The sequence below is a fragment of the Mytilus californianus genome, unplaced genomic scaffold (assembly GCF_021869535.1).
Source record: "Mytilus californianus isolate M0D057914Y unplaced genomic scaffold, xbMytCali1.0.p SCAF_2, whole genome shotgun sequence".
Lineage (NCBI taxonomy): Eukaryota > Metazoa > Mollusca > Bivalvia > Mytilida > Mytilidae > Mytilus > Mytilus californianus.
In genome coordinates, this window is record NW_026262668.1 from 138285883 (window position 1) to 138357971 (window position 72089).

A 72089-nucleotide genomic window follows, 5' to 3' on the forward strand; every position below is an offset into this window, starting at 1 on the left:
TTGATTTTCCCAAACATGCTGAAAACCAAGTTTACCTAATAACACTTTTATTTTACTACAAAAACCATTAGACATGTTAAAGTTTTCACTGTATGCTTTCTTTACCATACTCTCACTATTCATATTAATGATATGAAGCCAGAAATTAATTGTATTTTTAAGGGCTGACAATGAAAGTGGGAATAAACCTAATTCAGAAAGTACGACACTATTAACAGCACCTTTATTTACACCCAATAAAAATTTAGCAAATTTGATTTGAATCTTATTTGGACTAAAGTTTGCATAGTTTTACTCGATGGTAGTATTTTGTTTCACTAAACTAACAGTAGCCCAAACTTCACTGCTATATAATAAAATAGGTTTAACACATGAATCAAAAAGCTTTAAATGTGGTAGTAGATTCATCTTTTCTGAAAATAATAATTTTCTAATACAAAATATAGCTTTGCTTTGTTAATGAAACAAATGACATTGTTACACAAAACCAAAATATAAAATGGAATAGTAATAAGAAAACAGAATTTATAGAACACGTAAGAGTAAATGAAGAAACTAATATTAGAAATATAGAATCTTCATTAGATGAGTTACTCTTAAAACAAAATATATTACAGTCTGATATTGATACAGTTGTGAATAATTTGTGTGATATTTTTAAAAAATCATCTGCTAACGTATTTGGTAAGACATGTAAAAATTCTAAATATAAGAAATTTAATAACAAACCTTGGTATAATACAAAATGTGCATCGAAAAGAAAGATTTTTCACAGAGCTAAAAGGAAATATGGGTATTTAAAAAGTCAGCTAAATAAAACTTCATTAAAGAATTCAAGTAGAGAGTACAGAAGAGAGATGAACAAGCATTTTCAAGATTATCAGATAAAAACTGCTAATACTCTAAGACAAAAATATAAGACTGATCCTAAAGGCTTATGGAAAATATTAAACAATACTGACAAACCCAAATCTAGTTATAACGACTAGGTTACTTTGGATACTTTTTATGAATATTTTAAAAAGTTGAATGAGAATGCTGATGGGGATGAAGAACATGATATTATTTTTGATAAAATTCCTCCAGAGAATATTGATAATATTCTAAATTCTTCAATTACAGAAGACGAAATTCTGGCTGTTGTGAAAAAACTTAAAAACAATAAAGCCTCTGGATATGATAATATTGTAAACGAACATATAAAAAATACAATTCACTTTATGATGCCTATATACTGCAAACTATTTAATATAATATTAGATTCCGGAAAAATACCAAGCTCTTGGTATGAAGGTATTACCAATCTTTAAAAATAAAGGTAATATATATGATCCAAGTTCATATAGACCTATCACATTAGTGTCTTGTTTGAGTAAGACTTTCACTGCTATCCTGAATGAAAGACTTAGCAAATTGTCAGATGAGATAAGATTAATAACAGAAGCTCAAACTGGTTTAAGGAAAGGATATAGGATCATATAGCACAACTGATAATATTTTCACTTTGTATGCTTTAATTTCTATCTACCAGTCACTTGGCAAAAAATTATACTGTACCTTTGTTGATTTTTCAAGGACATTCGATACAACATCTAGAGTCTCATTATGGATTAAGTTACAAAATGCAGATATAACTGGGAAAATGTTCAAAGTACTGCATAGTTTATATGATAATGTTAAATCTTGTGTAAAAAGCAGTCAAGAATGTTCTGCATTCTTTATGTGCGAAATAGGAGTAAGACAAGGAGAGAATCTGTCTCCTTTCCTTTTTGCAATTTATTTAAATGACCTAGAAGATTTCTTTATCCAAAATAATAATTGCAGCTTAGAAAAAGTTGAAAGTTTATGTTTTGATAATCTTGATATTTATGTCAAATTATTTGCATTGCTTTATGCTGATGACACCATAATTCTTGAAGAAACACCGGAGTCTTTACAAAACGCTTTGGATATCTTTGAAGCCTATTGTACTAAATGGAAGTTGAAAGTGAACTTGAATAAAACGAAAGTTGTAACTTTTTGCAAGAGAAAATCCAAACATAACCCAATTTTTAAACTTTTTGGCAATAATCTAGATATAGAAGATTCTTACTCTTATTTAGGAGTAATTTTAAGTTACAATGGTTCTTTTGTTAAAGCCAAGAAAAAATTAGTCGAGCAAGCGCAAAAAGCATTATTCAGTTTATACAGAAAAATACGCAATATATCATTACCTGTTGATTTACAGATTAGCTTATTCGATACCCTCATACTTCCCATCCTGACTTATGGGTGCGAGGTGTGGGGGTTTGAAAACATTCAGATGATAGAAAAAATTCACCTACAATTTTGCAAAAATATACTTAAGTTAAGAACCACTACTCCTAATTTCATGTCCTATGGAGAACTTGGCAGAACTCCAATTGAGGTAGCTATTAATTTAAAAATGGTCTGTTTTTGGAATAAACTTATTGTTAACCAAAACAAATTAAGCAGTGTGCTATATAGAGTAATGTATAAGCTTAGTCAATCAGGTAATACTAGTTTTAAGTGGATAAATCATTTAAAGTCTATTTTTGATAACACGGGACTCAGGTATGTATGGACTCAGCAATTTCCAGTTAATTCAGTCCAATTAAAAGTTACTGTAAAGCAAAGGCTCGTAGATCAGTTCATCCAAAAATGGTATAGCCAAATAGAAAATTCATCAAGAGGAACATTTTATGGTCAATTAGAATTAGAATTTAATCTGGAAAACTACCTTCTAAAATTATTTCCAAGAGAACGACAATTATTAACAAAATTGAGGTGTTGTAATTTAAAAATACCCATAGAAACCGGAAGGTGGAAAAACATTCCAAAAGAAGAAAGAATATGCCACTTATGTCATATAGGAATTGGCACTGAATTTCATTACCTTTTTGAGTGTCAGTTTCCGACAGTCGTAAAAATACGAAACAAACATATTCCTATTTACTTTACTAGATATCCATGTTATCAAAAAAAGATAGGCTTATTGTCACTAAGTAATGTTAAAGTGTTAAAAAATCTAACACTTTTTAATTTTTAAACTTAAGAACATTTTGTAAAATTATTGTTTAAAAATGTATTTTTTATGTTTTTTCCTTTGTTATACCCACCATTGTTTTGTATTGTTTGTATATATATGTAAATATTGTATTCCTCTTGTTACACGTATGTATTGTGTCTGAGTGATCAAATAAAAGTTGTTCTAAAAAAAGTTGTTCTAAGCTAGCCTTTTTAGAAATTGCTGTAGTAAAAGATTAAGATGGTTTAAAAATTATACCTAGATACTTGTATCTAGAATAGAATGTATTATCTTATGTCTCTGATTGCTATAACAATGACGCTCTCAAATATAAAAAAAAATCATTTTAAAGGGGCACTAGCTGTCAAATTCATGTTCACCGATTTCACTCAAACTCTCATATTTGATTTATAACAATGTAAAACATTTATCCAAACTATAAAAAGTCTAAAATAAGCAATTTACAGGGCATGGGCTCGATAATATATAGCTTCGTTTCGTACATGTATTTTAGTCTAGACGCCATCTAATTAACTATCGAGTTGACCTCCGAACACCTCCGATGTTCATATATGCAATATAAACATAAATATAGATATAAATAGATTAACGAACTCGTGCAGTTGGATTTTTCTAGGTCTGTTTAATTTCATATTATAGATTAAAAATATATGTTAATCATCGTTTTTACCTGTATAAGAATGATTTTTTGTGGATCGAATCAGTTAATCAAATGAGTTACCTTTGTTTCACTTTCAATGTTGACATTCTTTTCCTTTAAATAACTCAACACGCACAATACATGCGTTATCCATCTCTAGCTAAGGGGTTTAATTGAAGTTCACATGAATACGGATTCAATGAGGTCGAATTATTCACTTGCAAGTGAATAATTCATCATCAATGTTTCTTAGTTTATTTTGATAAAATGGAACCATACTGGCTGCTAAAAGCGAATTATTATTTCACTATTTCACTTTCATTAATGATTGATAAAAAAAAAATCATATTTTAGATTTTTTATATATCTCGTAGCTAGTGCCCCTTTAATAGCCTATTGTAAAAATTTTATTTATTGATTTTTTTTTTAATTTCAATTATATAAAAACCGTTCAGAAAATGTATTCGAATCTGTTCCAAAGGTTGAAATGCATGACTATAAAATGTTTGTTTGACAACAGAAAAGTATTCAGAGGCTTTCCGAATTCGTACCTTTCGGAATGTTTTGACAATCTCTGATTACATTCATGTAATAATGTCTATATAAATTCAACATATTTTCAAAATTTTAACATTCCAATGTATTTAAGTTTGAGAAGAAGAAATAACTCAACACAAATCTACTGATTGTGTGAATGAAGTGTGACGTTAACGAAGGGAGTAGGTCATTAAACAGTTGTTGCTGTTTTTCCGGTTTATATTGTCAAAAGGACTAAGACAACTGAAAGGAATTTTAGAAATGCTGAAAAACGCGATGCACAGGGCTTTATAGGTAAGTTATATAAATACAGTAACTGTTATTGATCTACAATTTTGTGTATTACACTCTGTATCCAATTAAGTTGATTCTATTTATAAAACCTTTTAAATGTCATACCGTATTAACACTAAAAATCAAATATTCTGTATTAACATATGCGCAACATAAATAAAATAGTACTATGTTGATTTGTTTTCAATTTTTATGTAATCTAGACAGTCGGTTCATTCGAGAATTTGACATTCCTTGGAGTCTGTCGTTGTCGTCCGTTAACTATTAATTTTGATACCAAGGCTATGATTCGACAAAAATGATAGTGAAAGAATAAGTAACTCACTTGTTGTCGAGTATCGAGTTGCGAGTTACGAAAGTCGAGTTGCGAGTTAAGAAAGTCGAGTTGCGAGTTACAAAGGTCGAGTTGCGAGTTACGAAAGTCGAGTTGCGAGTTACTAAGGTCGAGTTGCGAGTTACGAAGATCGAGTTGCGAGTTACAAACGTCGAGTTGCGAGTTACGAAGGTCGAGTTGCGAGCTACGAAAGTCGAGTTGCGTGAAAATGGGGAAAACTATTTTAATTTTTTGGTGCACCTCTTTAACATTTTTGAATGATGATTGCTTATACAATTGTATACAGTATTGTTGATTCTTTTTGTTGTTTGGACTTCATCTGAGTCTCATGCAACAAATGAATGGATTGCTTACATAATCACTACGCAAACTATTTTCTGAAGAAACAGAAAGCATTTTGAAATACAGCGGATGGCTTGTAGTTTAATTATTATTAAATTTCATAGCTAGCACCGTCATATTAAACGTAAAGGGAGACAGCAACTAAACTATAGTACATATATGTAAAAGACCCCTTCTGAAGATTTCGTTAAGAGTGGGCTCTTTGGGGCAGTTGCAGAGGCAATATTTGTTAGGGACCCCAAAATTTATTCTTTGGCAGTGACACTCAAATTCGTGGACGTTTAAGTTACTAGTTAAAATGTCTACATTGGTTAGAGGTGAAGGAGGAAGGCTGAGCGCTCATAAAACCTGTATAACCCAGCCGCATTTTTGCGTCTGTCCTTAGTCAGGAACCTCTAGCCTTTGTTAGTCTTGTATATTTTTTAATTTTGGTTCATCTATATGTTTCGGAGCATAGAATGGCGTCCATTTTCTTGATCTAGTGTGCATTGTGTTTCGGGGCCTGTTCGAGGCTGCCTCTGGGTGTTGGATTTCTCGCTGTGTTGAAGACCCATTGGTGGCCTTGGGTTGACTTGCATATTTTGGTTGGGTTGTTGTCTTTTTGACACATTCCCCGTTTCCATTCTTTATTCTATACATGTAGCTGTCAAAGATTCTTTTGTAAAAGAGGCAAAAGACGCAGTTTTGGAATATGTAACTTCTTTCTAAAAAATGGGTTAATCATACCCAAATCAATCAAGTTAATTTAGGAATAACATGCTGACATGGTGAGATGACACCTGCCAGTCATTCCATATATCAAATATATAGAAGACCTATTGCTTATAGTATCTGTGATATGGACTTGACCAAGAAAACTTAACTTTATTCACTGATCCATGAAATGAGGTCAAGGTCAAGTGAAAATTGTCTTACAGGCATGGGGACCTTGCAAGGTACGCACATACCAAATATAGTTATCCTATTACTTATAATAAGAGAGAAATTAACATAACAAAAAATCTTAACTTTTTTTTCAAGTAGTCTCTGAACCATGAGAATGAGGTCAAGGCCATTGGTCATATGACAGACGGATAGTTCGTTAGATAAGGCATCTAATCTATATACAAAGTATGAAGCATCTAGGTCTTCTACCTTCTGAAATACTAAGCTTTTAAGTCAAGAGCTAACGTCGCCGCCGCCGGATCACTAACCACAAGTCTAGATCGCTTTCTGCGACAGAAGTCGCAGGCGAGACAACTAGACTTATCAACATTTTACAAACCAAAAACCGAGTTAAAATCAAGGTGCTCCCGAAAGGCAAATCATAAACTACTCCACACGGGACACCTGTCGTATGGCTTATAAAAGAATGTATTCCGTGATGAGTTATCCGATGGTATCACATTCGGCGGAGACGACGACGCTGTGGTTTAAGGCAATTTGGTATTTGGAGACAGTTTTTCCTACGTGTTATCTTAAATTATGCCACTGGAAACCCTTAGTTTAGTAGCCTTCATGTAGACAGCAACCCTAAATCCTGAGTTATGCATTATACTATAAAAGAAAGGCGGAACATACCGAAAGGAAGATTTAAAACTCTTTGGTCAAAGACAAAGTGACAAATCCATGTCCAAATTAAACCACGAAAAAATACAAGACAAACCGCTGTTCACAAAAGGCAATATCACAAACCCATCATAATCTGATTTAAATTGCTTTGGAAGGATATGTATATTTTGGTTCACCATGTGGAACGAATCGTGTTGCTCATGATTTACAAATTGACAATGTCTCTTTTGTTGTTCCATATTCGAGACAAAAAGATGATACAATGGTAATAACACTGTGATTGGTTGTGATTCGCTGTGAACCAGCTCTCAGTAGTTAACCAAGAGGACAATTTGATTGGTTCTTTTTGTTTATGGTCTCTATTTTGAGGAGAATTGAAAATAATAATAATCTATGTTACCATACCATCATACACACTAATATAGGTTTCAGTTTGGTTAAATTAGCACATGATTTTCCAGGGAAAATTATTGTATTTACTTATTTACCACAGAGAGCATTCATTATCTTACATGGTAATTCCAAATTTCCTGAGAGTGTTTTTATGCCTGTCTGAAAGTTAATTAGTAACTTCAAGCTTGAAAATATGTGACTAGGTCGGGTAAACTATCAGAAATATATGATAAGGTCAATAAAGTACCCAAAACTTCTTCGTCTGTCATCTTTCTTGGTGTTTCTGGCTGTGTTTTTATCAACTAATTTTCTCACTTTTGGCACTTTGGTATTCCACTTTTACATTACATACCACATGAAACCCAAACAATATGGTAAAAGGTAACATTTTTACCTATACGCAATATATGAAAAGGTATACATTTTTAAAATCTAAAATATATGAAAAGGGTAGGGTAACAGAACCCCAGCAGCACTCCCTATCAATTAAGTGATGAAGTGCCCAGTACTCAGTATATAATACACGTTTTTTTTTATATAATTCACAATGGCTATCTAATTAATTTTTTTGAGGTGCATGCGTCCTTTAAGGGTACATTTTTTTCAAATATTTCCAGTCACCAAATGTGTTTTGATTTCATTAAAATCCGAACAATTTATTAGAAACTTAATGTCAATATATTTTTTCCTAATTTTCAATAGAAATAATCTTTAAATTTATTCACTTCCATTCTAGACATTTTTTTCTCAAGTAATTCAGAATCAAACAATTCTTTAAAAAAAAACCTACGCCTCTCCAAAATATGGGTGGCAGATGCCTGTAAGTACAACTTGATGCCATACTTACCCGGGTAAAACTTTTTCAGGTGCTCTCGTGACAGGCTATGCATGATATTCAAATGAAAAGGAAGCACTTTTTTTTTTAGAAAAATGTACAATACCCAGCTGATATCTGAAACTACAACATTTGTATCAAGGCTGCATGCAGGTAAAAAGTAAACTTGTGACAGACAAGGCTTCCGTGCTCATACCGTAAAAACACACGCCATAACATTTCTTAAAACTGTTCCTTTTATTTTTTTGTAACAGCAGTATAGCTTATTGTAGAATAACGTCTTTCCAAATTAAAAAAAATATCATACTATGATCTATGCCAGGAAGTAACCATAATGCCATAGAAAGACATCTATAGAATGCTTGCGTTGTAGTATTCAGATATACATGCATTGAACAACTTGATTATTAACTATTTGGTATATATATGCACTCTCCGCTTGGGGTTGAATCACAAAGTTAACAAAGTTCAAAACTATTTAATTTATCACATAAAGCACATAACATATCACATTTCTGACTAATTCATGAAATATTTTCCGAAGTTAAATGTGCAATTGTGCATATATCACCCTAAACCTTTGTGAAAGACGAAGAGTTAGCACTTGGTATGCTAATGAATATCCTTTATTCAAACGTCACTGATGAGTTTTGTATAGACGAAACGCGCGTCTGGCGTAGAAAATATTATAAGCCTGGTACCTTTGATAAGTATAAGCCTGGTACCTTTGATAAGTATTTACTTTAAGCCTAATACAGTGCCATATTCTGTGAGATGTCGATAATTTGCAAGTATATTTCATTTGTCTACATGATTTATTTTCTTATGCTTGATTTGTTCAGTACGGTATACATTTTATCTTATTTCTACATTATATCCTGTTTTTTTTTAGAAAATGAACAATGTCGCTTTCATGAAAGAAATTTAAGCGTGCGTGACTTTGCAACATATAGACTATATAAATAAGTATCACATAACTCTTTTAAATCCTGCAATCAAAATACCGGGACCCTTCCTCATGCAGTGTATAACAAAGTTCGGGTACATGTTTGCTTTGTTTATTAAATGCGAAGCAAACCTGTTTATATATACGACCGTTTATATATATAATTCTGAAGAAATTAGAGAAACATAATATTTTTGTAACTCGCAACTCGAATTTCGAAACTCGCAACTCGACCGTCGTAGCTCGCAACTCGACCTTCGTAACTCGCAACTCGACCTTCGTAACTCGCAACTCGACCGTCGTAACTCGCAACTCGACCTTCCTAACTCGCAACTCGACCGTCGTAACTCGCAACTCGACCTTCGTAACTCGCAACTCGACTTTCTTAACTCGCAACTCGACTTTCTTAACTCGCAACTTGCAACTCGACGATAAGAAACCCTCCCGTTGAGATTAATTAACGGTGGTCAAGTATTGCGATTGGATCGTGAAAGAGATCATATCGAGAAGACACATACAACGTCAGTAAATAATCTAATTTCTTAAAGGAACAAGTGTGGACACAGATGAATGTGGATAGTATGTTTGGATGTTTGACAGTGTTTTATATGACAAAAGGAGTTCTATGTTTTTCCTATATGGTGTTATTAACTGTGTTGCATGATGACAACCAACCTGAGCATGAGGAGTGTTGTTTATTTAATATTTAGATTTTATGTTCAAGAGGGCATGGAAGAGACACTAATTGCATTAATGACCAAATGATTATGATAGAATATTTTCCACATCTTTGATTTTGGATAAATTTTGTAGCTAGGAGAGCAACACATAATAGGTTCATTTTTTCATGTGATTTTTTTTTAAATGGGAGATGATATCTGAGAACATGATATCAGGAGGCTGTAATTCAGTGGTTGTCGTTTGTCTATGTGTTACATAATATTTGTTTTTCGTTTATTTTGTGTACATAAATAACATAAATGACTATGCGTTATGGGCTTTGCTCATTGTTGAAGGCTGTACGGTGACCCGTAGTTGTTAATTTCTGTGTCATTTTGGTCTGTTGTGGAGAATTGTCTCATTGGCAATCATACCACATCTTTTTTATATGTATTTGCTCACTATTTGTATGGTTCTATTTATATTACTTTGTGGTGGATTGTCAGTATCATTAGTAAAATATTTTGTTAAAATGTCGAAATTGTTTCTCAGATTAGAAGACATTTATTGGTTTTTAGTAATGAAAATGCCTGACATGATGCTTGGGGCTAGATGAGCTAGAAAGTAAACTTCTGTGTTGTTTTTTATCAATTCTTTGATAACATCTCCTCCAAAGCTGGCCGAAGCAAAAAAAAGTTTTGACCAATATGAAAACGATATCAACAAAAAAACCTTTGTGAGCATGCTTCAAAGACTCATAACTGATCCAAAAGTAATCTGATAGAATTTCAAGCATGTCAAGTGGGTATTATGAAAATCTACATAATATGTCTAAATATCGAAAAAGTTATAGTATTCAATATGAAAAAGGTATTGCAAAATTATTCTCTTTTCAATTTTTTTTTGTTATATGGATACAAATATAAGTGATACCAATACAGTATTTGTTGTGGTATGAAAGTGTTGTAATTAACATTTACTGTAACAATGTTAATTCACACAAATTAAGAAATAAACAAATGAATGAAAAATGTTGAACATGTACAATGAAATTTAGTTTTAGAAATCAATTAGGCCAGATCGGCCTTATAAATTTTTTTTTTTTTTTAACATACTGAATGACCATTTACACTCAGGACCGAGTCATCAGTAGGCAGTACAGATGTATCAAAACAACCTAACATCATATTGCTAGTAGCGAGTGTAGCATTGTCGGGTAAATTTGTTCTTTTTTTAAAATTTGGTTAAAGGACAAAAAAGGTTTGGTTCAAATCATAATAAAATGCTTTTATCTCCTTATTACTTACATTGTACATAGAATGGATACTACCCTGACAAATCCTTGTACATGAGAGTTGTCTGTCAAATCTTTATTTCACAAAGAATGAATTGCATAACAATGAACTGAGCTCAAAGCAAAGCACTTTAATAATACACTTAGACAAAGAGCTCAATCCAGTGATATACTTTGTACTACAGGTCCTTCATGAACATCCTATCCACCAAAGCCATATCTCACAAACATGCCATACTACATGTACATGGTTCGATCAGAAGTCCTGAAAAAGATATGAATTTTATTATCATATTTTAATTATACATACACAGGTTAAAAGTTATATACTCCAATGGCAGTCTTTCCTGCTAAAATGTCATGTGTAGAATGTGATATACCATTTTTGGGTCTATATGGGTACTGTCCTTTATATTCATTAGGTCATTTTGACACAACAAAATATATAGAAAATGTTTACTTTGATCTGGAAATTGAGTTCTTTTTCGCAAAATAAACCCACTAAAACTAAAACTTTGAATGCAAAAGACCCCTAAATGGCTAACAGATATTGCTATAAAGAATAGTCCATGATGATTATTGTTATTAAAGAGTTCATGAAATGTACACCGATTCTGTCAGTTGAATGGACTATAGCTAGAATGAGATAAGTTATATAAACATAAAGGTTTTTTTAACAGTTGTGGTGTAAATTAAATCAGTTTTATTTTATGGTTGACATATTTAAGTATATATGTAGACCATTGGCTTTTCAACACATTGATATTTTACAATATCCATTATCTATTTATTGTTATATTGTTGGTATTTTTCACCTTCCTAAAACAGTTTTAACGCAACATGAATGCAAGCTTAATAGATCTTGATAGTGTGTCCTCACATATTTTGACGTTGCTGAAAAATTTTGGTTGACATATGTATCCTCTTCTCATCGTTTTTCGTGCTATTAAGAATGCATACTGTCGTCACAATTTCCATTGAAAAGGCATGCATAGTACAAATTCATATGACGAACGAAAACATATGATCTGACCATATACATGTAGTTGTATGTATAGGTTATCAGCTTTTCTACACATATTAGCCAGTAAGCCGCAATGAACCTATTATGGCGAGTGAGCGCAGCTGATGAGCTAAAATGAATCAAATTGTGTCCTCAGTGGGGGATATTTTAAGGGATCTATATGAAGAAAACCTGATCACCTGTTTATCGTTCTATTACTGGCTTTTTCACCTCCCTAACTTGGCCTAAGACAGTTTTTACAGACGAAAGCAAGCTTGATAACTACTCCTCACACACATGTATAGATTATCGGCTTTTCTACACGAGTCATGAATATCGTAAAATGTTAGCCAGTGAGCAGGCCCGCAATGAACCTTTTTAGCGAGTGAGCCCAGCTAATGAGCTAAAATGAATCAAATTGTGTACTCAGTCACAGTTGGTGATATTTAAAGGTATCTACACAAAGAAAACCTGCTTATATAAATCTTAGTGGCGGATCCACAACTTTTCATAAAAGGGGGTGGCCGCTGACTGACCTAAGGGTTGCCCACTCCCGTCATGCTTCCCCAGTGGCGGATCCGGGGGGACGGTTCCGAGGGTTGGAACCCCCCCTTTTTTTGGACGATCAATGCATTTGAATGGGGACACATAGTTGGAACACCCCCCCCCCCCCCCCACCCTTTGTCCCGAGTTGGGAACCCCCTTTTATAAAATGGCTGGATCCGCCCCTGCTTCCCTATAAAATCAACCAAATTTTCCACACCCCTGGATCCGTCTATGTAACTGTTTATCGTTCTGCGTAATACTGGCTTTTTCACCTCCCTTACTTGGCCCTAGACAGTAATTGCTTATCTGTTTATTCAGAGACATATATATGTCTCTGGTTTATCGTTCTGTCACTGGCTTTTTTTAGACTAGAGACTTCATGTGTACAAACCTGACGTCAAACTCGTGTACTATAAAAGAAGAGACAAATAATTTCACATTAAATCCTGTAACATTACATCTAAAGATAATTACAATCCAAAGTAAATTATATTACGATGTCAATGGACTAAATTCCCGCGCAAATGTCTTCACTGGGATAGACCAAAACGAATTTTAGGTTTATGTATCATTAACATTCCGATCAATTTACTCAGTTAAATAAAATATATGTGTTAACTATTTTTATATTGGTTTTGAATTTAGTTAATCTATCAGAAAAAAGGATTTATTTCTCGCAGATAGCCCTCAATACTATACACCAACTCGACACTAAAGCTATAAAACCCTAAAACATAATAGTATATGGAATCGTCCAAACGGATTACCTAATATTGATATAGGTGAAATATGTAGATTCAGAATTGTGTACACAGAAATAAGATCAGAAATAAAGCCCTATGTAAGGTGAAAACAATAACACAACAGTATAAAATCATTGTTTATTAAATCTGGGAACAGTATGTCAATATATATGTTCCTGATTAAATTTGCTTGCATAAGAACCATGAAGTTAAAATTTATAACGATTACGTTTATCCTGTCAACCCCTTTTCTTCATTGCATCAAGGCTTCCGTTGCTTTACATCGAGCAGCAATTCAACCAATCGGGGAATGTTAAGTTGGGACATACCTCTATTTTTGGAAGCGTGATCTTTACATCGAGGCTTGCGTTGCTTTACACTGAGGCCACAGTAGTTCGACCAATCGGGGAATGTTTATTTGGGGCATGTGACCTATTGAACTGCAGGTTTTATAATATTTTAATCGAAATTGTAGAAAAATGAAATGTTGTTAGCACATACAAAACAGAAAATGATGAATACTTTTAGTAAAAGATAATTTGGATCCGGGTTCTGTGTATTCACATCATTTGTACAACTCTCCTTACTGATGCCATTTTTTGGAATTTCTGTGACCTAAATGGTTCGCGAAAATTAATATTTTATTATATATATATATAGTAATTATAATGACAACTATTGGAAAAATAAAACTGTCTGTCAAAATGGTTCAACATTATGATCAGTATCCGAGAAGTTTCAAAAGTACACCGTTTTAACTACAAAAGGCAAATTGCTCATCGAAATTTCATAGAGATAAAAATGTAAACAAACATAATTTTTTTCATATTATTAATACATAAACTACTTTTCTCTTAAAAATATCGTTCCATATTACTGTTTGAAATGGTTCTTAAAGTTATTTTGTTTTAGTTTAATCAAACACTTTGTAAAAATGGGAATATTTGTTAAAATTTGATATTTTGGATCGTGAAAGATTGGGAACCACTCTTTGATGATCGTGAAAAGGATCACGAAAGATCTGTTGCCGCTTATTCGTTATTGCTAAAATCCACGAAAACAATCAAATCATTCTTAAAAGGGGTGACATTATAATTTACATTTGTAATTGGTATAGCAAAACATTGGGTTTGCATGACTTATTCCGCTTCACGTTTGTTTCTGAATAGGGCCATGTCTTAGATACATATTTTTTGAATTAGTTGTTATTGGCATTGAACTAGCTGTCAGTAACTGCGAGTACTCTCATATCTGTAAGCTTGTGTCTTTTTTGTTGTGAGGGGTGTATAAATACCCTGCCACGTCCGGTCTGTGTTTTTGTTAGTTTCTGTTTTGTATCGATCTGATGAGTTAAGCCATTTTTAACTGATTTTTATGGTTTGTTCTTATGTTTTACTGTTACACCACTATCCCAGGTTAAGGGAGGGTTGATGACTTCAAACATGTTTGACCCCGCCACATCCTTTGTGTGACTGTCCCATGTCGGGAGCCTGTAGTTCAGTGGTTGTCGATAGTTCATGTCTGTCAAATTTGTTTTCCGTAAATTGTTTTTTTTTATAAATTAAGCCGTTAGTTTTCTCAATTGAATTATTTCATATTTTTCAAGTAAGGGCCTTTTATAGCCGACTATACGGTATGGTATTTTCTCATTGTTGCATGAAGGCCGCACGGTTGCCTATAATTGCTTACATCCACTTCATTTGAACTTTGTTGGATAGCTGTCTCATTTGCAATCATACCACATCTCCTTATTTGTACGATGATAGTTCAATGACATTGGATCTGATTATTTGATAATACCACACCAACTAAATATCACACCGACTAGTTACTTTATAATAATATAAGTCCGTCTATTTGTCCCGAATAAGTTTTATGCCGTATGAAAGTTAAGATGGTTTCATCTGATTTCCATTAATTTTTATGCACAGTTATATCTATAAAACGAAGATCCTTGCTGATTTTTGTAAAAATTGAAAAAAAAAAGCATTGTCTAAAACAACCGCAGGAAAACAACAGTCATATCCCTGACTTGGCACAGGCGTTGTCCTAAGAAAACGATGGGCTAAACCTGGTGTTCTAGCTAGCTAAAACGCCCACTTGTTTGGCAGTTTTTTAATGTTCCGTTATATTGCCAAATTGGTTGAGAAACCCAAACATACATAATTGGTTTACGTGGTCATAACTGGGATCCAGCAGCCAAAACGTACATGTGTAAACAGACATCACAGACATACAACATAACTGAATTAAACTGATTAATTTTTTGATGAGAAACTGATGACGTTTTACAAATTATGAGTAGCAGCTGCATGCAAGCTCCAGACTATTGTATGAGTTGAGAAATGTGCAATCCATACGCGTAGGAAGTTGGTAAATTGTTGTTAAGGTGAGAAAGATTTATAATTTCAAAATTGAAAACATTTCGTTTGTCATAGACTCGGGTATTGAGATGACCACTTCAGTTAAATTCGGGATATATACAATACAATACAATACGATACAATAATGTTTATGTCTAAAAATGGGGCTGCGAAAGCTGTATATGTGGAGTCTGTAATCTGTAGTTCAGGACTATTACTGGAAACCAATCAGAAAAGTTTGTATTGTTAATGGAAATATACCTGTATGTAAAATTAAATGATATAGCTGCTTTGATCTAACCCTTACGAAAACAAAAACGTACACATTTAGATACTTTCAGGGGAAGACCACCAGACCACCCCCTGTCGTTTCACTCATTCGTGGATGCATTTAGCATTATGAATACAAAGATATTTACTTTTCGATAATTTACGCTCTTGGAGGTCTTATTATCTTGGATGCCTAATAAGCATTACCTCTTAATGAAACCAGGTCTTAATATTTAAACCCCTCTACCAAGAAATTTGTTTTCCATGCACAAGTATAAAAATTGCGGTTTTTATCCAACGCAATCATAGGTTTGAACGTTGTTTTCAATTTAGACTTGTTTATATCCATTTTCTTACATCTGTCGATCCGTTTATTTGGCAATCGCCATGGCAGTCAGCAGGGTTTAAGAACATCCGTTGTTCGACTTGCTAGTTAAATGCGTTTTGTGAAAATATACTTTTTCACTTTTTTGGACTTTTGGAAAATGTTGTTTGTGCTGTATTTAAAACCCTCTACCAAGAAATTTGTTTTGCATGCACACGTATAAAAATTGCGGTTTTTATCCAACGCAATCAAAGGTTTGAACGTTGTTTTCAATTAAGACTTGTTTATATATATATTATATAATTCGTATAAATAATATATATATAGTGTTTAAAAATAGCAACTATCAACATTCAATCTTTCTAGGCATGGATCAGTTTGTAAATAAACTGATGCAGTTACTAAATTAAATTATATAAATGCCTAAGAATGTAACTTTAACACACTAATGAGTGTTATAAAAATAGTTGTTATATTTTATATATTCACGCAATATTTCGGTAAACAAATTAGCTTCATCAGGCGCTTGCAGCCATCCAGGTAAAAATTTTGGTGTTCTATTATTTGAAATGTGATATTTTCAAAAGTATGTCCTGTTCTTTAGAGGAGTCTCGTGATTGGGCAGTTTCTTCCTTTGTGTATAAAGACCGGTGATCAAAGGAAGGAATTGCTTATGTTGTAAAGCTGCCAATACTAGCAGTTCTTTCATCAGCTCCTATACTAAACAAAGTTATACCATCTACACAAATTCCAACTGTAAAACGGAGAACTCAATTTATGTATTAACACGAACACCTGTGGCATTCAGTACGTTGGAGAAACAATGGATAAATTTAATATTCGGCTAAATAACCATCGATCATGGTACAAAACCAACAAAAACTGTCCCCTCACAAGACATCTTCGCTCAAAGAAACATGGGACACCACGGCGAGAAGGAGAAGAGAAAACTTTTGGATCCACCAGCTCAATACTTTAGAACCTGATGGGCTTAATGAAGAAGACGAGAAAAGATACAGGAAAGATAAAGAATAATTAATTATACAGCATATCGTCCTTTATATCTCTGTAATATTGGCCAATGGACGTTGCAAACTACAACCACAAATTTTGTAATTAAATAAATAATCTTGAACTTCATCCAAACTTAGTGTTATTTACAAGGCAGCAAAATTCATGTACATTGAGCTGCAAAAGTTTCTTATCTGCATTCGATTTCACCTGGATAGATGCATACTCGAAGAAGCTAGTTTGTCTAGCGAAATATCGCATTGTAAATATTTTTTACATTTTAATATTTACATGCTGAATAGTGTGTTAAAATTACATTGTTATGCAATTTATATATATTATTTGCTTATAAAGATGGTGGTTTACATTACATTGTTATGCAATATATATATATTATTTGCTTATAAAGATGGTGGTTTACATTACATTGTTATGCAATATATATATATTATTTGCTTATAAAGATGGTGGTTTACATTACATTGTTATGCAATATATATATATTATTTGCTTATAAAGATGGTGGTTTACATCTTAATTGTGAAGGTACAAGGCAGTTGGGTTTATATTTAAAAGGCAGGGTTGCTCATTTAATTTAGATTATGTTAACTTGTCATTTGAGATGACTTTCTCATGTGGAGTTAATGGAGATTGTTTACAAGTCTAAATTGAAAACAACGTTCAAACCTATGATTGCGTTGGATAAAAACCGCAATTTTTATACGTGTGCATGCATAACAAATTTCTTGGTATAGGGGTCTAAATACAGCACCAACAACATTTTCCAAAAGACCAAATGAGTGAAAAAGTATATTTTAACAAAACGCATTTCACTAGCAGGTCGAACAACTGATGTTCTTAAACCCTGCTGACTGCCATTGGCGATTGCCAAATAAACGGATCACAAGATGTAACAAAATAGATCTTATTATTAATTTATTACCAAACAGAAAACAATAAACTTGCGGAAAAGATGGTATACCGCAATCATGAGGTGCAAATTTGTACACCATATCCGGATTTCGATAATTAATGTCTCTTCAGTGATGTTAGGAATCGAAACGGTATTTGGAAGGCCATATAATTTACCTCAATTTAGGATAGACTCTTGAATTTTGAAAGAGTCAAAATAGGATGAACGGATCATATAAACCCGAAGGCAAATATAATACAAGCCCAAACGAAAAAATATAAACAAGTCTAAATTGAAAACAACGTTCAAACCTAAAGTTGCGTTGGATAAAAACCGCAACTTTTATACGTGTGCATGCAAAACCAATTTCTTGGTAGAGGGGTCTAAATACAGCACAAACAACATTTTCCAAAAGATCAAATGAGTGAATAAGTATATTTTAACAATACGCATTTCACTAGCAGGTCGAACAACTGATGTTCTTAAAACCTGCTGACTGCCATTGGCGATTGCCAAATAAACGGATCACAAGATGTAACAAAATAGATCTTATTATTAATTTATTACCAAACAGAAAACAATAAACTTGCGGAAAAGATGGTATACCGCAAACATGAGGTGCAAAAATTTGTACACCATATCCGGATTTCGACAATTAATGTCTCTTCAGTGATGTTGGGAATCGAAACGGTATTTGGAAGGCCATATAATTTACCTCAATTTAGGATAGACTCTTGAATTTTGAAAGAGTCAAAATAGGATGAACGGATCATATAAACCCGAAGGCAAATATAATACAAGCCCATACGAAAAAATATAAACAAGTCTAAATTGAAAACAACGTTCAAACCTATGATTGCGTTGGATAAAAACCGCAATTTTTATACGTGTGCATGCAAAACAAATTTCTTGGTAGAGGGGTCTAAATACAGCACAAACAACATTTTCCAAAAGATCAAATGAGTGAAAAAGTATATTTTAACAAAACGCATTTCACTAGCAGGTCGAACAACTGATGTTCTTAAACCCTGCTGACTGCCATTGGCGATTGCCAAATAAACGGATCACAAGATGTAACAAAATAGATCTTATTATTAATTTATTGCCAAACAGAAAACAATAAACTTGCGGAAAAGATGGTATACCGCAAACATGAGGTGCAAAAATTTGTACACCATATCCGGATTTCGACAATTAATGTCTCTTCAGTGATGTTAGGAATCGAAACGGTATTTGGAAGGCCATATAATTTACCTCAATTTAGGATAGACTCTTTATATATTTATGCCACACACAAAAGAGAACGCATTAATTCTTTGTAAATAATTACACGCTTCAACCAATTACAAGTATATCTGATCTTTCATGATCAGTTTTGATTAAAAATTAACAAAATTATACTTTTATTCAAAAATAATTTGAACCTTTTCAAGTAATAACATACTTTAATTTTACTGCACTATCTGACACACTAAAGATTAAGTTTCAACTATATCATGATATATTGAAATGTGTCTATTAAAGATACAAAACGTGATTTTTTTCTTAATGATTCTCATAGGATCGTGTGTCGCCTTTTGTGTTCTTTAAACTACATTTTTTCTTTAACATAGTTCACATTATCATTAAGGAAGCATTTTAACAGACATATTTCTTTTTTCTATTTTTTCTCATTTTGAAAATGCAGCAAATTTTTCACAGATTTTGAAGTAGAATTACACTTAATTGCATTCACGATCCGATCGCAATGCTTGACCACCGTTAGTTATATTTTCACGATAATTTTTCTCGATATACCAAATGACAACCATGGATACATTGAATTTAAAAAATGTTGTTTTTTTTGTTTTGTTATCTTTGTTTCTGTTAGCAAACCATATTTTTGTATTATACAAAAGGTGATACATAAATAAAATATTGAATTAATTGAACTGAATATATTATTTAAAGTATAATATGAAAATTGTATTGGATAAATGTGAATTAGATTTTTAAATGTTTGAGAACCGTTATTAAACCACATGGCATACTTTACCAATAGGAATGATAAAAATAATGTCATATATAATGGTATTTTTGTAGTGTATTTTACCGATTATGTTTGCTTTTTGCAGTGTTTATGTGATGGAGTGTTTTATATTGAGATTTATTTTCTTTCAGAATAATTAATATGAATTAGTGGTTTTATTATATGTGTTTTAAGAGTTCATCAATTCTTCTATTCTCTTATGCAATCTTATTTTCTTGGTATGTTATATCTTCTTAGTACTGTGGTTCTACTCTATTTTCTGGATCATTAGTCTTTCAGTCATGTGTCAAGTTATCTTGTCTTCTATTGGTCATAGTCATTGAGTTCAAAGTTTTACCACACTATTTGAATACCTTGAGAGAGAAAGCTATATATCATAGAATACAGCAGCCATAATTAAAATATTATATTATTACATATTCTGGACACTAATTCCATATTAATCAGGTCAGTTACTAATATTTCTAAGTCTTTAATATTTGTACAGTTTTCCTTTAGTTTGAATCTGAGAGAAAATGTATTTTTGAATAAGTCAAAATGATTGTGCATCAATGGTAAATACTTTACTTTAAGGAAGTATTTTCATGAACTCATAGAAATACTATATCATAGATATTATGTTGTGGAGTCTGAAATCACGTGGACGTCATTTTAGATGCCAGGGGAGTATGTGGTAGATATATTTTTTGCTTACAGTTTCTACCTATGTATTGTTATTTTCGAGATAATATAGGCAAAAACATGAAAATTAGTCAAAAGTCGATATTTAAGGGCCATAATTTCGTAAAGAGTCACCCGATGATTTGGTTGAAGAAATTGTGTTGCTGATCATTTTTGCTGCTAACAGTTTCGACTTTTTTATTGTAGATTTTAAGATAATAAGCAAACACATGGAAATTAGCATGGAAAGTCGTCATTCAAGGGTAAGAAAAAACTAAAGAAGCGGTCCAATAGATTCGATCACAGAGGCTTTTACATTGTTCTTGTATAGCTGATCCTTTTGGCCTTTAACAGTGTCTAACTGTCTATTACATTTTTAGCGGTTATTTTACTTGAGTGCAGTCAAAAAGTTGTATAGATTAGAAAATAGAATAATTCGTTTCTCTAATAAAAAAATTGATGGCAAAAAAATGAAAATAAATATGAATACATTGGATGTTTGCCAGGTGAATAATTCTGGCACCTTTGAGCCTCTAGTTAATTCGACATCCCTCGTCATCAGTTGTATATATTTGAGGCAGTTAAATCCATAGAAATATTGTTTTCTTTTACAAAAAATATGTAAGAGACCAATCAGTTAAAACATCGTTATTTCGTTATATTATTAATCGAATATTTTCAAGGATTTGTGATTCGTTAAAACTTGATCACATGCAGATTTGTATTTACTCAGTTTGCACGCCAATACTGTTGTGTTTAGCTTTTCGTAGGTCAAACAGCATATTGCACAGGGCATACAGCAAGTTACTAAAATACATTATAGAAATCACCAATATTACATTGTTCATTGCAATTGATTAATAATATAACAATTGTAGGCTTTGGTTGAGGTCCTCAGTCAATAGGCTTCTCTTGGTCGTATCAACCTCTTACAAAGGCTATAATTGTATAATATCAATGTGCTAATTGAGTGGCATACAAGGCGACTACGGTGCAAAATAGGTATTATGATCATATTTTATTTCGAAAATATAGAGATAGCATAAATTTATTGATGAATGCAAAGTAGTAAGATGCTGCAAAAAGTATCGTTTATTGCCCTAGGTATAAATAGTAGGATATTAGATGTGCTGACGTCACCGAAAATTATCACGAGTCATACTGGGCTTTCACTGTCATGTTAAGTTGTTCCTTGCTGTAAATGCAGGCTAATTAGCTTACCTATGTTCAATTGAAATCTTGCAAAGCGATTAAAAAGAGACAAATGATGGTAACAAACAAAAACTGAGGGAATTGTTTCAACTCTAAAAGGAGCGAGACCGGGTAATCGTCTAACTGTATTCATCACATGCCATGTAAATCTACACAAGACTGAGAAACAACAACCCACCAACAAAACATACAGCCGCGAACATTTGACTGAATACCAAAAAGATAGATTCTTAGCAAAGAATAAGTAGAGTTACATGAACGAGGCATGTCTATGCCTATTTTGAAAATTGAAGGTGAAACAGTAAGAATATGACTTATCAAGATTACTGATGAACAAAGAGGGAAAACAAGTACTGGGATAAACCAAAATTACAAAATAGCTCGCCGATACCGCCGTGATGAAATTGTTAAATGGTATGCATATTTATAACTGGCTTTTGATATTTTCTTCCGTCTCGTGCTTTCGTTTCCTATCCGATCAACTCGAGGACAAGAAACAACAGCTGCCCCAAAGACATAATTCCGCACCGGAAAGTAACATATCAAACTGAGAACCTAATAACGGTACAAAGTTTCCGGGACAAAGACGCCCAACAGCTGCTGGAACGAGAAAATATTGACCACTTTGTTACCTAAAACGAGCAAAAATCTTCATTCGCTGAAGAGCCATATCAAACACATATCGTCTTGGTGTCCTCTCAATAAATAATTCCGTGTTTGGTGACTATGTTGAACGCATCAATCCCATTGAACTTGAGATAAAGGATACAACATATAAGGTTAAGTCTGTCTCATATCTTGCCTTACATCTAGAAATTGACAATGATGGTCGATTGAGAACAAAACTTTACGACAAATGATTTCAGCTTCCCAATTGTGAACTTTCAATTTCTATGTAGCAACAAGCCTCTAGCGCCTGCATATGGAGTATATATCTCCCAGTTGATACGATATTCCAGAGCTAGCATTTCCTATCATGATTTCCTTGATAGAGGGTTACTGCTCACAAGGATGCTATTAAACCAATTAAGAGTTTCAAGTGGTGAAGTTGAAATCATCCCTTCAATATTGTACTGACGCCATCACGAGTTGGTTAACTGTTATGAAATATCTGTTTAACAGATGACAACGGATATGTCCAAGTTGTCGTAGTCACATTCCCGTCCTTTTTTCCTCTAGTGTGACCTTCCGAATTAGACTTATCACTGGATACTTACATGAGCAACACGACGAGAGCGACATCTGGAGCCGGATCTGCTTACCTTCCGGAGTACATGCGGATTACCTCCGGTTTTTGATGTGATTCGTGTTGCTCAGTCTTTAGTTTTCTATGCTGTGTTTTGTAAACTACTGTTTTTTTTCTGTTTTTAGTTTTTGCCATGACGTTGTCCGTTTGTTTTCGACTTTTGAGTTTAATGTCCTATTGGTATCTGTAACCTCTCTCTTGGAATTTTGACACAGAATTACAACGGAAGTTTTCAACGTTTCAACAAGATTTAACCCCGCGCGGTAACGAGGATAGACGAAGCATGATTACGAAAGTTACGATATGGAGTACTTAAATTTGCTATGCTATGCATTCAAAAAGAACGATACCTTCGTATCTCTAACCCGAATCAGTCTTGCTACGAATTCTGGATTGCATGGATCCTTTTACCAATTTTACCAATTTTAACTCAGTAAAGTCAAGTCAATGGTAAGTCGAATTGGAAAAGTCTTGAGACGAAGACGAAACGAGGCGTTGCTCAAAAGGCCCTCGAAATTCAACAACTGGATCCCTACTTCGACGCTGAATGCTTATAAGAGGCCAGAGTAAAGCTGTATATGGACAGTGTGACTCGTGATCACTGCCGATGACGTTTGCAGTGTGTTGAAACGTGCCTTATTTAGAAACTCTATATCGTCACGGATTGTACAGGTGAAATATTGTTATCATTTTGAATTAAGTATAACCCTGATTTATAAATATTATTATGTCGGAGAATATTGTATAATCTGCATTGTATCTTGGATTCTCTGCGGTGTTGTAGCATACCTGTTGATCTGGGATTAATATAAATTTGTAGATCTTCAACAGGTGTCTATACATCATGTTTTAACTCTAAATTGCCCACAGTAGAACAGATTTTCTTAAATAAAGATCTTAAGATCTGCTTTCAACACCAAACTTTATAACATGTTGTTTTCATTTTTTTTACAGCACTGGGTCGATACCTCTGCTGGTGGACTATCAGTCGCCGAGGGTATCATCAGCTTAGTAGTCAGTACTTCGGTATTGCCATGATTAATAACAAGCCTTTCTAAATTTGCCCGTTTATAAATTTTGAAATTATAAAGAAACTAAGGTTTCAACTCCGTCAGGCAAAGTTGGCCTTAGAAGGATTTGGCTATTATTTTAGGTCATTTTTTATTATATAGCTCTTCAACAATTTCGGATTTATACATCCTTGGCTTTCAAATATTCGGCTTTGAGCGTTCCCGATGAAGGTCAATCCAGAAAATCGCTTCGGACGCATTAAATTTAAAACGTGTTGTTTTCATTTTTTTCTAACTATTCCCTCCACCCCACCCAGCGCCTTTTTTCCACTCCGGAAAACCTAGTTAGATATACAAAAAGGTATCATCAGCTCAGTATAAAGCCAATATTGTGGGGAAACTGGTGAAGTATAAAAAAATAATAGAAAGGTAACTCTTCGTATGATACATGTAACAAAATCAAGTGTGTTTACATCTGTAGCCATTATGATATTATTAAAAGGTGTTTCGAAACCACAAACGTACATTTTTTGGAAAAAACGGTTGAACCATGTCAGCTGAAATATACTTGCAAATGCATATTGTTTTATTTTCATTGATAACGAGAAAATAGTGTATAACGACAAACATATTTTATTTAACTAACCACGGCACCAGGATAAGCAGAATAATCAGAAACATAGTCAAATAAATTGTAGTGGAATAAAGTATAACATAATTAGAGTTTTTGATTTGATTGAACAATTTTTAATAATATATATTTGTGAGATTAATTTTCCTATTGACTTAAATTCAAAAGTTTAACATCTGCTGCATATCAATCGATTTTGTTGATAAATGTTCCTGAACTTTGCACGTCTAGCTGTATACATATACATTAAGGCGTCAGTTGTTTACCAATGTTCAAATCTCGTAAATCGATTAAGCAGAGACAAAACAAAATAACAAACAAAAACTGAGGGAATCACAATAACTCAAAAAAAAAACCAAAAAAAAACAAGACCGGGTACGTCGACAGGGTAAGCGTCTCCTGCTATGCGTGTATCACAACTGTACTGATATCTAAAGATCTAAGACCGCGAAAACAAACCTGTCTCTAGTGACTTGAGACACCGACAAAGGAACTTTATTTGTATGGGGATGATGCACAAGATGAATCGATAGATTGGGATTTTCATCCCTGAGGGTTAAGGTCTGTAATACAGGTGTAGCATTATGAAATGACCGGTTCATTTTTATCTTTGAATATAATAAGATAGTATACAGTCAACAGGAAAATAAAGTGAGTTTCGCACGTGTTCCCATAGCACTATTTTGATCATTTATACTCAAAACTCGAATAGCCTATTGTTCAAGTCACTCGATCATTTAAGATGTAAATGATAACATTATATGCTAACTCTCTTTTCATTTCATGTTGTTTAATTATTTCTTTTTGTCAGAACGTTTCGGGGTATTGTGAACTTATCAATATCCTACTTGAAAAGAACGTGTCAAACAGTGAAGAGATCCATTGTCATTGTTTCCAAGGGCGATGATATTTTACCACTAAATTTCGACTGCAGTGCTACAACAAAGAATGTCAAGCTCATGTAAATTTTGCAATTGTTTAGTAAAACTGTTGTTACTGGTCCTGACACTGTTATGTACATTTCATCAAAGATGCCAGGCTTATAATTTGGTAAGACGACGCTCATTTCGTCTGCATAAGACCAATCAATGTCGCTTTACTCAAAACAGATAAAAGAACAAATTTAATAGGAGTTGAAGGAAATGTTGGATTGGAATACATTTCAAGGTGATTCTAGTTTTAATGTTTAACATTATGCGGAAAGAAATATGTATCATAAGTTGTTTTACAATTATATGTGAATTATTTCGTTTCAGATGTGATTGTTTCAGCGTGTTGATACAATGGTGCTTTTAATGAACACAACTACAGTATTAAATAGAACCAATATGACTGACATGGGTGATTATTATGGCCCAGCTCTTACGAGTTTTTTCGCTGTTTGGTTGATCATGATAATTTTGTGTTCTATAATAGGAAACATTCTTGTAATGTTAGTGATTCTGTTGGATAGCAAAATGCGCCACGTGCACAACAGTACCAATTTGTTCTTGTTTAATCTTGCATTGTCTGATGTTATGACTGGGATATTGGATGCTCCTGTGTCTCTCTACACACTCACACAAGAACATTGGGATTTGGGAGATTTCCTGTGCAATGTAAACCTTTTTCTGAACGCTACATTTTTGTTCACATCCGTCCACAGTTTGATGTATATAAGTATCCATAAATACTTATCCGTTAAGCGTTTATCCGAATGTAATACACTTCCAGTTGGTAAATGCGCCTGTTATACGATGATTTTAGCGTCATGGGGATGGGGGATTGTTTTTGCTCTCCTCACTACTTTGTACCTGAGCGCAGCAGTATACAAAGCTAAAACTATACAATGTGGACCAAAGTACCCGATTTTTAATATTAAATCATTTGCACTATCTTTTGGAAATTTAATGTTGAACTTTGTGATACCTCTCATTATTATGATAATTATGTATTCGAGGATATACTTTATAATAAAGGCGGATGCAGTGTTTCGACGCAAGTCAACAAATTTAGACTCAAAGATAAGGAGCCGTTCTGATCCAAATGTTGTAAATGAAAAGGCTGTCATTCATACCTTAGTAATCGTATTAAGTTGTTTTATTATATGTTGGCTTCCATACATGTTCTATACAAACTTCATATTCTTCACAATTGACAGAAAGACAATTCCAGCTTTCATAAATCCTTTGGTAAGTAAAATTATTGAACTGAATACTATGGGGAGTTCCCAAAGCAATATATTTAACTTAACCATATCTATTTATAAAAGGGGGTTGACACCCATCCCTGCAACTCCTGAACTTAAGGTAGCTTTAATTTAGTTCTATGGTAGATCTATTTTCCTTTATGATCCGAATAGCTTATCGATTCTTCAAAATCAACATGTAGTATTGTGATTTTATGAAAATATGTTAAGATATTCAAAATATATTTTAAGTGTATGGTAGAAATTATTAAAATGTAAAATAACAAAAATGCCAAACTCCAAGGAAATTTCAAAACGCAAAATCCCTCATCAAATGAAAAAATCAAAAGTTCAAACACATCAAACGAATGGAAAACAACTCTCACATTCCTGACTTGGTACAGGCATTTCCTTATGAAGAAAATGGTTGATTAAACCTGGTTTTATAGTTAGCTTAACCTCTCACTTGTATGACAGTCGCATAAAATTCAATTATATTGACATCAATGTGTGAACGAAACAAATACATTCCATTTCCAGTACGATTGGACCATTTTGATATTTTGACCCTGTAAAAAAAACAATATTGGGGAAATTTGTCCGCTATCTCTTTCATTGTACATAATTGGTGATGCTGTTGAAAGACTACCAGTCTGCCTTGTAACCATGGTTATGTACTGACCTGGTGTTATTGAGACATTGTGATTATCAGTTATCAGTTTATGAAGTGTATAATTATTCTAACTCTAATGTTGGGACTGTATTAGTCAAAGTTGCCGTTTGGTGATTTTTCTGTTGCTTCGATGATTTTAAATGATTTATAATTGCTTGATTGAATGTTTGATAGATTGATTGATTGATTGATGGATGGATGGATTGATTGACTTGTCGGTGGGGATTTCACGGCGCATCCGCACCCAGCGACTATAAAGTATCGCCACGGCGAGAACAAATTTTCTAAAATAATACAATTAAGTCACGCAAAAGATCAATAACAACGATAAAACCGTTGATAAATATAGAATAATGGCATTTTTGGTTATTATATTGACTTTATCAGCAAGAATACCAATCGAGCCCGCTAGGGCGAACTGATATTCGAGATGATGAAGTCAGTATAAAAAAATAAAATTATTCTTTTTATCGGCATTTTGTATTTACAAAATTGTTTTTATGGTTGAGAATATGAATTAGCTAGTAAAACTACTTTTACGCGTACAAAACGTTGTGATAGTTGTTCGATTGTATGAATAAAGTCGCGTGCATTTCTTTGAAAAATAGACGCGGATGAACATGAACACGCTACGTTGCTACACTAAAACGTGACGTCATTGCCTAATATTTTCGAGTATCAAGTCCTGTCCATGATCTTAACAAATATTAGGCAGTAAAAAAGGAAAAAATGTACAAAGTGCCGATAAAACCAATTCCAATACTATACATTATAATATAAATTTATCATTTATAGTGTTAACTGTGTAATTAACTGTGTAAGAAAAACCATTATAGACGCTATTTTGCCTAAGCAGGTAATTATATATAAACAAGTTTACTTTTATAAATAATACGAATTATATTTCAGGCTTATTGTTTTGGATTTTCAAGCAGTGCATGCAATCCAGTCATATATGCATTCAGGTTTCCAGATTTCAAGAACGGTTACTTACACATCTTATTGAAGCTTTCTTGTCGAAAATCAAAAAGTAAGTTAAAATGCGTGCACTATAACTGACAGATAAGTTTTTACACGCATCAATTGATGAGTATGACAAACGTTTAATATATTAGTTGGGGCTACGTAAAGGATATATAGTCTTTGTTTAGAGTACCTTATATAACATTCACATTACGGTTTGATAAAAGAAGAAAGTGACATACTTGGACATTAGGGGTTTATGACAAAGTTAATGTCAAAAGTCAGGACACTGCAATGATGTATTGATCAGTAAACGACAGTTACCATACAACTTTTTAAATGACAATCTCAGTCGTTCTTTCAAGCAAACTTGCTGCAAATAGTATTAAAGTTTAAAAATTAGGTCGAAATTTGTCAAAGTGAGAAAAAGTTCTAGTATATCGTATCAACTGTGATGCGTAAACGTCATATTCTATGTCGGATAGTATATCAATACTCAAGAATAAGAAGTTGACATTAGAAAAACTTGAAATCATGGATTTTGTCATAGATCCTATTTTAAAGTTTAATATTAAGTTTACACTGGTAAAAGAGATATAACTACTCATTGAAAAAAGATTATTGAGTGACATGTCATCATCAATTCATCTGAGAGGGAACATATGGCAAAATCAAAGGTACTTTATTTAAATCATTTGCACCACGTGACTTTGTCCCTTTTGATCAAATTACTTCCCTTAGCTTAAGATTGAAAATATAATTTATTATAGATTTGCGGATAATTCAGTCCTTTTCCGTCATGTATCTAAAACTAATGTTTATTTAAAAACTTCCTTTGGCGGATATTTACAAAAATGCTGTGTAATTCTAAGGGAAAATGCTTAAAATTTGACTTTTTACGAAATGGGAAGGTTGAAATCATCATGTTTTTAAAAGAATTTGGCCGAAAACTTAAGAAAGCAGGTAAGTTAAAAGTTATTTTACTTTAAAATTCAACCTACAAGGTGTTTCCCTATATGCGAACAAATCATGAACAATATCTTCTTGCATGTGTATTTCTGTTTTGAATCTTGCTATTTTACGATTTTACGTCATTGTATTTGATCTTATATAACAATTACACAATGGTTACGCTTCCGATTTTTAAACTAAAAAGGCCGAAAGATTTCAGAGTAGACAATGTCCATTTGTACACGGACAGAAGCCTAAAAACATGAACAATTCACCTATATGCGAACAAATTGTTCCGATTCGACATAGGTATTTGCATATTGGCATTTTTATTAAAAGGGCTTATATAATCCTATTGTAATGGCTGTCGTCATGATAAGGCAAAATGGCCGCTATGCAAATTAGCAAATTACCCCAAATTTTGCCATATGAGTTAAAGAAAGTTGTTAGACTTTCTTCTTCTTGTCTTTTTAACGCTTCCATTAAATTTGTTTAATTAACTTGTTGTAAAACGGCATTTCAGTTTGTATGAATGAATATACTATTTATTTCTAGAATCCGTTTCGTATCATGTAAATGATCCTGATGACACAATAGAACATATAGATCTCGGAGAATGCAATGAAGACGAGCATCATGACACTGTTAAATGAGATGAAACCAAACCTGGGATATTCAAATGAAATGAAGTAACGGGTTTATAGTGCCATTTGTTTTTCAAGAAAAAAAACCCAACTTTGTCCGTAATGTCAAAGTAAATCGAAATATTTATGTAACTCCTAGAAATGAAAGAAGCACTAGAAGGTTTATTAATATTTGACAATTTCTTACTTACTAAGAAATAAAGAATGCAGTAAAACAACAACTGTTTGCAAGATAGTTTTACTGGACTGTGGTTGACGAATAATAAGTTAAAGTCATATGATCCTTTAAATGATAACGAATGATGAGGTCACTTGTTTCTGAAAAAAAAATAACCTATATACTTTAATATAACACAAGGTACCTAACTCGTATTTTAGAAATGTCACCCGGTCGTCCGTAATATTTCGATTCTGCGGTTGTCTATCCAACTGAAACTTGTTATGTCGTAAATTTAAATGAAATTATCTACAACATGGTGTGTAACAAGCCTATTTCTGTTGTCTGTAGCAGGCCGTCCAGGTATGTCGACCGCAAATTATTTCGTCTTCAAACAGCCAAATGGCAATGTTAATGTTTAATAATATGTCTGAAACTAAACCACATGACGTCATATCATTAGGTACCATGCATAAGTGAACCCTAAGTGGTGGTTTTGTTAATGAAGATAATTGTATAAAACTAGGTATCAATGGAATCCAAAGTTTCTCTGGTTTATAATTCGGGCAATGTATATATATATATGTCGGGGAAACTCGACAAAGACTTATTTTAAGAATAAATGACCATCGGTCTAATGTTAATAATCCTCATAACAACAAATTTCTCTATAAACATTTTAATCAGCCTGACCATTCTATTGTTTCAATGAAAGTCCGGATTATAGAGAAAATTCATCATTCAATAAATGACCTTATATTGAGCACACCATATCGTTTACAAAGAGAAGACTTTTGGATTAGGGAGTTGGGAACAGCCATTCCCTATGGATGCAATGACAAAATTGATGGTGTAGATATTTTGTCCAGTCCCAGGTGTAGTACTGTCAGTAAATTACCCAGGTGTAGTACTGTCAGTAAATTACAATTATTTAACACTTCTGCTCGACGAAATAGAAGTCACGGTCACAGAAATTCTGCACCACCTGCTGTTCACATCGTGACAATTGATAGTCTGTTATCGTCTGTTCAAAAACCTTTAGGAATTCACCATATCAGAACTAAATTATCCAAACTTTATTTACTATTTCGAGTGACCCAAAATACTTCCGTTATTGATTCTAATTCTGTTTTGTATGGATTAGTTGCAATAATCATGGACATTGATAACCATAGACTATTCAAACTCGTATCAACTACTTCCAAAGATGAGGAAAAACGATTTTTTTTAATGTAGAATTTGCCATATTTTCCACCAGAAATCTGTACAAAAAACTATACCTGATTACTTCAAAAATAAAATTACACCTGTAATTTCATATACTTACACCAAGCCTATTGCATCCAAGATTTTCAACCATAAAATGGTTTTAGAGGCCTTTAACCCCAAAGATGTGAAATCTAAACCTCCGGATGTGCATCGTCAAAATACAATTATAGTCTAGCTGGTCATGTTATTACTGGCGACCTTGGCATCGTAGCCAATGAACAACTAAGAGAGTTGTTTTTGTTATCCAAAGGACCAAAATATAGATTTCCCCAGCCCATCAACTGGAAAAAGAACTTCAGGTTACTGATGCATGCAGTTGGGGACTATGTCAGAAAATGAGTAAAGCGAGAACCAGAGGTTCCAGAACTAAACACTTTGTCTGAATGGATTAAGCATTTCGATCATGCATTCAGAAGCGCATTCACCATGAACACACGAGTTTCTAACCCATTCAAGAACCCGGAGGTTGTGGATGCTTTATCCTCTTTTCATGACAAAAATGTCATTGTTCTAGCAGATAAAGCCTCCAATAATATTGTCTTCATATGTAAAAACTATTATTTGGAATGTCTCACAAAAGAGTTTGGAATAAATAGTAAAACTGGTAATCCTACATATTATTTAACATCATTTACAAAGGATGAAATTTTAGAAAATCACAAATCTGTCCTTCTTTCTTTTGCTATTAACATCAAAGAAGACGAAGAAAATCTACCGTCATTATACTGGATACCTAAACTTCACAAAACTCCTTATAAAGAACTATACATAGCTGGATCATCAATATGTTCGACTAAACATCTTTCTAAAGTGCTGACTAGTATTCTTTCTACAGTAAAAGATGGTCTTCAGAAATATTGTGATGAGATATATTCAACCAGTGGTGTCAGTCAGATGTGGATTCTTAAAATAAAGATCTACTGCTAAATCTTAGATCACAATCTCTGCAATTTTGCAGCAACATTAAGACCTTTGATTTTTCTACACTTTACACTACTATTCCCCATGCTCAATTGAAAGATCGACTTCACCATCTCATTAAACAGAGCTCTTTCTATAAAAATGGGAATCGTAGATATAAATTTCTTGTTTTGGGTTATAATAATTCTTATTTTGTGAAGAACCACACTGATTTTATCAGAAAATAAACTGAAGATGATATTATTAAAATGCTGGACTTTTTGATCGACAATATATTCCAATGGGTACTAATTGTGCACCCCTACTGGCTTATTTGTTTTTGTACTCGTATGAAGCAGAATTCATTCAGAACCGTCTAAAAGACAAAAAGACAAAGCACCTTGCGAAATTCTTCAATTTTACTTTCAGATATATTGATGATGTCCTATCACTGAATAACCCATATTTTAGTCAGTACTTGCATCTCATATATCCCAGTGAACTTGAAATTAAGGATACTACTGATACTAGAAGGACTGCTTCATACCTTGATCTTTTTCCTCAATATTGACACAGATGAAAGACTTCAGACTAAAATCTATGACAAACGGGATGATTTCAACTTCCCAATCATCAATTTCCCATTTCTCAGCAGTAACATACCCTCTGCCCCGTCGTATGGTGTTTACATATCTCAATTAATACGTTCTGCTCGTGCATGTTCACACTATACGGACTTCATATACAGGAGTGTGCTCCTTACGCAGAAACTGCTCCAACAGAGTTATCAGGAGGAAAGATTAAAAATGACACTCCGTAAATTGTATGGATACCATCACGAATTGGTTGATTTATACGATGTGTCTGTATCTAAACTAACTCATGACATTTTTACCACGTCTTAGATTGTGGTTTACCATCTACGTCGTCTGGTTTGCTTAGTATCGAACGTGACCTATTCCCGAATATGACTGTTTTGCCGAGTGTGAATTCGCATTGCTATACGACGTGTCTCGGTATTTATATATCCAACATTCATGTATTTAGTTATGATGTTTATTTTGTAAGTCATGTTGGATATTTTGTTATGTCTTATGTTCGCTGTTAGAAACGACGTGGTTCGGTATTTATATATCCCGCTTTCGGGTATTTTGTTGTTACTTTCTTATACGTGTGGGTCCGGTGGGTCATTTTGTGCTCAGTTGTTGTCTGTTTATTTCGTTTCTGGTTTGAATTCTGTATTTTCGGTACATTTTACACATGTCTTATTTGTCAGTATAGTAGAGTTACTCGTCTACATGGTTCTTGTTTTGTGTTGTTTGTTTTCATGTGTGTTCGCTGTTTGGTTTTACATGATCTTGCCTTATATTACAGTTGTTTTATTTTTTGTTTACTATGTGTATGTAATTTAGAGGTTAAGATATAAAATCAGCTGCTTCGTTTGTATGATTTTGAGTTTAAAGCAACTATATCCACAGTATTTATTTGTTTATACAGTTTTGATTTGGGAGAGGAACCGACATGGTTGGAAAATACAAATGATAATACCATTGCAAACACAATTTCATTTTGATATTCTTGTCATGGTTAGAGAATACATAGGGTAACACCATTGCAAACTCAGTCCCAATTTGATGTTGTTATACGTGTCTATAAATAAAACAAATCTTTTTATTTTTAGCAAATTACCTGTGATAATATAAACGTCACAAAAAATACGTCACTTTTTGTGACGTTGATCCACTCATGTGACGTGCAGTTTATATTTCGTTTGTGTTGTCCTGGTGTGCTGTCGTAAATTCATGGGATGTGTCCGTTGTTATTCTGCGGTTTACATGTTGTAATGTACTTTTATATTATCTATTATGTATTTCTCTGTGCTGAATGTTCTTGCGTTTGTGTGTACTGTATTCCTGTCATGTAGTGTTATCATTTTAGTGGTATATTTAACATTGCCATATAAGCGGGAGGTTTGGCTAGCCATAAAACCAGGTTCAACCCACAATTTTTCTTAAACTATCCTGTACCAAGTCAAGAATATGGCAGTTGTTATCAGACATTCCGTTTCTATGTATGTTGGTGTTTGATTTTGTTGTAGTTCAGTGTTTCTGTTGTTCCGTTGTTTTCCTCTTATAGTTGATCTGTTTTCCTCGGTTTTAGTTTGTTACCCGGATTTGCTTTTGCTTTAATCGAATTATGACTATTAAACAGCGGTAAACTACTGTTGCCTTTATTTATAATGAAATGAAACTTAAGTGTTATTTTAACATAATATGAATTAACAGTAAATGTTAATTACTACACTTTCATACCATAACAAAACTGCCTTACTGTATTGGTATCACTTATATTTGTATCCATCTAACAAAAAAAAACTGAAAAGAGAATACTTTTGCAATAGCTTTTTCAAATTGAATACTAAAACTTTTTAGATATTTAGACATATTAAGTAGATGTTCATAATATCCACTTGACATTTTATCATATGACTTCTGTAGTTAGTTATGAGTCTTTGAAGCATGCTCACAAAGGTTCTTTTGTTGATATCATTTTCATACTGGTCAAAACTTTTTTTTGCTTTGACCAGCTTTGGAGGAGATATTTTCAAAGAATTAATAAAAAATAACACAGAAATTCACTTTCTAGCTCATCTAGCCCCAATCATCATGTCAGGCATTGTCATTACTATACTGACAATCCCCCACAAAGTAATATAAATAGAACCATACAAATAGTAAGCAAATACGTGTTCTCAAATACCATCTCCCATACAAAAAAATCACATTAAGAAAAAAATGAACCTATTATGTGTTCCTCTCCTAGCTACAAAATGTATCCAAAATCAAAGATGTGGAACATATATATTCTATCATAAATATAATCATTTGGTAATTAATGCAATTAGTATCTCTTCCATGCCCGTGTTGAACATAAAAAAACTAAATATTACATAAACAACACCCCCAATGCTCATGTTGGTTGTCATTGTGCAACACAGTTAATACATAGAAAACAAAACATAGAACTCCTTTTGTCATATAAAACACTGTCAAACATCCAATCATACTATCCACACTGGTCTGTGTCCACACTTGTTTAACATAATAAAATGTTTCTACCCAGAAAATTTTTAAAAAGGTTGCCCAATCTCAACATGAAAGACCTGAAATCATTTTGATCTTTCAACCTGATTTAGTTGAAATCTAATTAACCAAAAAAAACATGATTTGTTTTCACTAAATATGTAAATAAAAAGGGATTTCCGTCCATGGTTAGTTTCAGTCGGGGAACAACCCCTAGTATTTTATACGAAACTGTTTATAGCACTCTTATGCAGCAAAGATGTACACCTCTTAAGTTAAGTCTTTTTAGCAAGTTGAAATGGACCTTATTCAGACATTATATGTTCGTGTTGAAGACCGTACTTTGACCTATAATGGTTTACTTTTATAAATTTTGACTTGGATGGAGAGTTGTCTTATTGGCACTCATGCCACATATTCTTATATCTATACACGTTTCATTTGAAGAAATCAAGAAGACCGCACATATATGTGCAACAGCATATGCTAGTTTTTTGTCAAGCCTGCGACTTTTGTCGCAGAAAGCTCGACATAGGGATAGTGATCCGGCGGCGGCGGCGGCGTTAGCTAACTTCTTAAAAGCTTTATATTTTAGAAGGTGGGAGACCTGGATTCTTCATACTTTGTATATAGATGCCTTATGTTACGAAGTTTCCATCTGTCACATGTCCATTGTCATTGACCTCATTTTCATGGTTCAGTGACTACTTGAAAAAGTAAGATTTTTTGTAATGTTAATTTCTCTCTTATTATGAGTAATAGGATAACTATATTTGGTATGTGCGTACCTTGCAAGGTCCTCATGCCCGTCAGAAGACAGTTTTCACTTGACCACGACCTCATTTCATGGATCAGTGAACAAGGTTAAGTTTTGGCGGTCAAGTCCATATCTCAGATACTAGAAGCAATAGGTTTATGGAAGGACTGAAAGGTGTACATGTCCAACTGGTAGGTGTCATCTGACCTTGACCTCATTTTCATGGTTTAGTGGTTATAGTTAAGTTTTTGTGTTTTGGTCTGTTCTTCTTAAACTGTATGCAATAGTTCTACTATATTTGGTGTATGGAATGATTGTAAGGTGTACATGTCTAGCTGGCAGGTGTCTTCTGACCTTGACCTCATTTTCATGGTTCAGTGGTCAAAGTTAAGTTTTTGAGTTGTAATCTTTTTTTTCTAATAATATATGCAATAGGTCAACTATATTTGGTGTTTGGAAATATTTTATGATGTACATGTCAGAATTGCAGGTTTTATTTGACCTTGACTTCATTTTCACGGTTTATTGCTCAGTGTTAAGTTTTTGTGTTTTGGTCTGTTTTTCTAATACTATAAGCAAAAGGTCAACTATATTTGTTGTATGGAAGGATTGCAAGCTGTACATGTCTGCCTTGCATGGTTCATCTGACCTTGACCTCATTTTCATGGTTCATTGGTCAATGTTTAGTTTTCTTGGTTAAGTCTGTATCTTAGAAACTATAAGCAATAGGTCAACTATATTTAGTGTATTGAATGATTGTAAGGTGTACATGTATTTCTTTTTGGTTTATATGACCTTGACCTCATTTTTTTGGATCATGTTAAGTTTATGTGATAGTTGTAGTAAAGCTTTATATTTAGGACTATCATTATAATATCAATGATTAGTAGGCGAAACATTTCAGCGTGTGCACTCTTGTTCCTAAATGGTAAAATCTAACAACTAGTAATCGTTTTTGTCTCTCCTGAACGAAATTGTGAAGGCGAGACTTGGGCATGCTGTTTCCGGCATTGGCGGCAATGATGTCAATAATTTGTGATTAGTTCAGTTAAAGGGGAACAACTAATGGAAAATCATTGATATTTGGTATGCATTTGTATTAGAATTAGCATTAGAATTCCAGTGAGATTATTTGGCTCTGCCCGCTCAGTCATGGTGTATTGACTTTGACACTTTTGCTTACTTCAAATGTTAAACTTTGTAATAAGGTCAGTTTAAGAGGAACTACTAATGGTAAGTCGGTGAAATTTGGCATGCAGTTGTATTAGCTTTAGGATATAGCATATATGTGGATATTATTTTGCCCTGCACCTTCAGTCATGCATTGTTTACATTGGAATTTCAACCAAAGATGAAGAACTGGATCTTCCATCACTGTATTGGATACCTAAACTACATAAGTGTCCTTACAAACAACGGTATATTGCTGGGTCTTCAAAGTGCTCCACGAAACTTCTTTCTAAATTATTAACATCTATTTTATCAGCAATCAAAGTCGGGCTCCAAAGTTATTGTGAAACTGCCTATTCTAGAGGTGGCGTGAATCAGATGTGGATACTAAAAAATTCCAAAGATCTTTTAGAGTACATACAATCTAAGACTCTCTCATCTTGCAATAATATTACAACATTTGACTTTTCTACACTTTACACAAGTATTCCCCATTCCAAACTAAAAGACAAATTGAAAGAGTTGGTATTACTTTGTTTCATTAAAAAGAATGGCGAATGTAGATACAAGTATCTTGTCTTGGGGATGGATAAATCCTACTTTGTAAAGAATCACTCTGATTCAAACAAAAAATTCTCTGAAACTGACATTATCAAGATGCTTGATTTCTTGATTGACAACATATTTATTACGTTTGGAGGACGTGTTTTTCAATAGACTGTCGGAATTCCAATGGGAACCAATTGTGCCCTCTTCTTGCCGACTTGTTTCTTTATTATTATGAGGCTGACTTCATACAGGAACTTCTTAGGAAGAAAGATAAGAAGTTAGCAATATCCTTTAACATTACGTTCCGCTATATAGATGATGTTCTCTCACTAAATAATACAAAATTTGGTGACTATGTTGAACGAATCTATCCTATCGAACTAGAGATAAAGGATACTACAGATACAGTTAAGTCTGCCTCATATCTTGACTTACATCTAGAAATTGACAATGAGGGTCGGTTGAAAACAAAACTTTACGACAAAAGAGATGATTTCAGCTTCCCAATTGTGAACTTTCCATTTCTATGTAGCAACATTCCAGCAGCGCCTGCATACGGAATATATATCTCCCAATTGATACGATATTCCTGGGCTTGTATTTCCTATCATGATTTCCTTGATAGAGGATTGCTGCTCACAAGGAAGCTATTAAACCAAGAGTTCCAAATGGTGAAGTTGAAATCATCCCTTCGTAAATTTTACGGACGCCATCACGAGTTGGTTGACCGTTATGGAATAACCGTTTCACAGATGATATCGGATATGTTTCTTATGTCGTAACTACAATACCCTTCCCTTTTCACGAATGTGACCTACCGAATTAGACTATTTACCAGATTTGTAATAACATAAGCATCACGACGGGTGCCACATGTGGAGCAGGATCTGCTTACCCTTCCGGAGCACCTGAGATCACCCCCAGTTTTTGGTGGGGTTCGTGTTGCTTAGTCTTTAGTTTTCTGTGTTGTGTCATCTGTACTTTTATTTGTCTGTTTGTCTTTTTATTTTTGGCCATGGCGTTGTCAGTTTGTATTCGATCTGTGAGTTTGACTGTCCCTCTGATATCTTTCGTCCCTCTTTTACATAAAGACGAGACATACCTATGTGTCAACAGTTTATTGTAAAATATTTTGCTTTTTTTATTTATCCCTGCAAAAAAACTTTTTTTATATAGGTGACTGATGGCTTATATTCCAGTCAATCTATGTAGAAAAGGCGTGAAAATTAACAAAATTGCAACAGAAAATACTGGAGTTTTTTTTTTTTTTTTTTTTTTGTTTTGTGTGTGACAGGATGTCCTCATATATGATATACTAAAGTCTACCAAGTTGATCATGAGTTGTGAAAATAACGAGTTTGGGTTACAATAATCGTTTTTGTAATAAAAAAAAATCACTGAAAACTTTTAATATTTATCACACTATGTTAACAGTGTCCTCTATGAAATGTGCCTCCATGTTCTCGGTGTACTGTGACTCTCATTTTGCAACACCAAATAACATTAGTAGATTCAGTTTTGTATGTTTATTTTGTTTTCTATATGAATTCTTCACTTTTTAATCACATGGTGTATTACAGAATGAATTGTGCATATATTAATTACATATTTACATAAAAATAACAAAACAAGTTAAAAGTATTTGGGTGTATTGTCTGAATGTTTAATGGCATTACAAGGTTTTTGATAATTTAGCAAGAAAATATTGTTTCAAATACCAAAGCATGAATTAAACTCCTCTTCAAAATCATTTATCTTTCATATAAAACCAGCATAATTCTTAATATTGCTGTATACTTTTACATGGAATGAATATACATAGTCGGTTTAGTTTGTAAGTGTACTGTGACTTCGCGTTCATAATCCGTTAGACGGTACTGTGCCTTCACGATTTTGTGTACTAAGACTTCGTGGTGTGTAGTAACATATTACAACCTCAACTATCAGTTTACATTTCATAGGGTGATCGTATTGCTGTTATTTTAACTTTACAATATCCTTATCCGCAAACTTTGTATGAAGTAGCTATTAGTCGATGGATACATTTTGTCGTTCCTTTGACATAGAACAGTCGAATATTCTTATAAATTGTCAGCCATTCTTTAACAAAATATCAAATATCCTCAACTCCGGATAGGCACACATGGTTGTATTGGGTTTGCATATGTAAAGTATCTCCTTGAAAACTACTTATCGATCTTTTGTACTAGGTTGCAGACGTCTATAAAAATCTTGTAACTATTCAGTCTATAATTCACAGAAAATTTTTCAAGCCTGTGCGGAACTAATCCTGGTTTCATTTCATAACTTTGATACAGATTGGCTTGTAAAGTTGACCTTGATAGCACAGCAAAGTTGAATTGTGTTGAAGCTCCATTGAAAAATTTAAAAGTGGATTTTTCTAAAAACATAAATCGAAGGAATCTTCCATGGAACAATTTACCCCTAATTTTCCAGATTTGTTTCATTGCATTCGAATACCTCATTTGCATTACATTATGTGAACTTATTAATTTAACTGCTTCTAAGAACAGAAAATACGAACATTGTTTTAGTGGGAAAGGTTTGCCTTGGATCATTCAGAAAAAAACTTTTTATAGTTTCAAATTATGACCTCTTGGAAAAGTTTGATAATACTTTGCATATTATCCTCGTTATCACCATCATCTTCATTTTTAGATCTATAGACATCAAGCTTGTTAATATATTTTAAAATATAGTCGGAATCTGGAAAAGTTTCAAACAGTTTCTGTTTAGCTGTTGACGATGATATTTTATTTTTTCTTTAATTTATGAGCTGGACTAACTGTTGATTGCCATTTCAAAATTGATGCATTTGCAAATACTTTTCTATTGATATTTATGAATATCTGTTTCTCATATGTTTTTTTCTATTAATATTTATGAATATCTGTTTCTCATATATTTCAACTTCACATAACTTAAAGTTCGATTTCCATAATGACCAGTGGTTGTCGATAATTCAATTTATTTTGCAACTTAACTCTTTATTTCTATGGAGAGCTATGGTATGTTTAAGTATATCTTTCTGTGCCAATTCCCTCAAATTGCAGTAATTACAACCGAATTGATCCTATGCACGGTGAACTCAAACATTTGAAAAAATGAATAAACTTAAAGAGGTGCAATGAATGCTAAAAGTCATAAAATACAAATTCTTCGTAAAACTACTAAAGGTCAAATTTAGAGCAACCTCATATAATATCTCAAAGGCCAAAATTGGAACTATTTTAAGGTTTACATTACAGTTCATTGTTAAACATGAAGTCACTGTACACTGGACTGAAATGAATGCGTCTCAGCATACTTGCAAACTAAACCGACTACTATATATATTCATTCCATGTAAAAGTATATAAAAATATCAATGATAATGTTTGTTAAATATCAAAGATAAATGATTTTGAAGGGGGATTTAATTCATGTTTTGGCATTTGTAACAATATTTTCCAACTAAATTGTCAAAAATCTTAGAACGCCATCGAACGTTCCGACAATTAATACACCAAAATACATGTACTTTTAAATAGTGTAATTTTTTATGTAAATATGCAATTAATGTATGCAAAATTCAATCTGTAATACATCATGGTATTAAAAAGAGAATAATCAATATAGAAAACAAAATAAGATAAACATACCAAACTGAAGTACTGTTGTTATTTGGTGTTGCAAAATGGAAGTCACAGTACACCGAGAACGCGAAGGTACATTTCATAAAGGACACCGTTTACATAATGTGTTTATGTTATTCCCTCAGCGACCAAGCATAAAAAAAGAGCGAGTGCCGGGATTTGATTTTAGTTAGATTGTGTTATTCATGAAGCAACATAATTTATTACAATATTTCTCTGTTTGAAATATCATAAATATGATTGTATAAGGAATTTAACTGACCCACGTGACAGGAAATAAGTATTTTGTGGGAAAAACTAAGATTTTATCATTCAATCTCCGAAAATAAGAAAACGGAAAATTTGTCAAATGTAACTCTATTTAAAACATGAATTTTTACGGAAACTGACAAAGTTTCATAACCAGAAGTAACTATTGAGAAAAAAAGTTTTGTGTGGTAAAAAAATTTAATCATCAAATCTCTGAAAACAGGAAACCGATAAATTTGTCTAACGTAATACAAATAAAGATTTTATGTCAATATTTCCCAAGATGTATACTGAATAAATTGAAATATTCAAATACCAGTCAATGAAACATTGAAACATGCAAAATGCGATTTATTGGTGGAAAGCCTACAAATGAAATTTTTTATATCTTATTTAGCTTTGGGAGGTTTGGCTAGCCATTAAACCAAGTTCAACCAACCATTTTTTTTAAATGTCCTGTACCAAGTCAGGAATATGGCAGTTGTTATCAAATAGTTCTCTTCTATGTATGTTGGCGTTTGTTTTTGTTGCACTTCAGTGTTCCTGTTGTTCCTATGTTTTTCTCTTATAGTTAATGTGTTTCCCACGGTTTTAGTTTGTAACCCGGATTTATTTCCTCTCAATCGATTAATGACTATTGAACACCAGTATACTACTGTTGCCTTTATTTAGGATATAAAAGGATGTTTTGATATAATTCTTACAAGGTGAGATAAAAGTTCTATCGAATGCATTGTAAAAACTTATGTTTAGGGAGATAACTCCAATAATATCCGGTCAAATATATTGTAAAATGTATGCTAATTGTCTGTCCTGGTAAGGAAGTAAATGGAAAATATTACTCGTTCCTTTCATCTACACCTATTTTGCAACTGATGGACAAAAATAAACATCTGAAGCCTGTCATGGAGTGTATCACAAAATTTGGATTTTGCACAAATCTGCTTCAAAACATATCTATTTTTATGACAAACAATACGTATGATATATATATTGGTCAAAATCTTCCTTAAAAAAAAAACATCCAAAACTTGAAATGTAAATCAAATGTATACATGTATTATGATTCTATCGAAACCGCCAAGACTTTTTAATGGTATGGCCATAACTTAAATTTCGTATAGCTATGTAAAATTGTTCCAGAGACTGAGAAGTAGCAGGAGGAAAGGATTATCGATACAGATTAGGTCGAATAATTCGAACTGTATAAGTTAAACTATTAGACAAATTATAAATTATACATGTAGCTAGCTAGTAGATTAAGATACAAAGGGTGAGGCATTATATCTGTAAGAGAATCCGGCTACTGTCTGATTATTAAAGTGTGTGTATGTATGTAAAAATAAGGAGAATTGGTATGATTACCAATTGGACAAAGATCCAACATGACGAGGATGAAAGCAACAATCGACCATCACCGTACACGGACCTTCAACCATGACAAAAGCCATGCCGATATTGTCCCGACATGATAAAATGTGAAACAAATCAAATGAGAAAACGGCTTGATCTATGAAAAAACAATTAACGAAATAAAGGCTCTCAAACCTCCCTTAACCTGGGACAATGGTGATATAGCACAACATAAAAACAAGCTGTAAAACCTCCCTTAACCTGGGACAATGGTGATATAGCACAACATAAAAACAAGCTGTAAATCCTCCCTTAACCTGGGACAATGGTGATATAGCACAACATCTAAACAAGCTGTAAAACCTCCCTTAACCTGGGACAATGGTGATATAGCACAACATAAAAACAAGCTGTAAAACCCGTTGGCAATGGCTCAATTCATCAGATTTGCATGTATGCATCAGATTGGCACAAAGCACAAAAAAAAAACCAAAAGACAAAAGAAACAAAATAGCGATATGAGAGTACTTGCAGTTACTGAAAGCTAGTTCAGAGGCAATTATATTACTTATAAATACAACATGTTCTCCCAAACGAAAGTATCAAACAGGACTCTACCAACGGATTTAGTGAGATGACGTCATAAAGCTTGACCTTGTGCCATGACAAAATGTTAGTACATAGTATCGACAGGATGCATACCTGTATATCACTGTTAGTACATAGTATCGAAAAGAATGCATACCTGAATACCACTGTTAGTACATAGTATCGACAGGATGCATACCTGTATATCACTGTTAGTACATAGTATCGACAGGATGCATACCTGTATATCACTGTTAGTACATAGTATCGACAGGATGCATACCTGTATATCACTGTTAGTACATAGTATCGACAGGATGCATACATGTATATCACTGTTAGTAAATAGTATCGAAAGAATGCATACCTGTATATCACTGTTAGTACATAATATCGACAGGATGCATACCTGTATATCACTTTAGTACATAGTATCGACAGGATGCGTACCTGTATATCACTGTTAGTATATAGTATCGACAGGATGCATACCTGTATATCACTGTTAGTACATAGTATCGACAGGATGCATACCTGTATATCACTGTTAGTACATAATATCGACAGGATGCATACCTGTATATCACTGTTAGTACATAGTATTTACAGGATGCATACCTGTATATCACTGTTAGTACATAGTATCGACAGGATGCATACCTGTATATCACTGTTAGTACATAGTATCGACAGGATGCGTACCTGTATATCACTGTTAGTACATAGTATCGACAGGATGCATACCTGTATATCACTGTTAGTACCGATAAAAACTACGATGTTATATTGATAACATTTAAGAACAAGTTTATTCAAGGAATCAATCAGTTTCCGTGGATCAAACTATTCCATCAATTTTAAAGTTTGTGTTATCATCGTCAGAGTGTAAACGAGTATTTACTTGCTTCAAAAGTTAATCCCGAGATTTTTTTCCAAACGATCAACATGTGTAAACCACAGTTGTTTTATGCTTCAAAAGAATATTTTAAAATTGGAAAAATATAAATTTCATGTATATTCTGTCCAAATTCACACGGTTCAGTTTACACCTTAAAAGATTAATTCCCTCAAGAAATGTAGTTGTTTTGATCCTTTTTCTGTTATAGAATTAACATGGGCAGTCCACTTACTGTCAGAACTTTCTCAAGTTAACGCCAGGATATAACGTATACAGAAGATAAATATATGTACCAGGTATGCAAAGATATATATGAGTTTGGTGTGCATGAGATAACTTTTCAATTTTTCAAATGAACAGACCATAATTAAGGCATTTATTCAAAACTTTTTAATGGTTTATATATCAGAATTTTCTTTTATTTTTATTGAGTAAGGTTAATCATCGAGGGTTATTTAAAATGTAAGTAAATTTCAAAAGTATTAACAAAAAACACCGATCAACAAAATAAATTCAAAATGGGACGGTCCATAAAAACTGACAAAATCAAACGTTACATGCTACACCCTACACCGAAGAAAAAGTGATAAGTATGCTGGAGTTTCTCATTGACAACATATTTGTTGAATTTGGAGGTAGAATTTTCCAGCAGGTTGTCGGCATTCCCATGGGAACCAACTGTGCACCTCTCCTGGTCGACCTTTTTTTAATTTTCATATGAGTCGGAGTTCCTTCAGACACTTGTGAAAAACAAGAATATCAAAGAAGCTTGATTATTTTATTTCACATACAGGTATATTGATGATGTTTCTTCCAATAAATATATCCTCCTGAACTGGAGATAAAAAGAAACTACAGATACAGCTTCATCCGCATAATTTCTAGATATTAATTGAATTTGACGATAGCAATCATCTCACTACCAAAATCTATGACAAACGAGACGATTTCAATTTTAAAACTATAAATTTTCCTCACCTTAGCAGCAATATTCCAACTTCACCCACGTATGGAGTATACATTTCTCGACTCGTACGATATTCCAGAGCTTGTAAAACGTCATCGGTGTCTGGGTAAAAAAATGATGAGCGAGGGTTTTGTCAAAGAACGTCTCGTCCTTTGTCTCAAAAATTTCATCGGAAAGTACTTAGACCTAATAGATAAGTATTCAGTGTCTACTTCACAAATCATACAAGATGGTCTTTCAAAAGTTATTTGTGTCCGAATCGCACCTCAGGACCCACCTGCATCAGGAATGCCCAAAGTTAAAAAGTCAAAAATTCCGATGGCGAGATGCATAAATACCGAGTCACGTCAAAAGTCATACGACCAAAAGAAAAATTGTAGCACGAAGACAAATAACGGGGAAATTAAAGTAAAATAAAAAGATACACAACTTCAGCACCTAGAATATATATTTCCCCGTTATTTGTCTTCGTGCTACAATTTTTCTTTTGGTCGTATGACTTTTGACGTGACTCGGTATTTATGCATCTCGCCATCGGAATTTTTGACTTTTTAACTTTGGGCATTCCTGATGCAGGTGGGTCCTGAGGTGCGATTCGGACACAAAGGGTTTTAACACTGTTGTTTCTATTTTGTTTACCCTTGTTTTTGTATTTACTTTATTTTTATTTTATCGAGAAAGTGTATACTATACCATGTATGACGACAAAAACTTTTTTTTGTGACGTCATTGTTAAATTTACGTCACTAATGAGTCTTTTGTAGACGAAGCGCGCGTTTTAATCCTGGTGTCTATGATAACGGTTTGTTACTATCTACTACACCTTTTTTTAGTTGCCGTCTTTGTTCGATTTAGTTGTATGTTTGTTTGATTTTTTTAATCGGTTCGGCTGCTGGATCCCAATTATTGTAACATTAACCTATTATGTCTGATTGGGTTGCTTACCCAATTTAGCCAATATAACGGAACTATAAACAACTGGTATACAAAGTGGCAAATTTACTAGCTATTAAACCAGGTTTAACCCACCATTTTCTTCGGAAAATGCCTGTACCAAGTCCGGAATATGTCAGCTGTTTTTCACTTACAAGTTTTGCGCTTGGTTTTGTTAGTTTTTATGGACTTCCCCTTTTTGAATTAGCCTTGGAATTCGGTATTTTTTTATACTTTTTTGTTATTCTTTATCAACCAACGCAACAAATGGAAAACAACTGTCATATTAAACCTGGTGGGTTAAACCTGGTTTTATAGCTAGCTTAACCTCCCACAAATATATATATCAAATATGACTGGTATAATTCTAAAACCGAACCACGCTTGTATAATATTCTTAAATTTCAAAGTTGACGCAGGTTAAGTATTTACAACAAAGACCGCATGAATATGCATCCCACAGAATAGTAATGTGCAATATGAGCTTGAACAGTTCTAAAATTTCACAGGAGACGAAAGTTAAATAATATATAAAACGTCTCACTCACGATTCTACTTCGTGAAAATTATCTCCCAATTACGCCACCTAATTTTTGCAATCGTAAAAAATGGAAGCCATTGTAGGGATGACGCGCTATCAATTTAGCTATTGAAAACCGATAAATTTATCCAATTAGCATCATTACGATCCTTATATGCCAATTGTATTTTGAAAGACAAATGTAACTTCTAGCTATTGAGCATCATTCATTGTACTTGTATGCCTGTAGTCAACTTAAAACTATTGTCTGATCGGTTGTCAGGAAACATTTTCGAAAGTTCAAAAACATTTAAAGAAATACTAATTAAATATTTCATGGAAGGGCAGACTAAACCAAACTAAATAAATAAAACAAAAAATGAAGTTTTTTGAAGTTATGCATTTTTAAGATCCACTTGTAAAGTCTGTCGACAAACACTTTAAGTAAAAATTTGTTATTCAAACACACCTACTCTGTTGTTATGACGCATTAGAAAGTTATTTCACTTGACCCATATATTTCCTTTTTTAATTACTGTGAATGTTTAATGTTAATATATCAACCTGTAGCCTAAATATATAAAAATAATAGAATCTGAAGCGAGATGATGTATCAAATATTTTTGCTCTATACGTTTTCAAGACAGAATAGTAAACGCAAACACGTCTGAACATAAAAAGGTGTACTCTTCTTTCTCTTTTTGATGAAATTATTGCCTATTTTTAGGATATTTTCCACAAAAAAAAAACTGTCGCCGGAGGCAGAGATGCAAATTAATGCTTTAAAAGGATCAATCTTTTATCTTTCTGTGGATTTTATTTTCGGCAGAATTTATGAGTATGCACAAAAAAGATCCACATGTATTTGCACCTACCACAATCGACTGTTTTGTGAAAATTTGTCTCTAATCTAATAGTTTACAAATATCTCGAAGCTCCATACTATAATTTAAGTTAAAACACGTATATTAGATGCATAAAATCCTAATTTATGCACTTTCATTAAACTTTTAAAGCCAAAAGAAACAGATGTAAACAATTTAAATATACCAACTTGGTCTTTTTTACCTTCTCTAATGAAGAGTTCCATTTCTTTTGTTTGATTTCAACTGGGTATCCGCCTGGTCTAGATATTAGTCAACGAATTTCTTACGAGGGCACTGGATCGTTATGAAAAACAAAAAGATAGTGTACAAAATAGAAATATAATATAATACGCCTAAAAAAGTGTACAAAACAACACCAATATTAAAAAGGAAACAGTAAATACAAGTATCAATAAATATTTCAAATAACAGATATCCTTCATCAGTATGATGTTAAATTGAATCTTATCAATTTATTCTGATATTACTAAAAACAATGTTGAAAGTAGTACAAATTAAAAACCGAAGCACGCTAAACTGGCTGCGTATTTATGTGTCCCTAATGAAACTAACACAAGCTGCGGTAGTTAGCACAGCGCGATTTGAACTACACTTTTTCATTGATCCCGTTTGGTGCCAACGTATTGAACTTTCTTATCCAAATCTTTCCCGACTGAATCTCTCCTCCCTAGACCAAGCAGTGTTGTGGTCAGTGATGGTAATAGCCAGTCGCTTGATATATGCCTTAGTGTGGCCAGGCGATCTCAAATGTCGATTGAGAGGAAGGTCTGGCTTACATTCATAGTCACTACGATAGCCGTTCATACTTTTATGAAATGAATGTTCTGACGCACCCGCATACTGTTTACCACATTTGCACTATAGAAGAAACACAGTATTTGTAGTCTTGCAAGTAACATTGTAAAATATGTATTTCGTACCAGTGTAGTGACTGTTTAAAGTCTTGGAATTCAGTATTTTCATGCAATTCAGACATCGTTTGTTCCCACAACCCTTACAATAGCCCGCTGACGAAGAACCTGATTTAGAGGATTAATTAGCCCTCACCAGCAAGTCTTTAAGGCTTTTATGCCTACGAAAAAATCCTGTATACGTATAATATATATATATTAGTATTGTTAAAATTATTGGCACTGACGAAGACTATTTGTTCAGCATAAAAAATATTTGTCAACACGATTTTATAACATCATCTTCGTATATTACCATCTTATACCGTTGCGCAAATCTTTAAACTTTTATGTGTTTATAGTTGGTCGAGTGGTCTAGGGCGGCGCTGAACACAGTGCAGGCGCAAATTTGCAGACCTAACATTGTTGGGCTAAATTTAAGACGAACTATATATATATTATGGTGTTGGCCCTGTATAACCAATATAGTATACGCCAAACATGTGTCAACTTTATGACAGACATTCTCCATTTGATAACACGTGGTTATACAGGGCCAACACCATAATATATATATAGTTCGTCTTAAATTTAGCCCAACAATGTTAGGTCTGCAAATTTGCGCCTGCACTGTGTTCAGCGCCGCCCTAGACCACTCGACCAACTATATGATCGGCACTTAAAGTTAACCAGCGAGGGACGTTAACCACCGAGGGTAGTAATGAATATTCATCTTTACTGGATGATTGACATCGATGTAAATAAAAACATGAGTGTAAATGCCGGAAGTAGTTGTAGTTACTGTGTGTCATCGTCAGAGCACATTAGTTCATTTTAATTGTTAGAAATCATGTTTTTGATGAAAATTGAAAAAACAAAAATGAAATTGAAATTGAAATTGAATTGAATTGAATTGAGCTATGTACAATACAGTAACAGTAGACACTTAGCATATTTTGCATGATAAATCGTGCTTTTTGTATGCATATTTGGTTATACTATGTACTCATTGTTTCCATACTGTTTTATGTTCAAATAAGACCTATATGTGAAACATTTATACACGATTAATATAAAGAAATGAAGTGGGTTCATACAGGATCGTACAGTTAACGATTTTATAATGTACGAAAGCTAATACTACAATACTGTTTATCAGTAATCAACATTGTCGACAGTCCCTCAATTCTGTATACTTTTCTTATCTTCATACTAAAGAGCTCCAAAAGTGGGCGTGCATAGTTGCACTGGGCGTGTCTAAAAACCGACCCTCGGTGGTTAACGTCTCTCGCTGGTTAACTTTAAGTGCCGATGAACTAGGCTATATAAAAATATATATAGCTATCGTTGGTCGAATAATGCCTCTCCTCGTCGGCTTTATCTATGGTTATAACACAGTACATGATGTATAGTGGCAAGTAGATGGTGTACATTTCAGATCAGCTATTTTTGTTTGTCGTAAAGGATGATAAAACTACTTACAATGCCGCCACATCAATTTTTAATTTTATCATATTCGTCTTAATATGTGGCAATATGACAGACATTCTCCATAGGATAACACGTTGTTATACAGGGCTTACACCATAATATATATATATAATCCGTCTTAAATTTAGCCCAACAATGTTAAATCTACAAATTTGCGTTAACAAATTTTGTTCTTCCCTCAGCGGGATTCGAACCCTTGCTTCTGTGACATCGTGGCAACACCAGCTGAACTGTGTCCAGCGCCCTAGACCACTCCATCAACTAGGATATATAAAAATATAGCTTTCGTTGGTCGAATAATGCCCCTATTCGTCGGTTTTATCTAGGGTTGTAACACAGTACATGATATATATAGTGGCAAGCAGATGGTGTATCCTTCAGATCAGCTATTTTTAGTCTATCGTAAAGGATGATAATGTTACTTACCATGTCGCTACATCAATTTTTAATTCTATCATATACGTCTGAACATCTGACAACTTTATGACAGACATTCTCCATCGGATAACACGTGGTTATACAGTGATAACACCATAATATATATATATATAATTCGTCTTAAATTTAGTGGCAAGTAGATGGCATACCTTGCAGATCTGTTGTTTATAGTTTGTCGTAAAGAAAATGATAATGTACTTACCATGCGTGTAGTATTAATATCTTTTTTGAATCAATTATACCCCTGATTTACTGAATAAATTTGGAGATTATCTGCAACATATCTTGGATTCTCTGTAGTGGTGTAGCAATCCAATACAGTAGGTATGAGAAGAGTGTGAATTTTCAGAACTTGAAAGAGTAACCCAATAACACAAAACCCAAATTCACCAAAATGGGGATTTACAATGGTGACTTCAAGTCTACACCTCCTGATTGCACCTGTGCTAGTTTCCCATTCATATTTAATCCGACTGGCCACGTTATTACTTCGAAAACAACTTCAAAATACTGATGGATTCAGTCGAGGATTATGCCAGACAATGGGTTAAACGCGAGAAAGAAGACGTAGATACTCTTATCGAATGGATTAAGGCTGATACAAATCAGAATTTAAAAAAGATGAAATGGGTCTATGAAGACACATGCTATATCAATCTTAAAGACCCAAATGTTGCAATTGCAAAAAACGAAAAACGACGAAAATACAAACAACGATACACAAAACACAACATAGAAAACTAAAACTGAGCAACACAAACCCCACAAGAAACCGGTGGCATAAGTTGTTTTACATGTGAATCATTTCTTGTGAAAAATGATTGTAACAGTCTGTTTACACATTGTGGTTGTTTTACAATTATATAATAATTTCGTTTCAGGTTCGATTGGTTGTAACAGTCTGTTGATACACGGGTGTTTGTTTTACACTTATATATGTGATTTATGTCGTGTGACATATGATTGTAACAGTCTGTTGATACACGGGTGTTAGCTTTACACTTATATGTGATTTATGTCGTGTGACATATGATTGTAACAGTCTGATGATACAATGGTGGTGGTAATGAATACAACTACAGTACCAAATAGAACCAATCTGACTGACAAAGATGATTACTATGGCCCAGCTCTTACATGTATTTTCGCTGTTTGGTTGATCATGATAATTTTATGTTCCATAATAGGAAATACTCTTGTTATGTTAGTGATTCTGCTTAATAGCAAAATATGCAACATGCAGAGCAGCACGAATTTGTTCCTGTTTAATCTCGCCTTATCTGATGTTATGACCGGGCTATTCATTGCTCCTGTCTCTCTATACACACTCATAAAAGAACGTTGGGATTTGGGAGATTTCCTATGCAATGTAAACCTTTTTCTAAACGCAACATTTTTGTTCACATCCGTCCACAGTTTGATGTATATAAGCATCCATAAATACTTATCCGTTAAGCGTTTATCTGAATGTAATGCAATTCCAGTTAGTAAATGCGTATGTTATATGATGATTTTAGCGTCATGGGGATGGGGGATTGTCTTTGCTCTCCTCACTACTTTGTATCTGAGCGCAGCAGAATACAAAGCTAAAACTATTCAGTGTGGACCAAAGTATCCGATTTTTAATATTAAGTCATTTGCACTATCTTTTGGAAATTTAGTGTTGAACTTCGTGATACCTCTCATTATTATGATAATTATGTATTCGAGGATATACTTTATAATAAAGGATGATGCAGTGTTTCGACGCAAGTCAACAAAACTACACACAAAGATAAGGAGCCGTTCGGATTCAAATGTTGTAAATGAAAAGGCTGTTATTCATACCTTAGTAATCGTATTAAGTTGTTTTATTATATGTTGGCTTCCATACATGTTCTACACAAACTTCATATTCTTCACAATTGACAGAAAGACAATTCCAGCTTTCATGAATCCTTTGGTAAGTAAAATTATTGAACTGAATATTAGGGGGATTTCCAAAAAGCATATATTGACCTTTGGCATATCAATTAAAAAGATCATCAAAGGCATGGATTTATCACATACCTATTGTGGATCTTCTTTTTTCGTTTATGATTCGAATAATTTCTGAGTTTCCCATAGTAAGACATGGACTTTTGTATGCCGGAAAATGTCTTCAACATCAACATGTAGCGCGGAATAGTATTTTGATTTTATGGAAATATGCAATGCTGTCAAAATATAGTTGAAGTATATAATAACAGTTTATAAACAAGTCTAAATTGAAAACAACGTTCAAACCTATGATTGCGTTGGATAAAAACCGCAATTTATAAACGTGTGCATGCAAAACAAATTTCTTAGTACAGGGGTCTACATACAGCACAAACAACATTTTCCAAAAGACCAAAAAAGTGAAAAAGTATATTTTAACAAAACGCATTTGACTAGCAGGTCGTACAACGGATGTTCTTAAACCCTGCTGACTGTCATGGCGATTGCCAAATAAACGGATCACCAGATGTAACGAAATGGATCTTAATTATTAATTCAATACCAAACAGAAAACAATAAACTTGCGAAAAAGATGGTATACCGCAAACATGAGGTGCAAAAATTTGTACACCATATCCGGGTTTTGTTAAAATATACTTTTTCACTTTTTTGGTCTTTTGGAAAATGTTGTTTGTGCTGTATTTAGACCTCTGTAATAAAAGTTTATATATAGACTGTTAAATAGACAGTACAGTATATTCACTTTTCAACTTAAATATTTTGACCCTTTGAGTGAAACAAATACAGGAGAAATTGCACGTATTTGTTGAAGCTGTTGATGGATTGACCTGTTTTTTTTATTGTTGCTTTTGATGGACTATGAGTCCACCTTGTAGCCATGGTTACGTACTGTCCTCGTGTTATTGAGACATTGTGATTAAAAGTTTTGTTTATGAAGCACATACTTGTTCTAAAACTAATGTTGCAACGACATTAGTCAAAGCTGTCGTTTGATGATTTTTCTGTTGCTTCAATGATCTGAAATATTTTATGATTGATTGATTGATTGATTGGTTGATGGTGATTAAACGCCTTGTCAACACACAGTGGCTATGTCGCGGCGAGAACGAATTTTTGAAAATAACATAATTAAGTCACGCAAAAAAATCCTAACAATGATAAAATCGTTAGAATAAATAATTTCACTTCTGCACAATATAATATTAATCTAGCATTTAGAGTGTTAATTGTGTCAAACAAAACATTTATAGACGCTATTTTTTCGTAGCCAGAAATCATTGTTGCTTTTTTAAATAACACAAATTATATTTCAGGCTTATTGCTTTGGATTTTCATGTAGTGCATGCAATCCAGTCATATATGCATTCAGGTTTCCAAATTTCAAGAATGGCTACTGGCAAATCTTACGGAAGCTTTCTTGTCATAAATTAAAAAGTAAGTTGCATGTACATCAGTGATACGTCAGACAGATAAGTATTAATAAATATGCGTCAATTGATTGGCATGACAAACATGTCGCATATAAGATGACACTACGTATAATTTTATGATGTATAATCTTTGTTTAGAGTATCGAATGTAAAATTCTGATTACGGACATGATAAAAGAGGGGCTATGACGGAGTTAATGTCAAAAGTCAGTTGATACACTGTAATGATCTATGTGTAAAAGTTAGTTGCCATGCAACTTTGGAAATTATAATTTCACACGTTTTCCCTCGTAATCTTGCTGTAGCAGTATTGAAGTATTTACGTCTAGTAGTAAGTTAGTAAAAGTGAGAAAAAGCTCTATCGTATAATATTAACTGAGATGCGTCAATGTCATATGTGAAAAAGCTCTATCGATAATATTAACTGAGATGTGTCAATGTCATATGTGAAAAAGCTCTATCGTATAATATTAACTGAGATGCGTCAATGTCATATGTGAAAAAGCTCTATCGTATATAATATTAACTGAGATGCGTCAATGTTATATGCTATGCAGAATATATTTCATGTTGTCTTTTAAACGGTTCTATATATGTTTTTTAACTTGTTGTAAAGCGGCATTTTAGTAAATGAATATGCATTTTTTTTGCTAGAATCCGTTTCGTATCACGACAATGATCCTGATGATACAGTAGAACAAATAGATATCGCAGAATGCAACGAAGACGAGCATCATGACACTGTTAAATGAGATGAAACCAAACCTGGGATATACAAATGAAATGAAGTAACGGATTTAGTGCCATTTGCTTTTCAAGGGGTAAAACGTTGTCCGTAATGTTAAAGTGAGAGAAAAAAAACCACAAAAATTGAAAGCCCCAGAAGATTTATTTATATTTATATAAAAAAATAAGGAGATGTGGTATGATTGCAAATGAGTCAACTTACCTCAAGAGTTCAAACGACGAAGATATAAGTAATTATAGGTCAACATACGGCCTTCAACAATGAGCAAAACCCATACCGTATAGTCAGCTATAAAAGGCCCCGACATATAAATGTAAAACATTTTAAAGGAGAAAACTGATAGCCTAATCCTTAACAATACAATTTACGAAAAATAAAACCCAAATATGACATACATGAACAAAGGACCACTGAATTACAGTCACATGAAGGATGTGGTTGGGTTTAAATATGTTGGTAAACGTTCAACCCTCCTTGTACAGTGGTATAATAGAATAACATAAGAGCAAACTTTAAAAATCAGTTACAAATGGGTTAACTTGATAGAAGCACACAAATAAATAACTAAAATTTAAATAATAGACTCAAAGCACCGATATATGAACACTGGCAGGTACTTTATATAAAAATAAGAAGATGTGGTATGATTGCCAATGAGACACTTCTCCACTAGGGGCCAACTGACATAGAAGTTAACAGCTATAGGTCACCGTACGACCCTCATCAATGAGCAATGCCCATACCGCATAGTCAGCTAAAAAGGCCCCGAAATGACAAATAAAGCTAGTTCAAAGCCAATAGCAACTAATAAATAAATCATATTTTCCCAGATTAAATTACCTTTTCTAACTAACTATGAAATCAAAGATACCGTAACATATTTTTTACAAGATTTTAAGGTTAAGTGATTCATTAAATGAGAACGTTTGATGAGGCCTCCTTTTTTGGCCTTGAATTCGAAAATCAAAAATTTATAAAAGAGAGGCGAAAGATAACAAAGTCATAAATCGAAACCAAACTGACGATGCCAAGGCAAAAAAAAAACGAAAAACGACGAAAAGAGAAACAACAGTACATAAAACACAACATAGAAAACTAAAGACTGGGCAACACGAACCCCACCAAAACCGGGGGTTAGGTGCACTGGAAGGGTAAGCAGATCGTGCTCCACAGGTGACATCTGTTGTGTGATATGTTCATAAGACATTAGTCCGTCGGACATTAGTATTTATCTTTTTTTTAATTTTGCCTTACATATTGATATCAGGGCTTCGAACTTCTTACATTTAATGCAAAATAGATTTAACTTAATCAGGAACGATCAAAGCCGAATATTTGAAAGCCAATGATGTATAAGAACCGAAACAGTTGAAGAGCTATATGACCCAAAAGAACATATCAAGAATAATAGCCAAATCCATCTTAGGTCAACTTTGCTAGGGGGGGGGGGGGGGGGAGGTTAAAACCTTTGGTTTCTTGATTATTTATAAATTTATAAACGGACAATCTAAGTAATGCTTTTTATAAATCATGTCAGTACCGAAGTACTGACTACTGAACTGATGATACCGAAATTTGCTGCTAAAAGCGAATTATTATTTCACTATATCACTTTCATTAATGACTGAACAAAAAAATTCATGTTTTATTTTTTTAACATCTCGTAGCCAATGTCCCTTAAAGAGAAATGAAGGCAAACCTTGCAATTTCCCATATAATTAATATTTCCAAGGAGCATAACTCTTTTAGATATAGTCAACTGGCACTGATTTTCGAATTCGTCCGAAACTTTGCTAATATTAACCTTTGATTTAAATTTGATAAAAATTTATTAAGAATTGTACACGTGAGAGCGCTTACAATGCAATTTTCCATATTATGGATATTTTTCTAAGGGCATAACTCTTTTAAATACATTTGGTCGGCACTGAATTTCGAACTTATATAAACCTATGATATAAGTTTCATAAAGATTTGACAAGAATTATAAACCTGAGACCAGACGGACAGACGGACGCCCGGTATTTCTATGTCCTCCGCAACGCGTTGCGCGGGGGAACATTAAAGAAAGAAAAGAAAAGACGAAACGTCCACCAGTAGGGGTATGATCCAATGGTTGTGAAACTCATTAAAGGAACCATACTTACAATTTGGTACGCAAGACGCGCGTTTCGTCTACACAAGATTCATTAGTGACGCTCGAATCAAAATTGTTGGAATGCTTCAAAGACCAACTTGAATGCATAGAAAACCGAAAATTCCGCAATTAGAGCACATATCAAAATCACCCTGTTACAAGCTCCAAATCATCCCGAATTTAGACAATAAACAAATGTGTTACAGAATAGACCAAAATCTGTAACCAAATCTAGATTCCCAATCGACAACTTAATGAACAGGCAGCGACGACCGATATTCCTCGGACATGCGCACGATGGGTGTGCTTCGTTTAAACTGGCCAAACAGGAGAACATTGTTTTTGGTGTTTTTTTGTGTGTACAAGGTAGTCTTGTAGTTCTTTTTTATAGGTGACGTTTCTGTCTCGTTGACATATATCCACATCCCCTTTTATTTATATGTTAACCAATAATGCTATTAGCTTACATCGGTACTTTCAGTATACAATATTTTATTTTCCAAATTAAAGGGCCCATTAAGTGCATAACATTAATAACAACACGACATAAACATTACAGAGTGATTAAAGAAACATAAAATAATAGTTCAAATGCACGAGGAAAGGGTCAGTGGTCAAGGGGAGATAATTTTGCTATCTATTTAACTAATTTTCTGATTTTCTAAGTTGTAGGCCTTTATCAAGGTACTTTCTGCCTGGTTGAAAATGTAAAATCTAAAATGTCTGAAAAATTTTCTTTTCCATCATGATTACATTTTCTTTGATTTTTTACACACTTGATAAAACCAAAGAGGTAATGGAAAAGTGTTCATTACTGTTTATCCATTCGAAGTTACAGCGAGGATTTCAATACAAACAAACATCTAACAAATCGTCAGATCAAAACTTCACTTAGCACCGGTTTGAGCCAAATTCTTTGCTGGTACATATGTGCATTGAAAGACACATGTACTTGGAACAATCAAGTGCTCTGAGATTATGGACATCCGCAATTTAGTATTTTGAAATATTCCACACCAAACTGTTTATATAAAACAATGTTTATCGCAGTTTTTGTGGTTACTATCTTATCGAACTGAACATCTTAATTATAATTATTTATGATGAGATTGATTGGGAAACTCTAGCTGAACGAAGAGAAAGGAGGAAGTTACAATTATTTTATAATATTCAACATAATAATGCACCAGCCTATCTTTGCAATTTAATTCCACCAACAATCCAAAGTACAGCTGTTTACCCTTTTTGTAGACTTTCATTGACCCAAGAATCCTTCATACCTTCAACTATACGACTGTGGAATAATCTTAATGTGATGACCCGCAACATTGACTCTTTAGGTAAATTTAAAACCGAATTAAAAAATCTGAAACTGAATTCAAAAGCCCAAGTACCTAAACATTATGAATTTGGCAATCGTAAACTCAACATCATTTTGACTCAACTTAGATGCTCGCCTCTTTTTTGAATAATGATCTTAACAGAGTCAATATCATTTCAGATTCGTCTTGTAGCTGTGGTGCTAAGCGTGAAGATTCATATCACTTCTTTTTTTAATGTCCTTATTATGCGAATATAAGAATCAAACTATCTTATAATCTGAACTGGTTACCAGAGAACTCTCCACTAAATTTGGACATCTTAACCTCCGGTGATTCGTCATTAACTAATGATGAAAATGAAAGAATTTTAAAGAATGTAAGTGCATATACATGTATATTGTGTACAACCATTCACATCATCACACATCATCTTTTTACATATCCAATATATATAATGTGTTGTTTGCATGCATGCTTTGTAAATATTCTATTGTTATAAATTGTTCATGGGAGAAGACTTTATAAGTTTGATTAACTTGTGTCTCATCCCGTTTGCATATTTAAGCAAATAAAATATGTTTAAACTAACATCTTATTTTCTACAGAGCTTATAGTATTAACTTAATATTTATCTTTAAAAAAAACCACTTCACATTCTACATTGGAGAATCAAACAACAGTCATACTAAACTATTGATGTATATCGGCTAAGTGATGTCAAAGGGAAAATCACCATGTTATGTATAAAGGATCGAAATCCAAGGAAAGTTCAAAAAAGGAGAGGCCATAAAACCTGAGACAAAACCACTCGCTCAACTATATCAGCCAATGGAACGAAGCATATACGTATGAAAAAAATCACTTGTATTCGATTAGTCAATGGATAAGATAACAATAAAGTTATCACATAAAAATAACGACATTAAGTCTTGCTATATTACACCAGTATTATATCCCATGAACTGTATGTATGCTAACAATATACAAAACAACCACCAGTTTGTACTCGTATATACACATGAACATAATAAAAATATACGTCCTCAACAATAAAAAATTAATACAATATGCCAACTCTAAATTGCTTGTAGTCTTAATACATTTTAACGAAGACAAAAAGCTGCCAGTAATACCCAATTCGCTAAGGATATAAAAAGTCAACCGGGTCAGCTTCGTATCTTGACTTATTTTAGTCTAAGATACAGGATTTTATTAGTTATTATTGTCTTTGAACTAGTTTTCAGTAACTGCGAGTACTCTCATATCTGTACTTTGTGTCTTTACTGTTTTTGTCAGTTTCTATTTTGTGTGCTTTGTATCAATCTGATGAATTAAGCCCTTTTCAACTGATTTTTATAGTTTGTTCTTATGTTGTACTGTTACACCACTGTTCCGGGTTAGGGGAGGGTTTGGCGATGTATAACCCCGCCACATTCTGTTTGACCTGTCCCAAATCAAGAGGGGGCTTCGGTTGCCGAGTAGTCTAAGTAGTTCAACTACTGTACCACTAGCCTGTCAACACTGAGGTTAGTTCACGCGGCAGATGCGCTCGACTCCAATCTTAATTGACTAGGATAGTCAGTTTTCTTACCGAAGGTCGGTGGTTCTCTCCTGGAACTCCGGCTTCCTTTATCAATAAAAACTGGCCGCCACGAACTAGTCAGCAGTGCCGAAAGTGACGTTAAAACACCAAAAATCAATTAATCCCAAGTTAAAAGCCTGTGACTCAGAGGTTGTCGTTAGTTGTTGTATTTTATATTTGTTTTTCGTTTATCGTTTTGTACATAAATCCGGCCGTTATAGTTTTTAGTTTAAATAGTTTTACATTTGTCATGTCGGGGCATTGTATGACTTACTATGCATAATTGCTCATTGTTGAAGGCCGCACGGATCTATAGTTTTTAAATTCTACGTCATTTAGTCTCTTGTGGAGAGTTGTCTCATTGGCAATCATACCACTTCTTCTTATTGTTGTATTCTATCTAGAAATTGACAGTGATTGTTGGTCGGGTACTCAACTTCATTTCTCCTATTGTCGACGTTCAGTAACTTTCCAGCATGATTTTGTTTTATCTTTTAGTTCATTCCTTAATATATGGTAATTGCTTACAATGAAGCTATTGAACACATGGTTCTTTACGTTCAGTTAAAATCAAGCCTTTAATGGGGCATTCGCCACGAGATATAAAAAAAAATAAATAATTTTTTGTTTGTTTGTTCAATCATTAATGAAAGTGAAATAGTGAAATAATAATTCGCTTTTAGCAGCCAGTTTCGTTCAACTTTGTCAAAATAAGCTAAGAAACATCGCTGATAAATTATTCACTTGCAAGTGAATAACTCGACCTCATTGAATCCGTATTCATGTAGCTAGAGATTGGTTACGCATGTATTAGTCGTGTTCAGCCATTAAAAGGAAAAGAATGTTAACATTGAAAGTGAAACAAGGATGAACCATTTCGTTGACTGATTCGATCCACAAAAAATCATTCTTATACAGGTAAAAACGATGATTAACTTGTTTTTTTAAACCTATTTCATGAAATCAAACAGTCCTAGAAAAGTCCATTTGCACGAGGTCGCTATCCATTTATGTTTATGTTTATGTTTATATCGGATTATGTGACCGTCGGCAGTCTTCGGAGGTCATCTCGATGGTTAATTAGATGGCGTCTAGACTAAAATACACACGAAATGCTGATATATATTTTCGAGTCCGTGCATTGTTAATTGTTTATTTCAGACTTATTGTAATTTGGATATACGTTTTAGCAGGAACATATATATTGACATACTGTTCCCAGGTTTTAGTATGTTATAAATCAAATATGAGAATTTGAGTCTAAACGGTGGACATGAATTTGACAGCTAATGCCCCTTTAAATGATTTACGGATGCCTCCCTGATTTGGCTGTTTCAAAGATAATAACGGATATGTTACATTGATTGTAGTCGCCCACAATCAAATTTTCAACAATCACATACGAATGTTCTTCGTGTATAACATCACCGAATGCGATTTATCTTCAGAATTTTACCTGTCGTGATCAACGCATTGAGTGCTACTGATTAAACAAGAAGTGTTTCCCATTCCGGACACCTAAGTACACCCTTCTGTGATTTTTTTTTTTGCTAATGTTTGTTTTCTGTGTAGTGTTTTGACCTATGACTCTTGGTTGCCTCCTCTGTATTTTCCTGCTTTATTGTGCATCGTTTACTCACCTTAATGTTTACAATATTGACTGTACGCATTAAATTCTTTATTTTAAATGTAACATGTTAACACAAATCAAAACACTGACAATACTGATTTCCAACCCTTCCTATTCCCTTAAAGTCCCTTTGCTATCAGTGTCTGACTTTGTAGCATTGTAACTTGCACGATAAACTAGTGGGTCCTTCGTTTTTGTGTGCCATACAAGTACCTACAATTACAAATAAATTAATACTACAAATCAGGACCTCAGAAGAGCACATACAATGTCATGTTGTAAATACGTTTTCGTTGATATATGATATATCATAGTTAATGCTTTCTGCAATAAAGTATTCACATCATACAAAAAACCCCTGTTATTGTGATTATTCCTTGCCATGGGATGCCATCCTGACTTAGTTGACCGTTAGGGGACAGACACACTTTAATTTTCTGTTGTGGGTGAGGATTTTGAAAATGAATAATCTGGGCTGTAAGAACTGAATATAAAAGATTTTTATAGTTTGTTCATATGTTGTACTGTTACACCAGTAGGGGGAGGGTTGGGCGCCCGCTAACATGTTAAACCCCGCCACATTCTGTATGTGCCTGTCCCAAGTCAGGAACCTGTTTTCGTTTCTGTATATCAGATTTTTTATTTGTTCATTGTTTTGTTCAGTTTGTTCTTGTGTTGTGTTGTTGCACCTCTGTCCCAGGTTAGGGGGAGGGTTGGGCGCCCGCTTAACATGTTTAACCCCGCCACATATAGCTGACTTTGCGGTATGGGCTTTGCTCATTGTTGAAGGCCGTAGAGTGACTTATAGTTGTTAATTTATGTAATTTCAGGATATGTGCGAAAAATATGGCCATGGATATGTTCAGTTGGTAGCAGTCCAGTCATACTTTTCGTATATGAATCAATTGCAAACGAATGCGACTCGTCGCCTATTTTTTACTTTCCATGAGAAACACGAATGGTGTTACTAGTTGGACAGGAATCGCTTATATTTCTGGAGCATCTGAGTTCACGCCGGTTTATAAGGATTCATGTTGCTCAAATCTAAGTTTTCTGCGTTAAGTTTTGAGGACAACTGATTGGTTGTTCGCATTTTTTTTGGACATGACGATGATATCCTTCGAGTGTCATTGTCCCTTGGTATAAAATTTTTAACTTTTTCAATGAAAACAAAAAATCTTGCACTTTGACTAATCTAGTTCATTCTGTTTATACCTTCGTGCATTCATTGGCCTTTGGCTCCAAGTCGTCTAATGTGCAACAAATTTCTAGAAATGATGACTCTTGGTAACCTTTTTGAAATGTTGTCCGAAAGTACAAATCATCATTGAAATAAAACGTCTTGGTATTTAATGCGAATCCAGCCATATCTATCGGAAACTTTCGATTTTTTGTATTCCATGCATCAAATTTTACCACCTGAAATTATATTGTGTTATACATTATAAGCTCATTCTATCTATTTATCTTTTTTAATGTCATATGCGATCTTTGACTTTTTATTAAACACACATTCACACATACAAACGAACAAACACGTAACCAGATGCGCCAAGAATTGACCAATGGGCAATGTTTATCATGTGTTGCTCCCAGAAAGAATTAAAAGAAAAACCTTATATAAAAAAATTAAATTCTGTCAATGCCATTCACCCAAAATTGCTTGTTAGAAGTCAATTCCATTCACCTAATGATGCTTGTTTGAAGTCAATGCCATTCACCCAATGATGCTTTTTAGTCAATGCCATTCACCCAATGATGCTTGTTAGAAGTCATTGCCATTCACCCAATGATGCTTGTTGGAAGTCAGTGCCATTCACCCAATGATGCTTGTTAGAAGTCAGTGCCATTCACCCAATGATGCGTGTTAGAAGTCAATGCCATTCGCTCAATGATGCTTGTTAAAAGTCAATGCCATTCACCCAATTATCACCCGATGATGCTTGTTAGAAGTCAGTGCTATTCACCCAATAATGCTTGTTAGAAGTCAGTGCCATTCACCCGATGACGCTTGTTAGAAGTCAACGTCATTCAACCAATGATGCTTGTTAGAAGTCAATGCCATTCACCCAATGATGCTTGTTAGAAGTCAGTGTCATTCACCCAATGATGCTTGTCAGAAGTCAATGCCATTCACCCAATGATGCTTAACGGAAGTCAATTTCATTCACCAAATGATGCTTGTTAGAAGTCAGTGCCATTCACCCAATGATGCTTGTGAGAAGCAGTCTTAGTAAGTGGTGATGTCAAATTGCAACTACTTGAGCTTTGAGTGCAGTATTTATTTGTAACCCTCATTCAGAACAATAATTAAAGCTATGCTGCAGATTAACATACCCAGTTTTACCCCCAAAAGCACCAAAAAGATAAAAAAAAAAAAAAAGCGTGCGTCATGGCGTTGTCGATCCGTAGTTTTTTGTTTTTGTTTTGCATACAGCGGACACCCTTCAAACATTTATAAAGACATAAACAAAATCTCATACATACTGTTATGTTAGGTTAAATGCTTCAATATGGTGTATATGCTGAATCAAAATATACATAACTACGTCTATGTGTATGTCTATATAAGCTGGTTTACTTAATCGCATGAATAAGAGTTACTGTTTTTTCCTGCATTATCTGTCTTATTCCACACAAAAAACAAACCTTCCCATTTTCGAGGATTGGTGTCTGGTATTTTTTTTTAGAAACAAATCCTACGGGCCATACTGAAATCTTCTTTGTGTGTCTCATCTAAAAAAAGACGTGTATAAAAATAAGTAGAAGTAGTATGATTGCCAATTAAAATGAGAAAACTTTCAAAGATCAAATGACGTCACAATTAAAAACTATAGGTCACCGTATGGCCTTCATTTATAGAAAAACCAATATCGTATAACAAGCTATAAAAGGCCTCGACATGACAAATGCAAAACAATTCAAACAAGAAAACAAACGGATTTATGTAAAAAAAAACAAAAATAAAAACAAAAACAAAAATGAAATACAGCAACAAACGGCAATCATTGGGACAGGCATTTACAAAATCTGGCGGGGTTACACATGTTTAAAGTATTTAATTGATAACCTTTTAGAATAAGTTTATTAAACAAAACCGATAAGTTTACATGATTCGTATTTAAATTTGCGGGTTATATCACCATAACAATTGGGATGTGATATCCCACTGTTAATAAGTTTTCTACAGATACAACCAAACTTCCAAACCAAATATGTGTACCTATGATATCCCACTGTTAATAAGTTTTCTACAGATACAACCAAACTTCCAAACCAAATATGTGTACATATGATATGTGTACCTATGAAAGAATTTAGTAAAGGCTTAAGTATTTTGTGGTAACGAAATCCCTGACTTAATTATTTACCATTGACATATAGATAATGTTTATTGAAACCTCACTACAGACGCGGACATAGGGAACGAGTTTGGTTATATTAACATCGTAAGATGAGGCCAAAGTAACATCACCGTAAAAAAAAAGGAAAATTAACATTAGGGAACGAAAAATTCTCCCTTTTGTCGTAAATTTTTGCGTTCAGTTTCCCTTTTGAAGCTAAAATATTTAACTCTAGGAAAGAACAGCTATTACTGTTTATATATGATTTATTTAAAGCAAGTTCCTTTGGATACATTTCGACAGTTTATTTTATGGCCAAGATTGAACAAAAACATGATATTCTTAATCAATATGTCTATACAACCAAAAGGACAATTCCTAACATTGTGAGCTTAACAACAATATTACTAACATTTTTTGTTTTGTGATTATGCCAAAAGTCAGTAACTTACTTCTGTGAAGAGTTCCAAATCATATGTATTATCATCATCAGCGAAGTAAACCACGCCATCTTTAGACATATCGATATTGGTCCGCAACCAAAATATTGCCTTATTCCTTTGATGAATGCCTTTGAGAGTTTTTGGTGCGTTTTTATACCGTGTTGCAGATAGGTATGTAAACTTTATGTCTATCTTATTTAACAAGTATCTGACTTCCTCTAATGTTCCTTCTCCTTCTTCCACTACGATCCAATGCACTGCTGGTACGTTTCTCAAAGTGTTACCGAGTCTTGTCAGTTCAGGAATCTGAGTCAATCGTTTGTATGTCGGAGTAATTACATAAATTATTGGTAAATGTTTATTTTGTTCTACTTCTTCTGTACAGGACATTTTCCCTCCATAATATAAAACCTCTGTGAACGAGAAATAACTTATATATTAAAAGATATGAAATGGCGACATGGTGATGATGATACATTAAAGGAAATGTGAGATAGCACCCAGCGACAAAAAAATACCAAAAGACATTTAGGGGGCATCATGCAGTCTTCAACATATAATATGTGTTAATCCAAAAAAAGAAAAAAAATTTGAATGCATTGAACATCAAATGAAATATAAACCAATCAAAGTAGATTGAGTACAAGTCCATTCCGCATTCTGTATGTGCCTGTCCCAAGTCAAGAGCCTGTAATTCAGTGGTTGTCGTTTGTTGCTGTATATCATATATGTTTTTCATTCATAATGACATTATTTTGTACATAAATCAGGCCATTAGTTTTCTCGTTTGAATTCTTTCACATTTTGTCATGTCTCGGCTGACTATACGGTATGTGTTTGGCTTATTGTCGAATGCCGTACTGTAACCTATCTTTGCTTTCATCCACGTCATTTGGACTCTGGTGAATAGCTTGCTTATTGTCGAATGCCGTACTGTAACCTATCTTTGCTTTCATCCACGTCATTTGGACTCTGGTGAATAGCTTGCCTCATTGGAATTCATAACAAAGTTCATTATTTTTATAGCCATTCAACTGATATTTACTGATAGTGATGCAACTTTATAGAAAATATCATTGATCTATCACAAGTAGAGTACCTATCAAAATAACTTAAGCAGAAAACTTAGCATTGAAATTGCTAAATAATTGAAAGTCGCTGGACCATGACCTTGGAAAAAAAGGGGACAGAGCCTCGAAATAGTCTTCGTCAAACTGATATGTACTGAGTGTATGCAACTTTAAAGAAAACATCAGAAAACTTAACAATTGTTGACTCCACGACGAGTCCTCGCCGGAAAAGCAACACCGTTGACTCGCCTTCCGCGAATTTCGTCGCAGGCGAGACATAAATTATAAAGCGGTTGCTTGTTTTATATTACCCAATCGGCTTTTTAAAAACAATATAAAATAAATAAAGTAGAAATCATTAATTACCTGAAGACAGAACTTTGCTGTACAAGTAGTAACACCCGATACATGTGATTAATAATGCTATAACTGATACTTGGGCGGCTGAATTGGTTTTCATCTTGTTCGACATAATTATTTCAATCCATGTTACTAGTATCCAAAAAACACAGCTGAAAAAGATAGTCGTTGTCAATCATTTGCACTTTTAATCTTTTATAAATAAATATTTCTCTCCAAACTTTGTGTTTTAACAAAGTTTCACGAGGAAGAAACACAAACGAATCAAACGTCTTTAACGTTCTCAGATCGTAATTTGATGCTGAAATCTCGGGACTTAAAATATAGAAAAAAATGCCAAATGTTATTATATCCTCTTATAACAAAATATAACTTATTTAGTTAGCACGAAACACACAATCATACCGCGGGCGGAAGTATTTTATTTGAAAACTTACTTTGCTATATGGGTTCACACGAAACACATAGGCATACATTTAAATTAGGCCTTTATCGCTAAACTGATATTTGTGATGCAATATTTTTAACTTTATACCTTTGTTATGTGTGGGACACCTGGGGAAAACAGGTACGCACGGATACACGGACTGGACCGGACCGGAATTTGGTCTGAAACCCCGACCCTTGCCGGACTGCAAAATTTGGAAAATTGCTGGTCAAGACTTGACTGTTCCGCGACTAAAACACTTTTTATGCTTTTAAGATTACTGTTCGCGGGATAAACATATAAATCATAGTGCTATCTTTGAAGGAGACAGATTAATACAAACTTGTACATTCTTGTTTGGATAGGTAGTAAACAAAATATAGCCAAGATCACACTTGTGTTATGTGGGGGTTGAAATGGGCTCCATGGCCACTACCAATCTAATTAAAATATAGACCTCTGATTTCGTTATCCTCATAAGCTTATGTGTACGACCAGGACAGTAAATATAAGTCTGAATTTTAATCAGATTGGGCCACTACATTTAAACTCCTTGGAATTACGTTTTCAGTTGATCTTGATAAAATGATTGTATGCCCTCGCCGCAAAGCGAAGGGGCATTAAGTGTTACCCGTGACCTTCCTTCTTTCCGTCCGTCCCATTTAACATATTGTGAGCAAGCTTGAGCGGGGGCATTCGTGTCCTCAGACACATTCTTCTTTCATTTTTAGATTATAGGCCAGTATTAGATTTTAAAGACAACATTTTAAAAAAGTGGTCAAAACAGTATATCATCCCTTTGGAAAGACTACTTTTTTGAAAATTTTGGCCATACCTAAATTAAATCATCGGTTTTGTCTATCCCTAGTCCAGATGAGAATATGTTATCTAATCTAATGAATAAAATGTATGCATTTTCTAAAATTCTGCAAAGAACAAGAGATCATAGAACATTTGTTTTTTAGTTGTCATATGGTCTCCATGTCGTCTCTGGCATGCACTTAACAATTAAATTTTTGAAATGACAAATAATGAACTGCCATTGAATATCAAAATTACTTTATTTGGTATCTTAGAAATTGTTTTAATTGAATTTTGTTGAAAATAAGTTTATCTTGCTTACACAATACTATATTTTACCGAACAAAATTACAAGAAGTATTGCCAAATTTATATGCCTTAATCAAAGTACTGAAGTACTGAACATCGGATGACCACAAGTTCTTGAGGATGGTCAAAAGCACTTGTCTCAGAAAAAAACAACATATCTCTTTACCTGAAACTGAGGTTAATGTACAGAGATATATTTTTTTCTGAGACAAGTTCGTGCGTGGATGATAAATAAATGACAGGAAATTCAACTTCACCGTAATAACTATTATATTGTAGTGATACAAATCAGTATACACTGATTTGTTGTTTATATTATATTAAAATAACAGTTACATATATATATGATTTGAATCCATTTGTATATCATTCTTTTCTACTATTCTAAAAATAGTGCAATGCAAGTGCATGGTGGACACTTTTCTGTAAAAATTCGATTTTTCTAAGATTGGATACGAGTAGGCATTCATATTTTCCCGCAAAAACAATTACAGAGTTACCGGTCCTTGACGGTATTTTCACAAAACGTTCTTTGAGATATTCTTCCGCATGCTTTAACACAATTTTTCGGTACGTGTGCATTGATATTATCAATGATTTTTTACTTATATATATATATCTAACTACAAAACATTTTCATATTATTAATTTATGTTGTAAACAAAAATATTTTTATCGGTATTCATTGAAGAGATGTATTTATATCAAACGATAAGGAATGTTATTTTGCACTCGTTTATGTGCGCATATTTATCATGTTTATAGATCGGTTACAAACCCAAAACTAATTTACATAATGGAAATCTAGGCGATAGCAATACATCGGATTGACCTCAAGGTCATCGCGATGTAAAAATCATTTAAAGGAAAATTTGAACTTAGAAAAATACATGTCACTTAAATACCTTTATGAAAATGAATATAACAAATGCTGGAGCCACTGGTTCCCCATTATAGACTGAATAATAAATTATGGCTTGTCGTTTTGTTTTGTTTGTTTTGTTTCGTTTTGTTTTGTTTTTTATTTGGAATGATTTAAACACCACAAATATATCCAGGAACGAAATAAGATTCTCTCTTCGATTAAATGCTAACAATTTATATGTTTAACCTAATGATATATTCCATTGCTGTTTTGATCTAAAATTACCTTTCTGTTAATATGTCATTCTGTAAACCTTTGTTCATACATGTTGTGGCAGCCTATTTTAATCACAATAAAGCAAATTCATTATAAAAAAAACCTTTCTTATATCATTAAAAACAAATCTAGAGTCCTAGTTATAATAGACGTTTGTTTGGAAACTTGTCTAATGCTGTGCTGTCCATTCGAAAGCTTCTCTGAATTTATTGTGTTTTCTGGTTGCTGTTAAGCGTCTTTGTATGCTAACATGGATAAATATATGAAAATAAGCAGAAACATAAAGCGAGGTTTGGTATAAATTAAACAATAGTTGTTAATAGAATGATCTCATGAGAAAGTTGAGACTGGTCATTTAAGCATAGATGTATAGCTATAATAAAATTGAGAATGGACTTATGCACATCTATAAGTTTTAGATACAATATTAACTTGTACACACGCACATTCCGATTAAAATTCAGACCTGTATTAACTCGCCTGCTCGTACATATAACTTATGAGGATAACGAAATCAGAGGTCTATATTTTAAGGATGTATTCTTCTGACGTTTCAGTCTCGTTGAAATCTCGTTCTGGAATTATTTCCAAAACATGTGATACAAGTGGAAAATATCAATGAATTTAAAAAGTATTATGATCAAACTTAACTCTGTGAAAAAATTGTGTATTTACAATAAGTAGTTTTTGAGTAATAAAATTTTCAAATTTTATAACCAATCAAGTCAGTCTCATTAGCCAAAATGTTGAGAAAATGGGCGAGGGGTATAAGAAATGATTTTACCAGATACATGTACATCCCATATCAATTTTTTCTTTTCAAATTTCTTAGATTTGTATTTTTTCAATCATTTATGACGAAGAAGTTGAAATAATATGCTTTTTGTTCAAAAAAAGAGAAAAATCCCAAATTTACAAAATTGACAACATGGTAAATTTGACACGAAAAAGCAACAACATTTTATAGAACTTTTTTATATTAACACCTACCTATAGTTTTTTTAATTTAAATTTATTCAGGTTGGTCCACTTCATCATTAGTGAAAGTATGAAAAAAAGTTTAATTGTGAAACTGTGATTTTTTTCATGATAATAGCCCAAAAATGGGTAAAAATTGATGAAAAATGGAAAAAGTATCAAAATTGGGTACTTTCTAGAATTAAACTTTTTTTCTTTACTTGATTTTGGGGGTTTATATGACTATAAAAAAATAATTGGTGAAGAAAAAATCATATAGTGGTGCACTTCTTTTTTTGCAAGGTAATCTTTTATATTTTTGTACGTTTATATGCTATTATAGGCACTTGGAAAAACAATCACTGCATTGTTTGTATTTTTGCAGATTGTTCCAATGTTTTCTTATAATTTTGATAAAGTTTTTCACCATTTGGTTATATTTTGTAATGAGAGTAAGTGGGCATTTTTTTGTTCTATTGGTCTTTAATAACGTAGTTTTTCTATACGTTGTATTTTTAATGTTTTTTTATAAAACATTTAGCTCCAAATTGAAGGACTAACAAGTTCTGTCCTCTAGTTGTTTTAAGCTTGTAATAGATACAGATTAGGTATGCTAATTAGATATGTGCGCATAAAAAGTGCGCATAAATCACAGTGTGTAATTTTAAATTCTCAGTTTGTAATTTCAAATTCTCAGTGTGTGTTTTTCAGTTTATTTCATCTCAGTGTGTATCTTTGAAATCTCATTGTGTAATTTTCAATTCTCAGTGTGTATTTTTCAGTTTTTGTAATCTCAGTGCGTTTTTATGAAATCTCAGTGTGTAATTCTTAATTCTCAGTGTGTGTTTTTAGGTTTTTTAATCTCAGAGTGTTTTTTTTTAATTCTCAGAGTGTAAATTTTTCGAAAAATGGTTTAAACATATATAGTTTTGACGAGAACGGCTTGCCATAATTAGACATATCTTTAAAACTAAATTCTAGTTCACATAAACTGCTAAAAATCTGCATATTCTGGGCATTCTAATAAAACATGTTTTTTTTATGCACCCGCAACTGAAAGTTGGGGGGTATATTGTTTTACCCCTGTCCGTCTATCTTTCCGTCCGTCCTTCTGTCTTTCCGTCCGTCCGTCGCATTATAGGTCTATAACTATTCCACACAACTCCTCCTACAGTTTGAATGTTAGGAAGTTTTCACTTTGCTGGCTGCTTGTACATATATTGAGGGTGTGCATGTGGTCAGGGTTTTGATTTTTATTGATATTTGCCCTGTTGGGAGATAGTTGAACTTTGCCATTTTTGGAGTATATACTTGCATAAGAGGTGCATAGGTATTCCACACAACTCCTCCTACAGTTTGAATGCCAGGAAGTTTTCACTTTGCTGGCTGTTTGTACATATATTGAAGGTGTGCATGTA

General features: G+C 33.4%; 2 protein-coding genes across 6 annotated transcripts; one reads left to right on the plus strand and one right to left on the minus strand.

Annotated features, from left to right (window-relative positions):
• The first annotated feature begins 4234 nt into the window (after nt 1-4234).
• On the plus strand, nt 4235-55264 carry LOC127731212 (trace amine-associated receptor 1-like). Of its 5 annotated transcripts, none has more exons than XM_052240169.1 (5): nt 4235-4520; nt 20946-21001; nt 26094-27008; nt 28587-28707; nt 55055-55258. In XM_052240169.1, the coding sequence occupies exons 3-5, from the start codon at nt 26121-26123 to the stop codon at nt 55150-55152; spliced, it is 1107 nt and encodes a 368-aa protein (XP_052096129.1). In that variant the 5' UTR covers nt 4235-4520; nt 20946-21001; nt 26094-26120; the 3' UTR covers nt 55153-55258. The 5 variants fall into 5 exon arrangements, 4 of the variants coding, with proteins under 4 accessions (XP_052096129.1, XP_052096128.1, XP_052096130.1 ...); XM_052240168.1 differs by lacking the exon at nt 55055-55258 and adding an exon at nt 30147-31087; XM_052240170.1 differs by lacking the exons at nt 20946-21001; nt 55055-55258 and adding an exon at nt 30147-31087.
• Nucleotides 55265-61852: 6588 nt separating this feature from the next.
• LOC127731213 (galactosylgalactosylxylosylprotein 3-beta-glucuronosyltransferase 2-like) lies at nt 61853-67181 on the minus strand. Its single transcript, XM_052240172.1, has 5 exons — nt 67043-67181; nt 65616-66019; nt 64469-64555; nt 63035-63238; nt 61853-62032 (listed from the first exon to the last, which is right to left on the minus strand). The coding sequence occupies exons 1-5, from the start codon at nt 67146-67148 to the stop codon at nt 61931-61933; spliced, it is 903 nt and encodes a 300-aa protein (XP_052096132.1). The 5' UTR covers nt 67149-67181; the 3' UTR covers nt 61853-61930.
• Nucleotides 67182-72089: the final 4908 nt, after the last annotated feature.

Coding starts and splice junctions, on each gene's coding strand:
- LOC127731212 (XM_052240169.1), top strand. CDS start 26,121: ATGGTGCTTTTAATGAACACAACTACAGTATTAAATAGAACCAATATG. Junction 27,009..28,586: donor CAGCTTTCATAAATCCTTTG/GTAAGTAAAATT, acceptor ATTATATTTCAG/GCTTATTGTTTTGGATTTTC. Junction 28,708..55,054: donor TTCTTGTCGAAAATCAAAAA/GTAAGTTAAAAT, acceptor TTTTTTTGCTAG/AATCCGTTTCGTATCACGAC.
- LOC127731213 (XM_052240172.1), bottom strand. CDS start 67,148: ATGTCGAACAAGATGAAAACCAATTCAGCCGCCCAAGTATCAGTTATA. Junction 64,556..65,615: donor ATTTGGAACTCTTCACAGAA/GTAAGTTACTGA, acceptor GTCTTTTTTTAG/ATGAGACACACAAAGAAGAT. Junction 63,239..64,468: donor CAATCCTCGAAAATGGGAAG/GTTTGTTTTTTG, acceptor ATATAATTTCAG/GTGGTAAAATTTGATGCATG.